The following is a 72,089-nucleotide window of genomic DNA, read 5'->3' as shown; positions in this document are numbered from 1 at the left end:
TTTAAGTGGGTTGTTTATCAAGGTAACTCTTAGTTTCTCTCTGTGAAGTCCAGGAGAAGTATCACTTGGAATGAAAATACCATCTAAAATATTGGAATTTCACATTTGTTAGAAATGTGCTTAGCATATAATCTTCACATTTATTTGAGAAAATAATAATCTTAATTGTGTTTCTTAACTAATAATATAAATACAAATTATTTGGGCCTCTATGAGACTAAAACTACTCTCAGAAGGGCTTCTGTTGGCATTTAGGAGAAAGGCCATTGGACCTATAAGTTAAAGCCAAAATTTTACAAAATATTTATTTTTTAACACTGGTATTGCAGTAGAGGACCTACACTTAATTTATAAGCTAATTATGATATATATGGTTTTATTGCTGATGAAGATTTTATTTAATTCAATAAATATTTCTGCAGGCCCAATATATGCAAATACTTTCATAAATGAGCTGCCCCTAATTTCTATTTCCCATTTAAAAGTAAAAGATACAAGATTACATGAAATAAAATTACTTTAAAAAAGGAAGAGAAATACTTTTTAAAGGTAACACTAAGAACAAACACTATCCAGGAGCACAACCCAGGGCAGGGCTAGTGCCCCTGTGATAAAGAGCACAGGTGACCTTATCAAGTGGAAAGGTGGAGGGATAATGCAGGAAGAGCTTCTCAATCATAGCTGAAAGTTCTGATGTTTTCACCATCAGAGAAACTAAGACTTGGTCTTTGAAGGAGGTGTTGTTTTTCCTGCAGGCCGGCGCACTGGTAGGCAGCATCAACTGTTCTTCTTCCAACCATTGTTGTCATGGGCTGCAGCAGCAGACTCCCTGGCTCTGAAAGGTCACTTTTTTTTTTTGACTGCACCTCGCAGCTTGTGGGATCTTAGTTCCCCGACCAGGGATCAAACCCGGGGTCCATGGCTGTGAAAGCCCCGAGGTCTAACCACTGGACCACCAGGGAATTCCCTGAAAGGTCACTTTTTTTTTTTTTGAATTTTTGAATTTTATTTTATTTATTTTTTTATACAGCATGTTCTTATTAGTTATCCATTTTATACATACTAGTGTATATATGTCAATCCCAATCCCCCAAAACATCCCACCACCACCACTTTCCCCCCTTGGTGTCCATATGTTTGTTCTCCACATCTGTGTCTCTATTTCTGCCCTGCAAACCGGTTCATCTGTACCATTTTTCTAGGTTCCACATATATGCGTTAATATATGACATTTATTTTTCTCTGAAAGGTCACTCTTAACCTCAGACTCTTGGTTTATTATCAGTTCCTCTATGTTAAACAGATGGGTTTAGATGAAAGCTTTGAGCATAACATTTTTTTTTAACCAAGCAGAATTGATCACTGTTGAATCTTTTCCACCCGTAGTGAGTCAAAAATTGCTGCATGTGTATGATGTGCAAAATACCATGCTAAATACAGTGGAAACAGGGAAGAGTGGTCAGCAGAGTGAAAAAGTAGAATATAATCCCTCTCCTTAAGAAGATTATTAATTGGTTTTGTTCTTTTTGCTTGAATTCAGCCAGGCCTAAAATGTTGGAGATAAAGAGAAAAGTAAGGTATTAAATCAAGTTCTCTGGCTTTCAAGGATTCACACCTAACTCAACATCTGTTTATTGAGCTGATTGGAATAGAATCTAAGCATATTAAAGTTGAAGGACCCATAGATAGGCAGGATAACATAGTGGTTAAAATCTTTGGACCAAATGGAGTCAGGGTTCAATCCCAGACCTGAACACTCTTTACTCTAGTTCGCTCATTTATAAGGTAGGCAATATCACATATATCACAAAAGGCTGTTGTGCCAATTAAATGAGAAAACCTATTTCAAAACATTTCAAAGTATGGTTCCTATCATATGACAGAAGATTTTTAAAAGTTAGTGATTACTATTCCTAAATAATAATAATAATAAAGCATCTAGTCTAAATCTCTCACTTATTAGATGAAAATGCTGAAACGCCAAAAGAATGTCTAAGGCAAGTGAGCAGACAAGTTATGTCTAAAGGTAAAGCTAGTGATCAGACAAGTTAGGACTAAAATCTGGAATGATTTAACAGAGGGGACCAGTCTTCACTCTGAGAACTAAGCATTTCCAGAAAGCCTGCTAAGGCTTATTTTATAATGGCCTAAGCATTCAAAAATTTTAATCAGACAATACTACTTTTACTAAAATAACAATATGCCACAATTTTCTTTACTGCCTTTCCAAGACATGCACAAATATCAATTGCTTGCTTCAATGCCAACAACTAACATAATCCTTTCCTATATTTTCACTAGAATATAGTTTTTTTTAAAGCTAAACTTAAAGGGAAATACAACTTTTTCAGTATACTTACAGTTGTCTTTGAGTTTACCTTCTCTTTTGCTCTTTTTTTCTCCTCTGCTATTCTTCACTACAATACAGGGACACAGTCTTTTGCCCTGATTTTGAAGAATGTACTGCACTAACTTACGTTCACTCTTCTCCTTGACTCTTCTCTATTTTCGGTATTGGTAGAACTGTAACTGAACTACTGATCAGGGGGCCAGTCCGTGACTTTCATAGTACCCAAAGGACACAGATGAGCTAGAGAGATTACTTGGGGGCCTGGGTCAGGCAGTGGAAGAGACATCTGAAGGGGCAGCCAAGAAGTCAAGATGCTTAGGCCTCACTGGAGTGATCAGTCTACTGGACTCTATTGTATTACAGCCTGTAAATCTTAACTATGCTGCTTTTCCATCTCTTCCTTGCTGAAATCTGAAACAGTGGGTACTGTGGAAAGAGCTTAAGTTTTGGAGTCAGTTGAACTAAGTTCAAATCTGGGTTCTACCATTTAGTAGCTTTGTGTCTTTGATTAAGCTACTTAGCCTTCCTAAACCTTAATATACTTGTCTGTAAAATGGACCTTATACTTCTTTACCAGAATTATGGTAAAGGAAACTGAACTAATGAACATAAAACACCTAACTTGTAGCAAGCTCTTAGCAAGGCTCCTCCTGTGATCCTGATTTTGACTTGACAGTCTGATGCTGATCTCCTGTATTCTTTGTTTTTTGTAACTCATTTAAAGATAGGCTTTTAATTTATGATGAAGGCATAGACAGGTGGCTTTCTATTTAGAAAAGAAATGATTTTAGATGCTATCACACAATATAAAATAAAATGTCATTTTGAAAAATACTGTAGTATGTACAACAGTTTACAAAGCTACTAGTAACTAGTGTTAAGCAAGCACTTTGCTTTGGGTTAGCTTCAGGAATATTTTCACTGCAAGTTATGTGTGTGCTGATTTTTTTGTTTCTAGTAAAGTTGCTTACAGTGAAATAAGTGTAAAATTAGACAGGTTTTGACAAATGTATAAATTCATGTAACCAACAACCAGCTAAGATATCACCCCAGAAAGTGCTATAGAGCAACTTTCCAGGCAAGTGCCACTCCCCATAGACACCATAGATTAGTTTTGCTCAGTTTTTAGTTTCACATAAATGAGAGCAAGCAATATGTATCCATTTGTGTCTGGCTTCTTTTGATCAATATGTTTCTGATAGTCACTCATCTTGCTATGTGAATCAGTAGTTCGTTTTTTTTGAGTTTTTGAATTATATTATTTTAATTTTTTATACAGTAGGTTCTTATTAGTCATCCATTTTATACACATCAGTGTATACATGTCAATCCCAATCTCCCACTTCATCACACCCCCACCCCCACCCACCGCTGCTTTCCCCCACTCGGTGTCCATAGCTTTGTTCTCTACATCTGTGTCTCAATTTCTGCCTGCAAACCAGTTCATCTGTACCATTTTTCTAGGTTCCACATATATGCGTTAATATGCGATATTTGTTTTTCTCTTTCTGACTTACTTCACTCTGTATGACAGTCTCTAGGTCCATCCATGTCTCTACAAATGACCCACTTTCGTTCCTTTTTATGGCTGAGTAATATTCCGTTATATATATGTACCACATCTTCTTTATCCATTCGTCTGTCGATGGGCATTTAGGTTGCTTCTGTGGCCTGGCTATTGTAAATAGTACTGCAATGAACATTGGGGTGCATGTTTCTTTTTGAATTATTGTTTTCTCTGGTTATATGCCCAGTAGTGGGATTGCTGGGTCACATGGTAATTCTAACTCTAGTTTTTTAAGGAACTTCCATACAGTTCTCCATAGTGGCTGTATCAATTTACGTTCCCATCAACAGTGCAAGAGGGTTCCCTTTTATCCACACCCTCTCCAGCATTTCTTATTTGTAGATTTTGTGATGATGACCATTCTGACCAGTGTGAGGTGATACCTCATTGTAGTTTTGACTTGTATTTCTCTAATAATTAGTGATGTTGAGCAGTTTTTCATGTGCCTCTTGGCCATCTGTATGTCCTCTTTGGAGAAATGTCTATTTAGGTCTTCTGCCCATTTTTTGATTGGGTTGTTTTTTTAATATTGAGCTGCACGAGCTGTTTATATAATTTGAGATTAATCCTTTGTCCATTGATATGTTTGCAAATATTTTTTCCCATTCTGAGTGTTGTCTTTTCATCTTGTTTCTAGTTTCCTTTGCTTTGCAAAAGCTTTTAAGTTTCATTAGGTCCCATTTGTTTATTTTTGTTTTTATTTCCATTATCTAGAAGGTGGGTCAAAAAAGATCTTTCTGTGATTTATGTCAAAGAGTGTTCTTCCTACGTTTTCCTCTAAGAGTTTTATAGTGTCCAGTCTTACATTTAGGTGTCTAATCCATTTTGAGTTTATTTTTGTGTATGGTGTTAGGGAGTGTTCTAATTCCATTCTTTTACATGTAGCTGTCCAGTTTTCCCAGCACCACTTATTGAAGAGATTTTCTTTTCTCCGTTGTATATCCTTGTCTCCTCTGTCATACATAAGTTGACCATAGGTGTGTGCGTTTATCTCTGGGCTTTCTATCCTGTTCCATTGACCTCTATTTCTCTTTTTGTGCCAGTACCATATTGTCTTGATTAATATAGCTTTGTAGTATAGTCTGAAGTCAGGGAGTCTGCTTCCTCCAGCTCTTTTATTTTTTCCCTCAAGACTGCTTTGGCTATTCAGGGTCTTTTGTATCTCCATACAGATTTTAAGATTTTTTGTTCTAGTTCTGTAAAAAATGCCATTGGTAATTTGACAGGGACTGCATTGAATCTGTAGATTGCTTTGGGTAGTATAGTCATTTTCACAATATTGATTCTTCTGATCCAAGAACATGGTATATCTCTCCATCTGTTGGTATCATCTTTAATTTCTTTCCACAGTGTATTATAGTTTTCTGCATACAGGTCTTTTGTCTCCCTAGGTAGGTTTATTCCTAGGTATTTTATTCTTTTTCTTGTAATGGTAAATAGGAGTGTTTCCTTAATTTCTCTTTCAGATTTTTCATCATTAGAGTATAAGAATGCAAGAGATTTCTGTGCATTAATTTTGTATCCTGCAACTTTAGCAAATTCATTGATTAGCTCTAGTAGTTTTCTGGTGGCATCTTTAGGATTCTCTATGATTAGTATCATGTCATCTGCAAACAGTGACAGTTTTACTTCTTCTTTTCCAATTTGTATTCCTTTTATTTCTTTTTTCTTCTCTGATTGCCATGGCTAGGACTTCCAAAACTATGTTGAATAATAGTGGCTCGAGTGGATATCCTTTTCTTGTTTCTGATCGCAGAGGAAATGCTTTCAGTTTTTCACCATTGAGAATGATGTTTGCTGTGGGTTTGTCATATATGGCCTTTATTTTGCTGAGGTAGGTTCCCTCTATAACCACTTTCTGGAGAGTTTTTATCATAAGTGGTGTTGAATTTTGTCAAAAGCTTTTTCTGCATCTACTGGGATGATCATATGGTTTTTCTTCTTCAATTTGTTAATATGGTGTATCACAATGATTGATTTGCATATATTGCAGAATCCTTGCATCCCTGGGATAAATCCCACTTGATCATGGTGTATGATCTTTTTAATGTGTTGTTGGATTCTGTTTGCTAGTATTTTGTTGGGGATTTTTGCATCTATATTCATCAGTGATATTGGTCTGTAATTTTCTTTTTTGTAGTATCTTTGTCTGGTTTTGGTATCAAGGTGATGGTGGCCTCATAGAATGAGTTTGGGAGTTTTCCTTCCTCCACAATTTTTTGGAAGAGTTTGAGAAGGGTGGGTGTTAGCTCTTTTTTTTTTTTTATAACAAATTTAATCAGTTATACATATACACGGGTGTTAGCTCTTCTCTAAATGTTTGATAGAATTCACCTGTGAAGCCATCTGGTCCTGGACTCTTGCTTGTTGGAAGATTTTTAATCACAGTTTCAATTTCATTACTTGTGATTGGTCTGTTCATATTTTCTATTTCTTCCTGGTTCAGTCTTGGAAGGTTATACCTTTCTAAGAATTTGTCCATTTCTTCCAGGTTGTCCATTTTATTGGCATAGAGTTGTTTGTAGTAGTCTCTTAGGATGCTTTGTATTTCTGCAGTATCTGTTGTAACTTCTCCTTTTTCATTTCTAATTTTATTGATTTGAGTCCTCTCCCTCTTTTTCTTGATGAGTCTGGCTAATGGTTTATCAATTTTTTTTATCTTCTCCAAGATCCAGCTTTTAGTTTTATTGATCTTTGCTATTGTTTTCTGTGTTTCTATTTCATTTATTTCTGCTCTGATCTTTATGATTTCTTTCCTTCTACTAACTTTGGGTTTTATTTGTTCTTCTTTCTCTAGTTCCTTTAGGTGTAAGGTTAGATTGTTTATTTTAGATTTTTCTTGTTTCTTGAGGTGGGCTTGTATAGCTATAGACTTCCCTCTTAGAGCTGCTTTTGCTGCATCTCATAAGTTTTGGATTGTCGTGTTTTCATTCTCATTTGTCTCTAGGTATTTTTTGATTTCCTCTTTGATTTCTTCAGTGATCTCTTAGTTATTTAGTAATGTATTGTTTAGCCTCCATGTGTTTGTTTTTTCCCTTTTTTTCCCTCTAGTTGATTTCTAATCTCATAGCATTGTGGTCAGAAAAGATGCTTGATATGATTTCAATTTTCTTAAATTTACTGAGGCTTGATTTGTGACTCAAGATGTGATCTATCCTGGAGAATGTTCCAGGAGCACTTGAGAAGAAAGTGTAATCTGCTGTTTTTGGATGGAATATCCTGTAAATATCAATTAAATCTATCTGGTCTTTTGTGTCATTTAAAGTTTCTGTTTCCTTATTAATTTTATGTTTGGATGATCTGTCCATTGGTGTAAGTAAGGTGTTAAAGTCCCCCACTATTATTGTGTTACTGTCGATTTCCTCTTTTATAGCTCTTAGCAGTTGCCTTATGTATTGAGGTGCTCCTATGTTGGGTGCATATATATTTATAATTTTTATATCTTCTTCTTGGCTTGATCCCTTGATCATTATGTAGTGTCCTTCCTTGTCTCTTGTAACAGACTTTATTTTAAAGTCTATTTTATCTGATATGAGTATTGCTACTCCAGCTTTCTTTTGATTTCCATTCACATGGAATATCTTTTTTCATCTCCTCACTTTCAGTCTGAATGTTTCCCTAGGTCTGAAGTGGGTCTCTTGCAGACAGCATATATATGGGTCTTGTTTCTGTACCCATTCAGCAAGCCTGTGTCTTTTGGTTGGAGCATTTAATCCATTCACATTTAAGGTAATTATCGATATGTATGTTCCTATTACCATTTTCTTAATTGTTTGGGGTTTGTTTCTGTAGGTCCTTTTCTTCTCTTGTGTTTCCCACTTAGAGAAGTTCCTTTAGCATTTGTTGTAGAGCTGGTTTGGTGGTGCTGAATTCTCTTAGCTTTTGCTTGTCTGTAAAGGTTTTAATTTCTCCATCGAATCTGAATGAGATCCTTGCTGGGTAGAGTAATCTTGGTTGTAGGTTCTTCCCTTTCATCACTTTAAGTATATCATGCCACTCCCTTCTGGCTTGTAGAGTTTCTGCTGAGAAATCAGCTGTTAACCTTATGGGAGTTCCCTTGTATGTTATTTGTCATTTTTCCCTTGCTGCTTTCAATAATTTTTCTTTTTGTTTAATTTTTGCCAATTTGATTACTGTGTTTCTCCTTTGTTTTATCCTGTATGGGACTCTCTGCGCTTCCTGGACTTGGGTGGCTATTTCCTTTCCCATGTTAGGGAAGTTTTCGACTATAATCTCTGCAAATATTTTCTCGGGTCCTTTCTCTCTCTCTTCTCCTTCAGGGACCCCTATAATGTGAATGTTGTTGCATTTAATGTTGTCCCAGAGGTCTCTTAGGCTGTCTTCATTTCTTTTCATTCTTTTTTCTTTATTCTGTTCCACAGCAGTGAATTCCACCATTCTGTCTTCCTGGTCACTTATCCGTTCTTCTCCCTCAGTTTTTCTGCTATTGATTCCTTCTAGTGTATTTTTCATTTCCGTTATTGTGTTGTTCATCTCTGTTTTTTTGTTCTTTAATTCTTCTAGGTCTTTGTTAAACATTTCTTGCATCTTCTCGATCTTTGCCTCCCTTCTTTTTCCAAAGTGCTGGATCATCTTCACTGTCATTATTTTGAATTCTTTTTGTGGAAAGTTGCCTATCTCCACTTCATTTAGTTGTTTTTCTGGGATTTTATCTTGTTCCTTCATCTGGTACATAGCCCTCTGCCTTTTCATTTTATCTATCTTTCTGTGAATGTGGTTTTTTTCCCACAGGCTGCAAGACTGTAGTTCTTCTTGCTTCTGCTCAGTAGTTCATTTTTAATTGCTTATAGTATAGTATTCCATTATATGACTACTGCAATTTTTAAAAATCCATTTGCCTTTTTATGGACATTTGGGTTGTTTCCAATTTGTAGCTCTTATGAATAAAATTGCCAGAAAAACTATTGTACAAGTCTTTTTATGGGCATATGTAACAATTTCTCTTGGATAAATACTGGGAGTCAAGTGGGTTATGTCGTAGAGTAGGTGCTTGTTTAACTGCCAAACAGGTGCCCAAAGTCCTTTTACCATTTTACCTGGTACTAGCAATGTATGAGAATTTAGGTGCTCCACATCCTTGCCAACATTTGGTAGTGTTAGTTTTTAATGTTTTAGCCATTCTAATGGGTATAGAGTTATATCTCATTGTTAATATTAATTTGTGTTTCTCTAATAACTAATTATTCTGAGTACTTTTTCCTGTGCTTACTAACCATCAGTAAATCTTCTCTGGTAAAGTATTATTCAAGTCATTTTTAAAAATTGGATTGTCTTATTTTTGAATGGTAGCATGAAATAATAAAATACATGTTATATACATATAATGTATATTTTGATCTCTGCCCCTAGTCCCTGACACAGAGCTCTTAAAACCCTTGTATATAGGGGTGCTAGGAGAATCTTTTTTTCTAATATTTAGTCTCTGACCAGAGTTCCTGACAAAGAGATACTGCGAAGTTGGTAATTTCCTGAGTGATAGGAGTATCTTTTGTTCTAATAAGGACCATTGGTGGGCTTCTGGATGGGGACTGGTCACCAAAGATCAAGTCATACTCTTGGAACTGTCAGTCCCACCCCACTCCCTTTTCTTGAATGTAATCATCAATCATACCTATGTAATAGAGCCTCCATAAAGACCCAAAAAGAGGAGATTTGGAGAGGGTCTGGAAATGGAGTTAACAATCAGTCATGCCTATGTGTTGTGGCTCCAAAGAAACCCCAATGGTATGAGCTTCAGAGAGTTTCTGAGTAGGTGAACACACCTATGTGCCAGGAGGGTGGTCCACACCAATTCCACAGGGATAGAAGCTCCTGTGCTTGGGACACTTCCAGACCATGCCTTATGTATCTCTTCATATGGCTGTTCATGTGTATCCTTTAACATATCTCTTATTATACAGTAAGCTGGTAAACATAAGTGTTTCCCTGAGTCCTGTGAGTTGTTCTAACAAATGATCAAATCCAAGAAGGGGGTCATGTGAACATTTGATTTGCAGCTAAGCCAGACAGACGTTGTGGGTAATGCTATGATACTGTGCTTTACAATAAGAAATACATAATTGATCTTTGTCCATTGTTCCTGGCACATTGCTTGTAAAACCTTGCAATTCCCTGTATAAGATCTGTAGGGGCATCTTTTGTTATAATATTTAGCATTTTGTCATCGATTCCTGAAATAGCTGCAGAGCCATAAAGGTTAAAGGAGTGTTTTGTTATTCACAAGCCCCTTTCTACTTCACCTGAGTTTATGTTAATGAGGTGACTTTTGGAAATCCCCTAAGGATGAGGACTAGTTGTGAGGGGAACTAACCATGATTAGGCATTTGGAAGTTTCAGTCCTACCACCTGAGCTCTGGAGAGGGGAGAGGGGCTGGAGGTTGGATCAATCACCAATGGCCAATGATATAATCAATTGTGCCTGTTTAATGGAGCCTCTCAGAAACTCCGCAAGCCAAGAGCATGAAAGCTCAGTGCCCTTCCCGCATACCTTGCCCTATGCCTCTCTTCCTTTTGGCTGTTCCTGAGTTATATCATTTTGTAATAAAACAGTAATCTAGTAAGTTCTATGAGCTACTCTAGCAAATTAATCAAGCCCAAAGAGAAGGCAGTGATACTCTCCAACCTACAGCCACTTAGTCAGCAGCACAGGTAACAACCTGGACTTGTGATTGGCATCTGAAGTGGGGGCAGTCTTGTGGGACTGAGCCCTTAACCTGTGGGATCTGACACTATCTCCAGGTAGATAATGTCAGAACTGAGTTAAATTTGTGGGACACCTGGTAAGTATCTGCTGAGAAATGGAGAATTGTTTGGTGTTGGAAAAAACACACCAAACAGTAACCTGGAGACCTACTAATTGTGATTGTCGTCTGAAGTTGGGGGCAGTCTCATGAGACTGAGTCCTTAACCTGTGGAGTCTGTGCTAACTCTGGTTAGTTTCAGAATTGAATCGAATTGTACAACACTGAGCTGGTGTTGGAGAATTTGTTGCTGTGGGAAAACTCCACACATCTGGTGACAGAAGTAGTGTGGTCGTATTGTAAGAGCAAAGTAGAAACAGGGAATTTCACCTCTTTGCAGGACTTGATTTATTTATCCAGATGTATGTATTTTGAATGTCTTCTCTCAATCTGTGGCTTCACTTTTCATTTTCTTAATGATGTCTTTGGATGAGCAGAAGATTTTAATTTTGAAGTTTCAATTTATCAATTGCTTTTAGGTTAGGGTTAGTGCTTTTGGGGTCTTTTATAAGAAATTATTTCCCTGATTTGTTCTTTAGTTTAAAAACTTAACAGTTAATAAATGAGAATATATTTCAATTTTAAAGATATTAAAATTCAGTAAGATATTATTTGTCATAGTTTGCACAGTTTCATTAAGTTTCAAATACAAATATAAACTCAAAGTAGTCACAGAAAATGGCAGAGCTGAAGTAATTTAAGTTCTATTTCTTTGACTTCAAATCACTATTTCTTTTAAGTCTATTATTTAAAGGAGTATGTAGTATCACATGGGTTATGAGCTGCACCTGAAAAAAGCTTGAATGATTTGTAATCATAAATCCTAAACCAAGGGTTGACAAGCTTTTTCTGTAAAACACCAGATAGTAAATACTTTAGGCTTTGCAGGCCATGCATAGTCTCTACTGCAATTGCTTAACTCAGCTGTCCCAGGGCAAAAGCAGCCACAGACAATATGTACATGAATGAGCATGGCTGTGTTCCAATAAAACTTTATAGACACTGAAATTTGAATTTCATGTATAATTTTCACATCATGAAATATGGTTTTCCTTTTGATTTTTTCAGCCACTTAAAAATGTAAAAACCATTCTTTGCTCCCAGGCTATACAAAAACAGGCAGCAGGCAGATTTGTCTTGAGATATACAGTTTGCTGATCCCTAACCAGGGGAATTAATATTCCTTGCTGTTCCCTTTTGTGGGACAGGTTTACATCTAGGTTCACCCTTACACTGAAGGTATAGCCCTTTAGGGACAGCTCTGTTTACAGCAGAGGTTTCTTATTGCTTTACTTTGGTAGGCTGCAGAGTTTGTCTCCTGCCCTCAGTAGTCCAAGTTGTGCAGATGAAGCTCACGGTCAAAATGCTTTTGCATGAATCCCTGGGACAAAAGGCAGCTTGAGCATTACTTTAGCTCTCTGGGTTTCTGTATTCATTTTGCTTTTGTCCTGTGAATTTTTAAAATTTGTCAACTCAGTTATACATTTATCCATCATTCATTGCTGTTATGAGTAGGAGGGCTAGTCAGAATATTTTGCCATTCTGCAGAAACAGAGATCCTCTTCCTAGGGGTTATACTCCACTCCAGGCTAACAGCTCTTAAGAAAGAGTGTCAATACTGGTAAAATAGATTTAATTTTGTTTGGTTACTTAAGGTACCTCTAATGTAGGCAGAAATCTTTATCAAGATTTAATTCCTGTTTATAAACAAAATTTTGATATATTATAAATGGTAAAAATATTAAATTCAATCAGTAAGAAATACCAAATGGAGGAAATAAATCTTTTTTAGGGAAGATTTCTTTGTCTATTCTACCTAACTTGTTTGATGCAGAACCTAACAAGATTTCACAGACCATCAGCTTTATAAGAAGGATCATTCAAGTTTTATTCTCTTTATACGCTCTTAATGTACACATTAGCACAATTTCTGAAACATATTCTCTAAACAAGGTGTAATCTAATTCCACCTTGTGTAATCTAATTCAGAAGAAGTTCCTAATTCTGATAAATTTTTCTTGTATGGACAGCCTCTAACAGACTTTGCCAAATAGAAATTTATGCTATCAATTCAGTCTTTAAGTGACATTAAGACTTTTAACCTGTACATGAATGCCAAATTCCTTGCCCCACCCCCTTTTAAAGAACATTTAAGTTTACTCTCTTAGCAAATTTTAATTATACAATACAGTGTTATCAACTATAGTCGCCATGTTATATATTGGATCCTCAGATGTTATTATCTTATAGCTGAAAGTTTGTAACCTTTTACAACCTCTCCCTATTTCCTGCCATCCCCAGACCCTGGAAACCACTTTTCTACTCTGTTTCTATGGGTATAACTTTTTAAAAGATTATACATAAATGATACCATGTAGTATCTGTCTGTCTCCGTCTGACTTATTTCATGTAGCCTAATGCCCTCAAGGTCCATCAATGTTGTCACAAATGGCAGGATTTCCTTCTTTCTCATGCCTCAATAATATTCCATTGTGTGGAATATATTCATATACACGCACACACATACACTGCATCTTCTTTATCCATTCATCTGTTGATGGATACTTAGGTTGTTTCCATATCTTGGCTATTATGAATGATGTTACAATAAACACAGGAGAGCAAATATCTCTTCAATATTCTGTTTTCATTTCCTTCAGACCATGGTCCTTTCCTGGTATGATTAAAAAAGACAGATGAATACAAATTCTAGATTATCAATATAATTTAGGTTTTGCACAAGCTTCATTTCTGGTGGCCAGATGTTTTAATTTTAGATGGTCTAAGACTATTGGCTAGAGAATGTGGCTGGCCTTTGTCCCCAGTTTCTGTGAGGTAGCCTCTAAATCCTTGGAATTTTGCCAGTGATTGGAGTGGCTTTGTTATTCATGGTGGCTTCTAGAGTTTATACTAATGAGATGACTCAGGATGGGAGAGAGACATGTTAGAAAGAGCAATCATGTGATTAGAAAACTGGGACCTTGAGTCATATAATATCAGCACAACCTATGGGAAGGGGGGGGGATGGAGACAGTTCAACCTTATAGCCAATGATTTAGTCAATCATGCTCACATAATGAAACCCCAGTAAAAACTCTGGACACTGAAGCTCAGATGCACTACCCTGTTTAGTGATACACTAAGCATTGTCACACATCAATGTAAGGTGGGTAGCTAACTCCATGGGAAAGGACACAGAAACTTCACACTTTGGGCCCTCCCAGACATCACCTTATGAGTCTCTTCTTTTGGCTGGTTCTGGTTTGAATCTTCTTTGCTATAATAAAACTATAAGTTACATTTAGTGCCTTCCTGAATTCTGTGAATTTTTCTAGCGAATAATCAAACATGAGGGGGTCATGGGAAACTCCCAAATTTGTAATCAGTTGGTCAGAAGCGAGGGTAGCTGTGGGAGTTCACGAGCTTGCAGCTGGTGAATGAAATGAGGGCAGTCTTGTGGAAGATTGTGCCCTTAACCTATGAAATTTGGCCTAACTATGGGTAGAGTCAGAATTGCATTGCAAAGGCTCTACCATATTTACTGCCACTTGTATTCCTGAGCTACTTTCCCTTATCTCTAAGTTCTTTGGTTCAGAGTGGAACTGTGACCATTTTTAAAGAGTAAACTTGTTATGCATTACATAATTTTTTAAAAAAGAACTGCAATTATAGATAGCAGTGATTATTTCTGAAGTAAATCAGACATCAGACATTTTTATCCAACAAGATTTTATTAAGTATATTCCATAGGTACATTCTAGTTAGCAGGATACAAAGATAATACATGATTCCTGCTGCTAGGGAGTGTAGGAAAGACTCAGACAACCCATTACAGTAGAATTAATCAGTGTGATAAAAGAAACATGAATAGGAAACATGGCAATGCCAAATGAGTAGGTGAGAAAGAAAAGCAGAGGCCTGGAAGAAGTTCTGTTAGGATTGAAGTTTGAGAGCTGGGCAGGGAATAGCCAGAAGGAAGGGTAAAAAGGGGAAAGAGGACAGCATGGAAGGTGGAGAGTGGAGTGCCCTCTGGGACCGGATACAAAGTTGAACTGCACATAGCAGAGGTAAGAGTTGCAGCTAGAGAGAAACACTGGGCCCAGAACATAAAATGTCTTATACTACTATGCTAAGAAGTTTGGAGTTTATCTTAAATGTAATGGGGAAGCACTGAAGGATTTCAAGAAGGGGAATAAAATAATAAAAGATGTGTTTCAGGAAAAAAAAATTGAAGCAGTGTTATAAATAGAATAAATATCAGATGAGATTGGAATCAGTCTTAAGAAGTGATGAGGTAATTCTGGCCAAAAACAGTAGGCTTTGGAATTAGGATAGAAAGATGGAATTAGAATCAAGAGACATTTAGCCTCGTTTGATTTTGAGGGGGTAAGCACTTAGGGAGGCATCAGGGTTTGGTCTGGATGGTGCTTCTCTTCATTAAAGGGAATCCAGGAAGAAAAGCATCCATGGTGGGAAGAGTAGGGTTCAGTTCTGTACATACTGAGATACTGTGAAACAAGTAAGTATAGCAGATATATGGCTGAATATATGAGATGGCAGCTCAGGAAGGCTACTGTAAGTGAAAATACAACCAATGCTAAAGGTTATAACTTTAACGATGATTTTGGAACTACAGGAATGAATAAGATCATCAAATTGGAGTCTGTAGAGCAAGGAAAGAATCCCAAGAACGCCAACATTTGAGGAGGAGATGGAATCAGAACATAGAAATTGAAGTGAAATGGTGTCACAAACCAAGGAAGGATCAACAGAGCTACAGAGATCCAGCGGCAGAAGGTAACGCAGGTCATTAAAGAACATGGTTTCATTGTAGAAGGGATGAAAATCAGATTAAATGGATTAAGAAAATAGCAGGAATGAGGAATTTGAGATGACGTCTGGCTATTTTTTCAAAACATGGTGTGTGAAGGGAAGAAGTATTGGATAATAGCTAGATGGGGCAACAATTAGAGGAAGGTTGTTCTGATTATTTTTAAGATGGGTACACTCTAATATGCTGAAGGGAAAAAGCCAGCAGTGAAATTAGGAAAGAGCATGGTGGATGAAGCAAGGGCTCTGTGAATGTGGGAGAAGAGATTAAGAGAAGGGGTAGAGGGATATATGTTCAGCAAACAATATGAGGAATACTGTATTGAGTAGGAAAAAAAAAACACAATGGTAGGGATGGCACTACAAAGAGAAAACTTAAGTTACAACTCGAACTACTTACAAGGACAGGAAATTCACTAACAATTGCTCCTATTGAGCCTGCTAATCTTTGAAAATGATACAAAATAGGCAACAATTTATATACATTCTCTACAGAGGAATGCCATACATAATATCAGGCTCAAAGAATAAGAATTATGTCCGTGCCATGTTTCCTTTTCCTGAGGAAGCCAGGAATTAACTATTTTTTAATTAATTAATTAACTAATTAATTATTTTTTTGGCTGTGTTGGGTCTTTGTTGTTGCGCACAGGCTTTCTCTAGCTGCAGTGAGCTGGGGCTACTCTTCACTGCGGTGCGTGGGCTTCTCATTGTGGTGGCTTCTCTTGCTGTGGATCACAGGCTCTATGTGCGCAGCTTCAGTAGGTGTGGCTCAGAGTCTCTAGAGTGCAGGCTCAGTAGTTGTGGTGCATGGGCTTAGTTGCTCCGCGGCATGTGGGATCTTCCTGGACCAGGGCTCGAACCCGTGTCCCCTGCATTGGCAGGCGGATTCTTAACCACTGTGCCACCAGGGAAGCCCAGGAATTAACTATTGAAATAGATACATAAGTGGATATTCTGTTTCTGCTGAGTATGCAGAATGCGTGGCCATATTGTTGAGGTGTATTTACAACACTTTAAACTAGTATTCATTTTTCTATGAAAAGATTCAGAAAAATAGCCCACAAAAACTGACTGAACTCATCCTATAACTGAAATTTTTCAATAGGACTTTGGCAGTTTTCATGCAAAAAACAACAACAAAACACTCTGAAATGATGGTGGTACTTAGCTGTCTGGAATCCTCAAAAGGTGAGTCACTCATTTCTGCATACCAACCCCTCAGGGCAAGTGATTCAAATTTATGTCCAGGAAACAGGCTTCAGACTGGGAACTTATAAAAATGGGGCTCTCAAGAATCCCATTATGCCTGTATACTGTGTGGAAGATTGATATTTCCTTATGTCTTCCCGGAATCTAGGTAATAATACCGACTTTCCTGTATGGACTGTATGGTCATCAAGTAACCTTCAAGATGGTATCCGAAAAAAGGAATGTCCATATTAGGAATATACATCCCCTACCTCTCCCCAAACACTAACAAAGTTGACAAAATGACACCTATATTTTTGTATGTCTGAAACAGATAAATGTGGTTAGTTTTAGTCCACTGCTAAGAAACTGGTATTCTGGGTAACCTGGAAAATCCAGTTAATATGTTTGCAAGGCTGAAGTTCATCTGCAGCTAGCTGGGCTCCCTGGACAACACCCACCAACACAGTCTCCCCGAAATGGTGACATAAATAAACTCTGCTTATCCAGTGACCAGTCAAGCATCCAGAAAGAGCTTCCTTGTGTTACCTAGATATTATAAAAGGAACAGAATTAGACCAAGCTATTAGAGCAGTATCCAGTTTAATTAATCCCTTCTTCCCTCTGTTCTCCCACTGTACACTGCCTGTGCCTTTATTATAGCATGTGTATCACTGCCTATTATCACGTTATCACTATGGAACAGAGCTATTTATGCTGTTTTTCCCACCTGAATATAATTTCTAGAGGACATAGATAGTAACTTATGCTTTTCTTTTTCCCTAAGAATACAGGACACATAGCCTTACACACAACAGATACTCAATAAATATTTGCTGTATTGAACCAGGCACAATTAGGTATTTAGGGCTTCAAATTAGTTGTGAAAGGAATTAAGCTAAATCTCTGCATGTGATGGACACTCATGAATGTGCAAGAATCTGTCAAAAATGTGATCCTCCAGAAATGAGTAAGTCTAGCTCTTGGGGGCTTTTGGGAAAAAAGGCATAAAGTATTCCAAATAATTTGCTGAAATGAGTAATAATCTCAACTCTCACTATGCCTATTTATTTCTGTGTCCAGCTGGTTACAAGTGGGGAAAAAAAATCCCACAGCTCATTCTGGTTTTGTTGAATTTCACAAAATACTGGATTTCATATTTAAAATAATCAAATGTTATGACAGCCTTAGAAAGATTAAACAAAGGTTTTTTAAGGATACGTTTCTTTGTGGTTTTAACCATTACTAAAGTGAATGCAGAGTACTGTTAACTTAGATCTGAATTTATTTTTATTCTCCTGACATCTGACATAAACTTCTAAACGTAAGAAACAGGTTCCAATTTGCATCAACAACAGATTTTAATCAATCCCTGTCCTCCCCTCCCCCATTTATGTTCATGGTCATCCACGTTGATTTATATAATCAGTGCATCTCAACTTATTTTGCCATTGAGTAGACTCAAGATTGATTATCACCTCACGCACAAATCACTACAAGAGTTTACCAAATCACTTCCCTGCTTCTAGCCTCTACCGTCTCAGTTCCATTAAGCATATCTACTTGATGGCTCTTGTTAAGCGGCAGTCTCACCAAGACACTCTACAAATATTCACTGAGCACCTATTATGAGCAAAGCACTGATATAGGTGTTATAGAGAAGATAAAGACAAGTAAAACACTGTGCTTGCCCTTCAAATCTACAGTCTAACTAGAGAAGTAACATGCAACAGTAATAAAATATTAAAGGAAATCAGAAGAGGAAGAAGAAAAATTGCAGCTCCGGTGAGATACTATAGATGAGCGGCTTCTAAACTACAATTTAAAGGATGAGATTCCTATGGGATAAAGTAGAGAGGGAGTGTTCCAGGCGGATGCAACAGCACTGAGCAATGAGTGGCTGTGAAAGTTGAGGCAAGTTAACCAGAAGCAATATACAAAGCAGATGAGTTCAAATAATTAAAGACTACAAACACTGGGCAGGAATCTCAGCACATGCTATCTAATGAAGACCACTCTTTAAAAGTGCTATTTTATCTAGTACATAATGATATGGCATATAATATTACTTTAAAACAAAAACAAACAAAGAAATCAAGTAATGCAAGATCCAGGGTACCTACCCAGGCAGGGGCATAGCAGGTGAACAGTAGTTTAAGAAATAGAAAACTGGTCACTGGGCCACCATGTGCAGTTGTACAGTTGTATGTAGTCTATGTGAATGGCACTTTCTAAAGTTGTTCAGTGCACGACCTGTTCAAAAGTACTCAGTAACCCTGATGGTTTCAGACAGGTGAGTAATTAACTTTGCAGGGGTCTAGCTTTGCAAAAGGGAACTCATTCATGTAGAGATGGGTCAGAGGGCAAGAAATTAAGTCTCTCAGAAGACTGAAATCAGTTGTACAGTTCAAAGTCTTGAAACAACAAGATAGAGATGCAGGTTCTTATACCTTAGGAACAAGGTATAAGCAATGTATCAAGATAGTATGACTCTGAGTGTAATTTCTATGTAAGAATTCTTATAGCTTCTTTAAGAAAAGGATTGGCCCCAGAGTCTCACACCACAATGCCCCCAAACACCCCCAACTTACTGATGGACTTTAATTGCCATAGAACAAAGTTATTAGGAAGGAAAATATGTCATCACATCATTATTTAAGAAAAAAATGTTTAAGCCTTTATTTATTTTTATGGTTATTAATACCATGTTTGCTTCCTTTCATTACAAATAATATTTCAGCTAAGTTATAATTTTTAAAAACTTTGAGCTTTAGCCTAGAAATCTGTATGTTTTTGGAGTACAAATATATTAATGGCACATTCACTTTTTGGGTGGGGGGAGGGGAGAGAACGGTCCTAAAGTGTAGTTTTACTTGGACACATAGAAACTGTGTAAAATTGGGCTTCCCTGGTGGCACAGTGGTTAAGAATCTGCCCACCAGTGAAGGGGACACGGGTTCGAGCCCTGGTCCACGAAGATCCCACATGCCACGGAGCAACTAAGCCCGTGCACCACAACTACTGAGCCTGCACTCTAGAGCCTGTGAGCCACAACTATTGGGCCTGAGTGCCACAACTACTGAAGCCCACGCGTCTAGAGCCTGTGCTCCCCAACAAGAGAAGCCACCACAATGAGAAGTCCGTGCACTGCAACGAAGAGTAGCCCCTGCTCGACGCAACTAGAGAAAGCCCACGCGCAGCAACAAAGACCCAACGCGGCCAAAAATAAAATAAATTAATTAATTAATTTTTAAAAAAAGAAATTTTTTAAAACCAACTGGCCAGAGAAAATCTTCGTTTAGTAATAATATCAGCTAATGTTAATTGTTTACAACATTGCAGGCCTTTCATATACACTTTACATACATGATCACATTTAATCCTCACAAGAAACCTAAAGGTAGTAATATTTATAATGGTAGCTAAGAACTGAATGATTACTAAGTACAAGACACTGTTCAGAGCAATTTACATTTAGTATTACCTCATTTAATCCACAAGACAGTTCAATGAGATAAGTACCTTTATTATCTTCATTTTACACATAATATATCTGAGGATTCAGGAAATTTCCTAAGGACAAATTGCTAGTATGAAGAGCCAGAATTCAAGTCTAGTAGTCTCACTTCAAAGCCCAAGCTCTTTCTTACTCACAGCTTTCTACTGCTTCTACAACTGGTATTCATGGAGTAAATAATATCTTTGATACTACTGTTAAAATTTCATCAAGTGCATATTATTTAATGAATGTCCAAAGAGGAGCAACAACCAGAAGCAAAGATAAGATTAAAATAGATCTTATTTGAGTCTGGATCCCAATGAGCCATTATTTTCAGAAAATTTAATGCGCTTTGATAGTGAGGTGATGAAAATTGCTGAAAAGAAACAATGATACTCAGCTACAGCAGAAAACTACTGTAAAACAAGCAAAAAAACAAATAAAATAAAGTAAAACGCAAGGAAATAAGGTTAGGGTGACTCATATCCCATGCCTGCCTAGGATCTAGAAAATGCAAACCAAATCTATTCCAAGAAAATTAATTTTGTGGAAATTCTGCAACTTGATAAAGACAGGGGTTTAATTTTGGTTTAAAAAGTTTCTAGATTTATCATAGAAAAAAACACACTAAGTATCATAAGTGACCATATTATTAAATCTGAATAACTCAATGTCTACAAAGTTTATTAGTGTACACATTTAATAACAATTTATACGGTTTTAAAAAATTATATTCTGGTTATGCTAATTTCCAGGCTTAAGGAATTGCTGCATTGCTCACTGTTTTATATCAGAATCTGTTAAAGGAGGGAAGGTAGGAAAAGAGTACGATGACAAAGAAACTTACTGGAGTTTAGAACCATGAAATGAAGCAAAGGCCCACAGGTGCAGAGCTCAGGTTGATTCCTGGTCTAGTATTCTTTCCATTCTAACCTGCTTTTTCTACAGAAGGAAGTTTCTGAATCCTAGAGTGTGTCTTAGAAACCATCTAGCTAAAAACATCAACTTCACTGAGAGCAAAACCAGTCCAAACTCACGTAGTGACTGGCAACAGAGCCAGAGTGAATGGGCATCCTGACCACAGGTATTCTCTCTGGGAATAACTATATTCTTTAGGCACACACAGTCATTGGTGCACACATATTCCCACTGAAAAAAGTATCTTAGTTTACTTTTTGTGTGTGTGTGTGTGGTACGCGGGCCTCTCACTGTTGTGGCCTCTCCCGTTGCAGAGCACAGGCTCCGGATGCACAGGCTCAGCGGCCATGGCCCACGAGCCCACTGGCCCAGACACTCCACGGCATGTGGGATCTTCCCGGACCGGGGCACGAACCCGTGTCCCCTGCATCAGCAGGTGGACTCTCAAACACTGCGCCACCAGGGAAGCCCCAAAAGTATCTTAGTTTATAATTGGTTTACTTACTTACAAGTACAGATTCACCACTTAAATAACATTGTGATGGGAGAAATAAATACTTATGCTTTAAAAAAACAAGTAAATTTATTGTACACAAATTTACACAATGTTATGTGTCAACTATACCTCAATGAGCTAGAAGAAATATTGCTTAAGTATAGCAAGGAGATTTAAAAAATGACAGTGTTTGTTATCTTTAAAAATAAATAAACTTGCTTTGAAATGTTTTCAGTTAACACTGTCTTTAAAAATACTTTCATCCAAGGTGAATTCCACACCGAGTCTTCAAGGGTAGGTAGGAGTTAGCCAGGTGAGGGAGAGAGGAAGTGGGAATCTCAGGGGAGGACAAGAAAGGAAGCTGTTCCAGGCAAGTGTTCAGCATAAGCCAATGACAGCAAAGAAAGAAACAATATAGTGTGCATGGAGGACTTCTTACCAAGTTTGGTATCACTAGAGACTAATGTTCAGCACAAGAGATGAGGCTGGGAAATTTACTATTTAAAAGCTGAAACTGAAATATATAAACTATAAAGGGGATCTATTTTGATTTGTAATAGAATGTTCCTCCTTTCTCTTTCAAGATCACATTTTCTATTTTTTCATGAGCAAACTATATTTACCTACTTCAGTTTTTTAATCAGCTTTTTACTGAAGTATAATTTACATACAGTAAAACTGATCAATTTTCAGTATACAATTCAATGAGTTTTGACAAATATACAACCACCACCACAATCAAGATATAGAGTATTTTCATCACTTCAAAAAGTTCCCTCATGCCTCTTGCAGTCAATCCTTTCTCCCATCTTTGGCCCCTGGCCACACCACTGATCTTTCTGCCACTAACCTTTTGCCTCTTATAGAATTTTATATAAATGGAATCATATAGTAAACAAACAAAAAACCACTTTCATCCAATACAAAAATTGATATTGTTTTAATATTAAAGAATAAACAGGGACTTGCCTGGTAGTACACTGGTTAAGAATCCACCTGCCAATGCAGGGGACACAGGTTCGATCCCTGGTCCGGGAAGATCCCACATGCCATGGAGCAACTAAGCCCGTGTGCCACAACTACTGAGCCTGTGCTCTAGAGCCCATGAGCCACAACTACTGAGCCCATGTGCCACATCTACTGAAGCCTGCACACCTAGAGCCCGTGCTCCACAACAAGAGAAGCCACCTCAATGAGAAGCCCGCGCACCATAATGAAGAGTAGCCCCTGCTCACTGCAACTAGAGAAAGCCTGTGCGCAACAATGAAGACCCAATGCAGCCAAAAATAAATAAATAAATAAATAAATTTAAAAATATTAAAGAATAAAGAAATTAAAGAATGACTCAAGAAAAAATTACATATGAGGTGATAAACATCTTAATTATCAAGGAACTGCATACTAAAACCACAATGAGATAAAAATACACACTCACCAAAATTCAAAGGACTCACCATACCAAGTATTGGCAAGGAAGTGGGGGAACAGGAACTCTCATCTCTTTTTGGTGAGAATGTAAATTGTACAAACACTTTGGAAAACTGTTTGGCACCATCTACTGAAGTAAAAACACATGCATCCTATAACCTAGCAATTCCAATTCCTGGGTATATACCAAGAGAAATGAGTGCTTATGTCCAACAAATGTCAGATACAATGTTCAGAGCAGACTTATCAAACTGTACACTTAAGATTTTGTGGACTTTGCTGTATGTAAGCTACATCCCATCTCCAAGGTACTCTTTTACTTATCCATGTTGAGATTCTGAGATTCATCCATGTTGTTTTATGTAGCAGTAGTTCATTTTTTTCATTGCTGTATAGTATTGTATTGTATGAATGTACCACAATTATTTTTTTAATTGTTGTTGAGTATCTAAAATTTTTAAAAATTGTTTCGAACCCAAGTGAACATCTTCTCTGCTCATCAGTAGATTTTGTTTACTATAATACTAAGAAACAAAGCCCAACTGCATGCTAGCCATCTTCTATTTTAAGTATTAACATATTGCCAAGCAACATTTATTTGGTGCCAATCAAGTTTACAGTGCTAAACTCAATTAAATGATAGAAACAAAGTTTTTCTCAGAAAGAGTACCTCGGAGTATAATAATAATGTTTGCTTAAGATGACCCTTTGTGAATCAATAAAATAGTCCATCTAGAGGACTGGTCTATAATGAACTATGTAATGATTTCAGAGAACTATTGTGAATGAGGAAAAGAATGAGAACCAATGTAGGTGGGAGATAAGGGCTGATTCTCATAATCTGATGGACACTGTAGATTACTATAAAATTAATTTCAAACTCCATATCTGCCAGTGTTGATTGAATCTTTACTAATTGCCTGACACTATGCTAAGTCCTTAATATGTATTCTTTCATTTATCCTCACAATAATCCTATGAGGGATGGTATTATTATCACTATTTTCACAGATGAGAAAACTGAGGTTTAGAAAGGAAATGAACTACTGAAACCATATACAAGCCCCTGTGTCCCTGTCCTTTGAAGTAAAAGGCTTTTGCTTTAGTTTCCCAGGCCTCCCTCGAGTCTCAAAAGGATGACTCAAGAGTTAATGGTTAGGAAATGTGAAGATGTAGAGACAAATAGCCATTGGGCTGGGAAACTGGTAACAGTTTAGACTATAAATCTGCCACATGGCAGAATCACTGAACTCCCGGTTCCCTGAAAGATATAAAGGCCTGACACACATTCCTAAGTTGTTTTTAGAGGAAGCAGACCACCATCAGATGAAAATACACTGACCACACGCACATAGACCCTAGACCCATTGAAACCCAAAGGTTGATGATGCTTGAAACTTTACCTTGATGCCAACAAATCTGAGAACTATGCATGAGCTGATCATGTACCTTGCAGTCCCCTCCCTCACAGTGCCTTTAAACCCCTTTCTTGAAAGCCATTGGGGAGTTTGGGTCTTTTGAGCATGAGCTGCCTGTTCTCCTTGCTTGGCACCCTGCAATAAATGCGGCACTTCCCATCACCACAACTCATTGTCAGTAGATTGGCTTTATTGTGCACAGGTAAGCAGACCCAAGTTTGGTTCAGTAACACTACTGAACAGAAAACACCTAAACTTAAACCAAGGTCTGAATGACATGAAAACCTGAGTTCTTAATAATTATGCAAACTTCTCTCTGCACAGTTCTTCCCTTATGAATAAAAAATGTATTTATAATATATTACCATACGTAGATATGCACTCATTCATTCAACATACATCTATTGAGCATATGTGCCAAAACACTGTTCTAGGTATTTCCTTCACATTAGTAAATCAAATGGAACAACAAATCCCTGCCCTTGTGGTGCTTATATTCTAGGACAACATGGAGAATAAACGTAATAAGTAAGTAAATTATACAGTTATGTTAGAAGATGAACATGTGCTCTGGGGTAAAGAGCAGATGAAGTGATTGGAAGTGTCAGTTTTATACAGATTAGGCCTCACTGAGGAGGTAAATTTTGGGCAAAGACTTCAAGGAAGCGGAGCCAGAGCCACACAGATATCTGGGGCGGGGGGGGGGGTGCGGGTAGGGAGAATAGCAAGAAGTGAGGTCAGAGAAATACAAGAGTAGTAGAGTGAGGGGGTGTGTGTGGGTTGATAGACTACTTTTAAGAACTTTGGCTTTTGAGTGAAGGGGAACCACCCTCCTTCTCCCACCAAATCTTGGCTAATTGAGATATGTTTCCCTAAATAAATCTTAAAAGGGCAGGATGTAGTTTTTTAAGCGTAGAAAGAGTGAAACTATGTACCCCTGATTCTACCTTTTTAGCAATATTCTTTGGAGGAAGGAATTGCCAAGTATAAAAATGGGTTAGAAATGAAGAAAAAAGTTTACACACACAAGGAAACATCTTGGGGAGTTACTTTACACAAAAATATAGGGCTGTAAGTGATTTTCTTACAATCAGTCCACATGGTTACTCTCTCAATCTATTAAGCTAGGGTTAAAAATAACAGTAAAAATTCCATATTTTTCACAGAAAATCACTATGGATATGGAGTTTTTTAAAAAAAAATATTATTGTGCATTTTACATGATCACATCATGTAAAATGTGTAGATGAGCAAGATCACTAAATAAACAATTACCTTTTTCCCCCGAGTAAGCAAATGCACAATAATGTAACTTCAGAACTTTTCTTGATCTTAGTAAATATAACTCTGTCTTCTGAAGCAATGCTAACTTTAATTATAACTTATTTGTGAATTGTTAGAAAATAATGACAATCAATTCAGGGTTTCTAAGCTCTACGAATATTAATCAAAATTTCCTCTAACAAAGAGGCAATCTCTGGGAACAGCTTCAGAGTAAAATAATACTCTCTATTCACAATAAGGTCAGATGGAGTTTACTCAGTAGCCCTGATATCTTCTTTTCAAAAGACACACAATGAACTCAAATAGGAAAATTGATGGATGACTCCTTTCAGATGTAAGGTAATTACAATTTGTTCATAATGTAATGCAGTGTCTCAACTATGTGTTATCACTTTAATATAAAACTACTGTATGATGTGCTTATGACAATGGAATGGAAAACCCATCAGTATTAACTTCTTATGACTATCTGCATCTCTTTTTCACATTTTGTGACTACTGCTTGAAGGTCTTAGATTAGCTATAAGAAGAATTTCTGACAGTGAAGGTACTAAAAATGAGTTATAACAAAGGTTTTAAAGCATCTTAAAGATCTTTCAGGAAAGGCATGAATGTTTACCCTCAGGGATGATTTGGTATTGTCCTACATAAAAGGAGAAATAGAAAGCAGAAAACTCTTCAGGCCCCCCCATGTATCCTTGTTATTCTTTACACTAAAAAGGCTTATTCCCCTAGAATAATGGCTCTCTATAACCATGCCCCTCTCTTCTGCTACATAGAAATTTCATATTTGCTATGACATTAGAAATAAATATTCTATTTGCTTTCATTATCATCAAAATAATGTTAGTGTTGATTAAAAACTAATTTGAAACTGTTTTAAAGAAAAATTCTCAAGGCCCTGCTGAAATTAGATGAAAAAATGATATCATTTAATCAGCTATATGCTTAGGTATGTATGTTTTGTTAATCTGTTACCTAGATGAAGGGTTTATCTTTCACGCAGAATGCAATCATATGTGTGCTTATGTCTGTAACTCCCTTGGAAATGCAACAAAATAATAACATGGGTTGATGGCTGAGTGGGTGGATAAATATATGATTGAAAAAATACAGCAAAATGTTAAAACTGTAGATCCTAGGAGGTCACTGTATGGACACTTACTGTAAAATTGTTTTAACTTTTCTATATATTTGAGATTTTTAATGATAAATTGTTGGGGAAAATGCAATCATACTTGAAACCTGTTTTACATGGCAAGGGAGAAACCAAATCACACAGAATAATTCTGCAAAAAAAGATGAGACCAGTTTTTGCCGCTTATATTGAGTTGAGGAGGAAAAGGACTGCCATAACACCTTTATCAATCTACCTCCAGAAAAGTCCTCCAAATTCACACTGCTATTGAGAAATGAAGGCAGGCAGAAAGGTTGGTTTGTTCAAGAATTCTATAGTGAAAGTAAGTTCCTTTAACTGAATTTTGAAAAGTAAGACTTGAAATTACTTCTGTATCTAAAAATACAATATTTCTTTACCTACTCAGAATAACTTCATTTTCAATATAGATTTCCTGAAAGGAGATAAAGTATACCTTCCTTTGGATTACTAATTATTCTTTTTGGCAATGCCCTTTCCCTGTGAAGCTGTTTGAAATCACTCAAAGAAAATCAAAACAAAAACATGTTAAAAAATGACCAGTACATTGGAAAATTTACATACTAAATATGATATCATTTAATCAGCTATATGCTTAGGTATGTATGTTTTGTGTGTATAAAGTATATGTGATATGTGTCATAAGCCTTTCAACATAAATGACTTTCTAAAGTGTCATAAGCAAGGCATCTTTATGTTTGATAATTCTATCAATGATTTTTTGGTAGTCATCAAAAGCATATCACTCCCTGCATTTTGTAAAGACAGAAAAAGACATCATCTCAAAGAAATTGCTCAGCTAGTAGTGGATAATGACCTATTTAATAAAGATTTATTGAATACCTACCATGTGCCAGACACTGTGCTAAGGCTTAGGGATGAGAATATAAATAAAATACAGTCCCTGACTTCATGAAATTTACGGTTTGGTAAAGAAGATACACAATTACAAAACACTTAAATTGACCAATAAGTATATGTGTGGAGTGTTACTGTAAGAAAAAGGAGATACCTAACCTAGCTGGGGGATCTCTGGGACTGCTTGCTGAGTTTAGTCTTAAAGAATGGGTAGCAGTGATTTAGACAGGAGAAAATGGGAGAGGGTATTCCATGCTGAGGTGGCCGCCTGACTAAAGGCACAGAGCAGCATGTTGTTGGCACAGAACTGTACTGCTAGAGAAAATTTCATGGTATGTAATGGAGACAGATGAAGCTATGGAGATAGGCAGTTGTCATATCATGGATGATCTTGTGGGATATATAAAGGAGCCTGGACTTTCTCTTGGCCTGATAAGGATTTAGAAGTGGAGTGACATTTTCAGATTATATCTTAGCTAGATCTCCCTGGCTCCTGAGAGAAGGATGAATGTGAGGGAGACATGGTGAGCAGCTGCAGGAGTGACATAATGAGGACCTGAATCAAGATTGTGGTGGTAGGTATGGTTTCTACTGAGAAAGGACAGCAGATTGTCAGATTAAAATGTGAGGTGATTTCCAGGTGTCTGGATTGGATAAGAGTCAATAGATAACAATGTCTTCCCATCAAAGTAGATAACACAGAAGGAAAAGCCAAGTTGAAAGGTGATGGATTCAGCTTTGGATGTGTTGGATTTGACATGCCTCTGGGTTATCTAGATGATTTCCAGAAGGAAGTTAAATACAGGATGCTGAGGAGGAGGTCTGAACGGGAGGTTGAAATTTGAGTCAGCAAAACAGAGAGATATTTGAAATCGTGAGACTGAATATTCAGGATTTTGTTTTTGTTTTTGATTTTAGCCATTCTAATAGGTGTGTAGTAGTAGCTCATGGTGGTTTTAATTTTTATTTCCCTAATGTCTAATGATGTTTTTTGCATATTTTCAAATGTTTATTTGCTATTCATATAACTTCTTTGGGGATGTGTCTGCTCATAATTTTTCCCCATTTAAAAAATTAATTTGTTTTCTTATTATTGTGTTTTGAGAGTTCTTTGTATGTTCTCAATATAAGTCTTTTTCTACCAGATATATGCTTTGCAAATATTTTCTCCCAGTGTGTGGCTTCAGTGTTTTCTGAAGACCATAGTTTTTATTTTGTTTAAGTATTTTTTCATTTTATCTTTTCTGCATCCTGCTTTTGGTGTTGTACCTAAGAAATCTTTGCCTAAGGTCACAAATATTTTCTCCTGTTTTCCTTTGGAAGTTTCAAGTTTTTCACTTACATCTATGAGACATTTTGAGTTTATTTTTGTTTATTGAGGAATGGATTGATATAATGTGAGTGGATAGAACCAATCACTAAGAGTGTACACAATAAGAAGGCCAAAAGGTGGATGAAATTCTGGGAGAAAAGATAAGCCTAGGCTAAAGGAAGCGGAGTTGAGCAAATAAGACACAAGGCATTGTCGGAGAAGCACAAGGAAAACTCTGAATAATCAACACGGTCTACTGAGATAAGCAATGGAACTTGTCTTCTGAACTTGGATGAGGTCATTAGTGACCTTAGGAAGAGCATATTCAGTCAAAACAAATCATTTCGACATTGGAACTTCATTTAACCAACCACTTTAAGAATTCCCCCTGTGGAAGCATTGGGACGAGGCCTGAAATCCCTGAGCATTCTTAAAGGTCACTTCTCGGGGCACAGGAGGGTCCTGGGCTTCCCGACACTGACGATGACTGAGACAGATTCCCGTCACGCCCCTTGGGGCACTCCAGAATGAGGTCTTGGGGACAAGCCCAAGGAACCACCGCCCCGCTGGGAAATCTGAACTAACACTCACCAACGAGTTCGCCAAGCTGGCAGCTCACGAGGGAAGCAGCTGGTGAAACTACGGCCAAATGAAAAGGCGAGGATGGGAACATGCGCGCTTGGGCAATCCCGGGGCAGACTAGGGAAACCCCTTCCACCCGCCACCCCCTAGTGTGTCTGGAGGAGGAGAGGGGGAGGGCGTGGGGCTCCTCGGGCCAACTTTGCGGCCGGCTCTCCTCGCGGGCGAAGAGCTCCTGCACTTAGCCGGTCCCAGGCTGGGGGCTTAAACATAGGGGATCGCGGGCAGGCCTCGTCCCTTCCCAAAGGTCATGCTGGGGGCACTGGTCAGACTCCCTCCGACCAGCTGACCTTTCGCCTCCCCGCCCCAGCAACCTCCGTATCATTCTTAGTCACAGCGGGACAAGGTCCCGCGCCAGGTGCCGGAACGAGCCGTCACTTCCAGCTAGTCGTAAAGTGCCGCAAAGCGCAGCGCCGGCGCTTTGCGGCGCCGTAGGTGAGGCTGCAGCGTGGATCCTTGCTCTGCGCAAATCATCCGGTTGGGCAGCTGCTTCTGGGAAACCGCGGCAGATAGGAGATTGGGGAGGACGGTGACCCAGCTACGATTCTCTCAAAGGGTAATTGCTCCTAGGTTTGTGTAACAAGAGAGAAAGCGGGTAGGGTTGTTTATAAACAGTACAATCCTTATTTAAAAGGCTTGAAGTAAGGTTCTTAAACCTCCCTCCTTGTGACATGCCGTCCCTCATGCTCTTTTGGTTTTCGTCTAAGTATTCATCACTAGATTTTAGGCATCTTCCATGTAGCCGACACTTGATTTTCTTATTCATTTCGTTTTGCAGTCGCCCTACCCCTGGACTTTGAAATGCTTTACATGATCGGTTTGGGCCTGGGAGATGCCAAGGACATCACAGTCAAGGGGCTGGAAGTTCTAAAACGCTGCAGTCGAGTGTATCTGGAAGCCTATACCTCAGTCCTGACTGTAGGGAAGGAAGTTCTGGTAGGTGCTTAAGGCTTTCCAGCCTCCTGGGAAGAACGATATTTAACAGCTGATTTTTATTACACCAAGCTGAGCCGAATTTTTCAGGTCTGTTGGTTCAAACCCTTTAAAACACATGCCCTGCTTATTATTAAGAATCTGAGGGGTACAAAAATGGAAATAACACCCTAACCAAGTGACTTGGAAAATGAAAGGGTGCTTTTTCTTACTTTACAAGTCTAATTGTGTAGCTTTCTCCATTAAATAGGAAAGTTATTTTACACTCCTGGGGATAATTATCAGAATCCCGTATTTCATGAGATAGCCAAGAAATCCTTTCTGAGTTGAGTGCTAATGAGGTGCTGACACAGCCTTAATGAGTTGGTTATGTATTCAGGAACCAAGCTGAAAACCTCCCCCCTTTGAAGTATTTCCATAGGGAATGGTAATCACCTTTCTGTCTGTATCATATCCAGAGAGATCTAACCTTTGAATAGACATCTCCCAGTAAGGCTTATACCCATACACTTGGATGTATTGAGTCAGCCTGGAACTTAGTAACTGTAGAATTTGCTAGTGCATCATACGTTTACCTGGCTTTGGTTAAGGGCTCAGTAAATTTTGGAGGAGGGGTCAAATTCAGGTTCATTGTCAAATTTCAAATACAATGTAAATTAAGATGAAAAGATTGATGGCCATGTTATAGGAGGAGGGAGAACATTTTAGGATTGTCTGGTCTATCAAGTCTTCCAGAGAAAAAGGTGACCTAGAGAATTTCAGGTCTTCTGGCCTCTCAGATTCACAGCCCAGAGAATTCTGAAGGTCTCAGAGTTTCTTTAAAATCTTAAAGAAGGACTGCTACTTGATTGGCCATGTGTTGAAATAAAAGTTGTGTCTAATGACCAGCTTTGATTTGTTGGCTCCAGTTTATTAGGATGGAGCTAAAATATCCAAGCTCAAGACGATAGAAATGTTCCTCTCTTAATTAGTGATAAAGGATAATTAGAATGAACTTAAAATCTTTTTAGAGAATATAGACAAATCAGTAGTTTTATAGAATTGGACCTGGTTTTATGTCTTTGCTCTGTCACATGTTAATATGTGACCCTGGACAAGCCCTTTAACTGTAGTTTCTTACTTTGTAAAAAGAGGACAGAAATGCCTACCTTATAGGATTTTAGCATAGCGTCTGGCACAAAAGTGTTCAGAAAACATGAGTTGTTAACAGATACATTTCCAAACGTCTCTAAACCTCAGTTTCTTCATTTGTCAAATGGAGATAATAATCAGTTGGAAGGCTATTAAGATTATATCATTTATTAAGATGATGTATTTGAAAGTGCTTTGCAAATTTAAGTGCTAGCTAAATGTTAATTTTGGTTGCTATGATTTTTTTGAAGTATTATTTTATTTTTCCAAAAACATTTTTGTAGAGTTACTACATACAGGGTCAAGATCTGGGGCTGAGCTCAAACTCACAGGTAAGTTATATGTACTTTGGTAAGGTACTAGAATTCTATTCCTCAACAATAAAAAGTGCTAATATTTTTAGAACACTTATTATGCACTGTTTTAAGCACTTTACATGTAGAACAGGATTATTACTCTTTAATTACTGTTCACAGTTGTAGAGGCACAGAGAAACTTGTCCAGGGTCATACAGATAGTGAATGATAGAGCCAGAATATGGGCCAAAGCAGTCCTCAGTTGAGATCCACCACTTTTGACCATACTGTGTCTCTGTACTCTTAGGAATAGATAATAGCTTCACAAAATATAATGTCACAGAACACCTACAGAGAAGTTAGAATTCAAGTAAAGTGGTCAATCCTGGATCCCTCCCTGTCACAAAATTCCACTGACCTGCTCTCCATGAGCCCCTCTGGGTCCTCAATTCATGTTCTTCCCTGAACAACTTTCCATACATCAGCCACCTTAAATGAATCCTTTCTGGAATAAAGTAAGGTATAAATAAATACAATCATGCCTTATATTGCCCAGTAAAATTTTAGAACCGCTTTATCTTCAGCCACTTTCTTTCTTCCTTTAATTTCTACCTTTTCTTTCTTTTTTAAACAAATTACTTAAAAAGTTGTTAAGATGTGCTCATACAATCTGGTCTCAATAACTCTAGATAGTTATTATACAGTGAAAAACAGATGGGAAAATTCTGTTTTCTGTAATGAATATATGCTTTCTTTTATCACTAATTACACAAAATAATTTTTTTTAAAAAAGGCACACATGGATGTTGCTAAAGAAATCTAGAATTTATCTGTTCTTACATTGAAAGCTATTATTTTCAAATTGCCAGATGGGTAGTATCGTTTATATATTCCCTATTATTCAGAAGTTAATTAAACTAGAGACAGTGAATCCAGGAAAGAGTTTTAGTTTTGGTATATACAGTTTGGATTTCTTTAGGCACTTTCTGTGGCTAAATTATTATCTTATGTGCCTATTTGATATAACGCACCTATATACGTTATACAACGAGATGTAAGCTATGATCTTTGTTCTTTGGGTCATGATTCATCTGCGTTTACCCAGGAAAACTTAAATAATACTGGAAGATGTAAATAACAATTCATGACAGTAGTGGAAGAGAGAAACTATAAAATTATATTGCTGACAAGAACTTGATTATTTTATTTAAGCCAACACTTTTTCACCAATTAAGTAGTAGAAGCTATCAAGTAGCTACTAGGTATTAATTACAATTGGGGTACATGTAAGAGAGAAGGTCACTTCAGGCTGTGCTGATCAGGGAATACTATGGAACAGATGGAATTTGAGCGATGTTTTAAAACGACACATCTCAATTGTTTTGTTTTGTTTCTTTTGTTTAAATCATGGTCCAAATACAAAATGATAATATTTGTGTAGCTCTTCATGATAAATGGAGGAAGCTGCTCATGGCCTGCGAGGGCTAACTTTGGGGCCCTAGCTATCCTGCATAAAGCAGAGGAGCTCATTCATCTCTGCTTATCTATGCCTCATTTGCAGTTCTGTGAAGTCCTGCAATCAACTAATGTTCTGTGTCCTTGGGCAGTCATTTAAATTTTCTTTGCTCTTTTTCTTATCTGTAAAACAGGAATAAAAATAGTGCCGATGTCATAAATTGTGGTAAGGATTAAATGAATTCATATGCATAAGTTCTTAGAAGAGTGCCTGACCACAGAGTAAGCCCATTGTAAATGTATTATTACAGATATTGTTATTATAGATGATATTTGATAAGGGGAAGAGCGAGAGACAGATATTACTATACATAAGATTTGGTAAGGGGAAGAGAAAGAACATTCCTTGCTGAAGAAAAAATAATAGTGAGCAAAAGCAGGGAGGAGAAAAACAGATATTTGCTATAACTTGTTCTTGGGCAACACCAAAATAACATTCATTTTCCTCTGGTGTATCTTTTCCCTCTTTTTTTCCTTCCAGTTTTATTGAGATATAATTGATATACAGCGCTGTAAAAGTTTAAAGTGTATAAGTGACATAATGATTTGACTTCTCACATCATGAAATGATTACAGTAAGTTTAGTGAACATTCATCATCTCATATAGATACAAAGTAAAAGAAAAAGAATTGTTTTCCTTGTGATGAGAACTCTTCGGATTTACTCTCTTAACAACTTTCATACGTAGAGTATGGCAGTGTTAATTATATTTATCATTGTTCCTTCTCTTTTCTTCCTAACCTACTTCACCTGGGTATACCAGCCAACTCTGTTTCCTTGTCCTCCTATCTAACTGCTGTGGATTGAGATTGGAGGGATAGGAGAGAACAGTAAAGAACTTTGCATTGAGAAAAATGAGGCCATCAGTTATGACCTTTATTAGCTTCCTATTTATCCTTGCCCTGAATCTGAATCTGTCCTCCCTCCAGTCTCAGAAAATGACTTGTAAGATGAGGTTCTCGTCCTGTTCAAGTCTAATGCCATCTAGATGGGTTTTCTTTCAAACTTCTTCTCTCCATTCCTCTGGAAACTTACTCCTGTCAATTATTCTTTCTTCTTTATGTTCGATCTATATTAATATTCTTTTGTCCTCTCAAGGGTCAAATACAGTTGACCCTTGAACAACTTGAGTTTGAACTGCACAGATCCACTTATATTTGGGTTTTTTTTCCATAGTAAATACTACAGTACTACTTGATCCGAGGTTGGTTGAATCCACGGTTATGGAGGAATCACGGATATGGAGGGCTGACTATAGGTTATACACAAATTTTTGACTTTGTGAAGGGTCGGCACCCTTAACCCCTGCATTCTTCAAGGATCAAGTGTATTGTCCATTCTGAAAACTCTCCTTTTTTAAACCTGTTTTCCCCATAGTTATTATTCTGTTTCTCTCTCCTTTTTCCAAAGCTTTTTGAAAAAGCAGTATACTTCTCTTGTCCCCCCGCACCCCCTTATGTCTCAAGACTCCTACAAGCTGACTTCCATTTCTCTGAAATACTTCTCTGTTTATTGAACAATTATTTAGTAGCTGAGAACTCCAGAGGATAGTATTGAATTCTTGTCTGTTTTACTTCTTTTGACATAGTGGACTATTCCTTGAAACCGACTTTCAAGACATGGCTCTCTATTGGTTTTATTCCTGCTTTTTCATTTTTCTCAGTCCCCTTTGTAAGCTCCTTATTTTTCCATTCCTACTTTAAATGTTAGTGTTTTTGTTTTCTTTTTAAGATTTTGTTCTTGCATGTGTTTCCATATGCTACTTTGAGCCTCTACTCTTCTACTTTTTGACTAGGTAATATGTTAAATAGTTTGAAACTCAAAGATACTAAAAGGTATATACATCAAAAGATTTCTATCCCAGTTCTTCCTTCTTGAGGCAATCATTACTAATTTCTTGTGTATCCTTCCAGAAATACCCAAAAGTAATTTTAGCTGTTAGTTTTTACTTTCTTCCCTATGTACAAAACCCACCAATGTAAAACTAAGAACGATTTTGAGCTTTACCTTCATTTTCATGAATGGAGAAGATTAGGACTGAGATTATATGAAAACTGTCTAATCAATCATTGGATAATATATAGTATAAATTTAAAATCATTTGTTAAATGGTGCTGCTTGTTTTTTAAATTTTCCTTTCCTGACCCTGACTAGCTTTGATGTTCCTATAGCACATATAATGTGGTAGTTAATTACCCGCTAGACATTATGCTCCATAGGGCAGAGGTCATGTGTGTCTCATTCACACTGTTTCCCAACATCATGCATAGAGCTTGGCATGGAGGTCGTACACAGAAATATTTTTCAAATGAGTGGATGAACGAATACATAAATAAGTGATTAAGATAAAAATAATGTAGTACCAGTCTATTTCTGCTTTAGCAATCTCTTCCTTTTTTTAAACATTCTTTTTAAAGAGGATCAACCTTTGATTATATTGAGGTGTTAATGTGTGTTTCTCTTTAAGGAGGATGTTTTAAAAAAATAAATAATCTGTTGTTTCAATTAGTTAATGAAATATTTCTTGGGTTAGGGTAAGTGATAAATATGAAGTGATCATGATAAAAGTCTTGAGGAGAGAGTGGGTTTTCTGTTGTTAAGTCATTTATAAAATATTGGATAGGATTACTGCCAGCATTAACCTAGTAACATGTGACTCCTTGATTTTTAAGAAATGTTAGGAGTTCAGAAAAGAACATTGTTTCCTTCAGTTTTCAGTAATCATATGTGTGTTCTCTTACATATGTTCCACAGCTGTTTGAATATATATAAATAAATGTTTATAAATGTTCCACAGCTGTTTTTGTTTGTTTGTTGTCTTGTTTTTTGGCTGCATTGGGTCTTTGTTGCTGCACGTGGGCTTTCTCTACTTGCGGCGAGCGGGGGCTACTCTTGGTTGCAGTGTGCGGGCTTCTCATTGTGGTGGCTTCTCGTTGCAGAGCACAGTCTCTAGGCGCGCAGGCTTCAGTAGTTGTGGCATGTGGACTCAGTAGTTGTGGCATGTGGACTCAGTAGTTGTGGCTTGCAGGCTCTAGAGCACAGGCTCAGTAGCTGTGGCGCATGGGCTTAGTTGCTCCACAGCATGTGGGATCTTCCCTGACCAGGGATCGAACCCGTGTCCCCTGCATTGGCAGGTGGATTCTTAACCACCGCACCACCAGGGAAGTCCCCTCTACAACTGTTAAGTTTATTGGGCTTACAAAATTAAAGTAAGATGTATAAAAAGGAAGGATTAAGAAAAAATATGTGGTACAAGTGAAAATAAAACATTTTCATCTATGAAAACATCATTGTCACTGGGAACTTCTGGAACATTATCTCTAAGAAGATATTCAGAGAAAAGGAAAGAATCTTTTTTCACATTTGAGGAACAGATTCTAGTTAAGTATTAGGAAGTAATTATCACAGTTGAAACTATAGCCTTTATCTTCAAATGCTTAATCATTTGTTCATTTACTCATTTGCTTGACAAATATTACTGAGTAGCAGATACTCTTCTATTACAGCAATCCTTATAACTTTTGACATATGATATAATCCTTATGACAAAAATAAACTTCTCAGCATGTAGGAAATAGTATTATTTATCTGTGCATCCACTTTTACTATATTTGAGTTATATTCAATATATTACTCCACAGGAAATCAGTTATAAGATTCATGACCTTGCATAATAGGTTGTAACCACTACCGCATGACCACTAGCACACTGTTACTTCCGTGCTGCCATTCCAGTTAAGGTCAGCCTCCTGGGTTTGTGCTTTAGAGTTGAACTTCTGGGGATTCGTTCACAAAGCAGTTTGTATGGAGACTTCTTATATATTTAGAATTATTTTCTTGCTCCTGCAACTCTGCCTTTTTTAGCAGGGACTAGGAAATACAGTTTTAAATTAGTCTTTCCTGCAATTATGCAGGAATGTTTGCTGGTTCTGTAAACAACTAAATCTTAATTTTCTACTGTTTCTCATTGAAATTATCTTCTTTTTTAGTCAAGGTTTCATAGATTTCCCAAGGAAAATTTAATCAAACCCAACTACCATGTATGTGTATAATTATTGTTTAATATATTTATTCTGCAGTACTGTGTTTCTGAAGTCAGGCTCATGCATACATGTTCTCTATTCATCCTACAATGTTCAGCCTGGTCTATTAGACCCAAATTTAGAGGTTAATTTAAAATGCAAAGAGCCTGAGGTGTTAGGAGGTCTACCTCCTCTTGGGATATTAAGATAGCCCCAAAGACAGAGTTTAATTGCAACATGATACAGAGGGCTAGCTCATTGAAGAGTTGTATTCAATGATCTCTGTTTGGATGGTTGCCAAGATTTGCACAGGCCCCAGACAAAGACTGTTTTGTGTGTGTGAGAGAGGTGTGTGTGTGTGTGTGTGTTGAAATGGTCACCTGTGTCTCATTTTTATATTGGACTTAAATCTATAGGAAGAGTTTTATGGAAGAAAATTGATTCTCGCTGATAGAGAAGAAGTGGAACAGGAAGCAAATAATATTTTAAAGGATGCTGATATCAGTGATGTTGCATTCCTTGTAGTTGGTGATCCATTTGGGTAAGTCAAAGGAGATATTTTGAGTTTTAATTTATTTACTTTTTTAATCATTAAGAATTCTTTTATTACATTTAAAACTTTATCTTCCAGGTCCTGATAGGGGACTATTTACCTAGGCGCTGTCTAAAATTTTGTAGTTTAAACTTTCATTATCTTTGAGATTAATGAAGAAAATTTATTTGGGAAGGATGTCATCATGTATAACTTATATTGATTATCAAGTGTCAACTCTAAAGTTTATATCATTGCTTCAGCTATATTTTTAGAAAGTCACTTAGGGCATCAAATAACCTAAACTAGTATATCATTATTAAATAAGTATATTACATTATCAAGAGTTGTACCTGCCATTTATTTTGCAGGTAAGTGCAAGTATCCTCTGCTTGCTTTGTCCTAGGCTTTTTTTTTCTTTTTTAATCATCTACTATTTAGCAATACTGTTGTCACTTTACTTGCCTTGAATTTATCATTTATTAAGCCTCAGATTTCAATTTCTTATATCCATTGGGAGCTCTGTTCTTCCCCATTACTAAAAAGATGGGCTTATACTTGTCTAGCCAAGCATCATCAATCTCTAATGTCAAGCCAAACAGAACAGTTCTTTTTCTCCAGCTGGTGACCCAGGATATATGTCACAGGTTTAAGGAACATAAGGACAATTAAATCACTGTGAGCCCACCACCAAGGATATTTTTCAAAACAATGGAGTTACATGTGCATGTGTCTGTCAAAGAGAAAGTAATTTATATCAATATGAGGTGCCAGAGATTATGTATCATTATTATACTTAGTTGCAAATGGTATCCAGTCACTGATGAAGTCCAGTAAACCAATGGTACTTGAAGTGAGATTTGCAGGCTATTGCCAGCCCACAAACTTACCAGTCCATGATGAGATAACTACAGAAATTGAAAGTAAGCATTTAGAAACTTTTATAGCAGTTTTACAAAATAATTTTAATTCTGCTGAAACTAATAATAAAAATTTGGAGCATGTATTTTGTATTATTTTATATTTTATTTTTCTAATAGTTAATTTTTTTGCATTTTACAAAACTAATGTTCCATGACAATTTAGAACTTAAAAAATATTGGCCTTTCACACAGTTTGAGAAGCACTGCTGTTGACTTTTGTTTTACCACGTTTTTCATATCCTTTCATTCCTTTCATCTGTGGCAGCCACTATTCTACCTAATCCAAGCTCTCATTATACTAATTTAATATAGTAGCCGTTTACCTGGTCCAGGTGTAGATCCTTAACTCATTACCTATGCTGTGATCAAATTCATGTTTGTAGATCCACAATTTTAAAATCTCACCCGGGCTCAAAATTAGACTATTATTAGCTCCATCATTGGCCAGACATGAAAAATACTGTCTAGCCTGCTCTTCTACTGGTGTCCTGCCAGTCTTGTACTGAAACCCACACTCACTCCAACCAGTTTGCCCTTCCCTGATCGTCATGCTTTCTCACCATCACGCATTTGTTCAAACTGTTTTCCTCATCTGTGGTGCCCTTTGCCCTGTTTCTGACTGTCAGAAACCTACTCATTTTTCAAAGCCCAACTCAAACATCACATTCTCTGTGATATTGTTCCTAATTAACCCAACCAGAAGTTATATCTCTTCCTAACTGCTGACATATTATTCATATTAGTTTTCATATATTACTTCACAAAGTATTTTTTTATTTGAATATTTACTCTTTAGATTTGTAGGCTGTCCTTCACATTTTTATCTCTCTAGCTTCCTTCACAATACTTGGCTTATAGTAGACATCAATCAAATATTAATTGAAAGAATTGTTAATATTTTGCCTGAGGTCATGACAAAGGAGGACCAGGTGTATTTGGACTGACATCCATTCAGCAAATATCTTTTGAGCACCTATCTCATGACAGGCATTCCTATGTGCTGGATATATATTAGATGATAACTCATGGGTTTACAGTTTAGTAAGGGAGACTGACATTAGTTGAAGAAAAAATAATAAATTAAAAATAAATCTGTAAAGAGAAAAAAATAGAGACTAACAGGAACAGACTTATTTATGCAGGGTCATATGGAAAATCCTTCATGTGGAGGTGATATTCAAGCAGGTACCTAAAAAGTAAAAGGAAAAGCAGAAGGGAAGAACATTCTAAGCAGAGGGGAACAGCAAGAATGTATTCAAGGAACTGAAAGGCCAGAGTGGTTGGAGCTCAGTGAGTGAAGGAAAAAGGGACCTGAGAAGGAGTTAAATAGATAGGTGGGATCCAGACATGTAAGGCTTTGGAGGGAGTAGGGATTTTGTTTGAAGTACAGTGGTAAACTTTTAGAGGATTATAAGCAGCAAATAATCACAATCTCATTGACATTCTTAAAAGATCACTCTAAATGCTTGGGTGAGTGGGTTTTAGGGAGGCAAGGGTGGCTCTGGTAGAAGAGAGAAAAAGACAAACTGCGAAAAATTTAGAAGGAAAAATGCTCGGATGTATATAGTAGATGAGGAAAAGGAAAGAAGTAAGTCTTCAAGGATTCTGGCTTTAGTAACTGAGTAGTTGATGATGCCATTTTTTGAAATGATGAAAACCAGCGGGAAAAAGGGCCGGGAGAAACAAGAATTGGTTCTGGAAATGTTTTAAGTTTTGGATGTCATATAGACAATTTGATATCTGCTACTGGAGCTCGAGGGAGGATTTATCCTGGTTATATGACTTTTGAAGTCATCAGTATCTAGATGGTATTTAAAACCTGAGTAGTGGATGGAATCACATTAGGAAGGAACAAGAGCAAGAACAGAAGACCTAGGATGATCAATCCCTAGGAAACTGGCATTTCTTGGTCTCTCAAGAGCAGAGGAGGAGGAAAACCGATAGAGTGTGCTGTCACAGAAGCCAAGAAAAGAGAATATTTTAGAAAAGAAAGAGTGGTCAGCTTTGATGTACTGCTGAAAGGTAAAGTAGAAGATGAGGATAGAAAAGTGTGTGTAAACTTAAAGGCTTTATTTTATGGAGGAGTTGGTGCTTGAGCAAGGTCTGGTTTAATAGTTGAAGATTGTGGGGTAAGATTGTGGGGTAGGATGGGGGGGGCTGGGGTGGAAGGAGGGGTGGAAGGGAAACTTCAATGTAAATGAAAAAACTGAGGCCCAGAGAAAGTGCTGTGACGCTACTCAGAATCCTTCAGTGACTTCGTGGCCTTAAATCTTTTAACAGTCTATCTACTTCTTCCTTTGACTACTCTTCTTTTTGACTGTGGTAGAGCCAAATTGTATAACTTTGCCATTTTGTAAATGTTTTGCAGTATTCATTTTCCATGTCTTTGCTTGTGCTTTTTCCTTAAACAGACTGTTGTTCCTAGTTTCTATTTAGTGAAATAGTAGATTCTTTAAGACCCAGCTTAGATGCCACCTCTTCCATGAATCCTACCTTATTTTATTCAGGAGTAAGTGCTTTTTTTTTTTTTTTTTTAACTTCTAGCCAGTTAATTTTCCCTATGTCAGTGACTAACCATATATAACCTTGTATTTGGATTTATGTAATATTTACTGTAACTGTAGTTATTTTTCATTTATCCACTGGATTACTGTTGGGATATAGTAGCTGGAAACAGGTGGTAAGGAATGTGTAAATTTTAATTGGGCCTTGAAGAATTAGAATTTGAATTAATTAAATGGATAAACCAGGAAGGCAATACAGAATGCAACAAGGCACTGAAATTCTTCCATGTATATATAAGACCAAAAAAATGTACTTTGTTTAATTTTAAGCCCCTTTCTACTTATTTGAATAAAAATTTCAAAAAGAAGGGAAAATTGTTTACTCAATCTTAAATTCTTTTTTCTAATTTTTTAAAATTTTCTAATATTTTAAAATTCTAATATTTTAAAAATCTTTAAAAATTTATTATTTTAACCATTTTTGAGTGTACAGTTCAGTGGCATTAAGAACATTCACATTGTTGTGCGTCCATCAGAACCATCTATCTCCACCAATCTTAAATTCATGGAGAAGGTAATTGAAAGTAAGTTAAGTCAGTTGGTGTAGTTCTCATCTTTGCCCTTTTTTTTTTTGTGGTATGCGGGCCTCTCACTGTTGTGGCCTCTCCCGTTGCGGAGCACAGGCTCTGGACGCGCAGGCTCAGCAGCCATGGCTCACGGGCCCAGCCGCTCCGTGGCATGTGGGATCTTCCCGGACCGGGGCACGAACCCGTGTCCCCTGCATCGGCAGGCGGACTCGCAACCACTGCGCCACCAGGGAAGCCCCTCATCTTTGCCCTTTTATCTAGGTTATTAAAAGGAGTGTGGAAGTTAATCACATAAATAATGTAAATGACTCTAAAAATGTTCTCCATCAGTAGATCTGACTCAGTCATGTGAGAGATGACAGTCTTAAGCTTTCTGTCCCCATAAAGAGCAGTTGAACAGGGTCATCATTAAACAGATTCTTTCTGGACTTCCCTGGTGGCGCAGTGGTTAAGAATCCACCTGCCAATGCAGGGATCACGGGTTCGGTCCCTGGTCCGGGAAGATCCCACATGCTGCGAAGCAACTAAGCCCATGCACCACAACTGCTGAGCCCGCATGCTGCAACTACTGAAACCCGTGTGCCTAGAGCCCGTGCTCCACAACAAGAGAAGCCACCACAATGAGAGCCCACGCACTGCAGCAAAGAGTAGCCCCCACTCACTGTAACTAGAGAAAGCGCACGCAACAACGAAGACCCAACACAGCCAGAAATAAATTAATTAAAAAACAAAAACCAAGTTCTTTCTAAAGATGGTTCTGTTTTTATTCCATTTGCTATTTTAATATGCTCTGTAATATGTTCATGGTACACACACACACATACACACACACAAATATACCTTTATTCACCTGTCTCCTATGTGCCTGAACGTGGATCATTTAATTGCTTCCATTCTGCAAATTAATGTTATTATAAAATAAAATTTAAAATAGACATACTAAGTCTTATACATTCAAATTGTCACCTTTATGAACTTCATTTTATTGATTCCATTGATCACAACATTCTTGAATCTCTTTTGAAATTGCCTTCAGAGCAATTCCAAGTATATTATTAAGAAACATTTACTATTTCTGGGCATGTGGCTCTATCTAGAATCATATGTGTGTGTACATAAGTATATATGATTTTAGATAGAGCCACATGCCCAGAAATAGTAATAAATTTGTCTTTACACATGGCAGTGCACATACGTGCACATGCACGCACACACTTTCCCAGTCACTACAATGAAACATTTTCATGAGCCATGGACCTGGAGGAATGCCCAGTATAAGGGTGTTAAGCCCATGGTTCGTACAGTTCTTTTTTTTTTTAATGAAACAATATAATCTAGGTAATTGTGATGATAAAATACCAATTTTATCACAGTTTTTCATAGCAGTAATCTGAAAGGCTAATTTAATCACATTTATATCAGTTTCACAAAATCAAATCACTTTGCCAGGTCATTAAATCTTCATAGTACACCAACCACATCTGGTCGTTTTAAATGAACTTGTGATAAAAAGAGAATAATTTTAAACCAGTTTTTCTTTCTGCTCATCTATTTAAATAACTCACCAAGTAACTAATTCAGTTTTCCCTTAGCTTACTGTTAAATAGTGAAATTCTGTTGAAAGTGATATTAAAAGCTTATAACTGGCATTTATATTATTTTTTAAAAGCTTACTTTAAATCAAATTAATGATTATTTTTATAGTAGTTTGTATTTTATGTGTGTGATTTAAAACAGACTTCCCTGGTGGGCATTCTTTAATCTGTTTCTGACTGCCTCATGGGGTGAAAGCCCTTGATCTTCCTACTTGGTATGCATTGACCAGTTGACAGGTTCTGCTTGTTTGTATGTAGTTTCTCAAACATGCTAATGTTGCTTTCCCCAGTAGGGCCTTGAGTTTTCATCAAGGGGGAAAAATGCCTTTAATAATGCAGTTCTAAATTGATATGGGGTTAGGTTTCACAGTATCCATATTTATATTTACATGTATTCTCTCTTACCCCAATCTATCTAATTATAATCGTTAGATCTATCTCAAAAAAGGGAAGGCAGCAGGCAGAATAGGCACACCCTTACACATACTAATTATGCACAGTAACAACCAGGCTGAAAACAGTTATAAATAAAATGACTGCTAGACAGATAAAATCCAACTAGGAATATATCAGTCAGAACTCTGATCTACAGGCTGTGAAAATGTTCTGTAAATTGTGCCTTATACAGAAACAAAGCCTTCAAAATAGAGCAGAAATCAAGGAGGAAGTCTAGTGCCATAATTTGGAACTCTGTAGCAGAAATTTTAAGAGTTTAAAGGGACCCTAAGACCAAAACATTTGAGAATTGCTACTCAGGAGTTCGGTTGCTGAGTAATATTCCACAGATGTCTTTTGCAGGTGTTAACAGGACGAAAAGAGCAAGTTAAAAGTTCCTTTTTTTCTGTAGCTGCCAAGGTTGCTTTAAGAGTGTTAAAGGTGCCGTTCAACATTGTACAGGGCCTGTGTAAACTTACACTTTTCTTGCCCAGAAGCCCAGATGAAAGTGTTATGCAGATGCCTCGAAATATTTGAGGGAAAGCAGTGTCCTTGACCCTTTGATTGATTTGAGCTCATGAAATGCTGTGGCTTTACTGTCTTAAAAAGTCAGCCGTGGTTAGTTTAATCCAACCTGATGTTTTCTCACTACAGAGCTACAACACATAGCGATCTTATTCTGAGAGCAACGAAACTGGGAATCCCTTACCGAGTTATTCACAATGCTTCCATAATGAATGCTGTAGGCTGCTGCGGTTTACAGGTAATACTGCAAAAGAATGGGGTTTTTTTAATGGTATTTAGCAAAAATGTTTTAGTTTTCTGCAAATTTCCATAGATTTTATTGTATTTCATGAATTATAAGACATTATTATTTTATATAAGACTGTATTAAGTTTTTTAATACTAGATTTTTTTATAATAATTTTCCCATAGCTTAGACTTCTTTTCCCCTCACTGGAATAGATCATTGAAATTTAGCTAGAGAAAGATTTTAATTTTATATCCAAATTGTAATATACAAAAAAGGGAATATAACCAAATTAAATTGGTTAAGTATTCCTAAAACCTTTTAAAATTATTCCAGATGACTTACTCTGCATTGCTGAGGCCCATGTTTTTCCACCCAATATTGTTTTCTGTGCTATTAAGAGCACGGTGATGCAGCATTTCTTAAAATAATCCATGAAAGAGCTAAAAGCCAGTGATATTAGGCTTTTAAGCCAGCTTTGCAATTATTGATATATAAAGTTAGTTGTTTTTAGCCCAGAAATCTTGGTTCTGAGGAGTTAAAGGAGCACTCCATAACTGTTTAATATTTTCTTCCAGGCTGCTGACATTCATTTTACAAGTTTGATATCTGTGTTCTGATGTTCACACATATATAATCCATGACAGTTGTGACTGCTTGTGGCCAACAGTAGTTTTAAGACTTTATTGATTGTTAAGACACATTCCTATTTCAGATGTATTATAAGAGGAAAAAATTTGCATCTTAGAGTGTATGAAATAGGTATTTCCCAATATATCTTACTGGAATGCATAATTTAAAATAGCTGTTTACAAAGTAAGGGACAGCATGAACTGAGAACTATTGGCATGTATTGGTTGGTTTCCTCTCTGTGAATATGAAACAGGCATTTTATTTTAATGAAATCTTAAATATTTTGATCATATATATGGAGAGTCCATTAGAAAAGTAGTCAAGAATCTCCCAGATATTCTCAAAATCAAATAAAAGAAAAAATAGTAAAGATTTTTTGGGAATCATTTATGTATTTCCAATCTCTTGGGAAATATAAAGATAGCTTGATCCTTTCTACACACGTATTTTAAAGGAAATATAATCCCATAAAATTTAATTAATACTTCTATGCTTTAGTGAAGCCCATGGATAAAAGCTACTGTCAGTTATGAAGTAATGGTATGATTATTCTGATAAATGCAGTTTTTAATTTTCTACACACTAATTAGGTGTCCCAAATTAAAGGTGTGACACCACACAGAATAAGAGCTGCTGATTATTAGGCACAAAGAGACAACTCACAGCCAGTGGATCACCTAGACTCTGAATTCAATTGCTAGTTGTATATATAGGAAATCTCAAAAAACACAACTTTTCTTTTGTTCTGAGGGTCAGTAAAATGCTATTGAATTCATCCATTAAAAAAAAATAGCTGTTTATAGCAAGAAGCTACATTCGCCTTGGTACCCAATGCTGTGTCTGTGGCTTTAGAGGGACCTGTATTTTCTATATTACCTATGAAGAGTAGCTCACTTTAATTGACTAATCCTGGCCAGGCATCCCAGAAATATTGACTTTGGTTCTGAAGAACCAGAGAAAAAGTATAAATGATTCACCTTTCAGTATTCATTACTTCCTCTTAGTTATGACTACGTCTAAATTGGCAAAGAACTTTGCTGTCTGTTTTGTCTTCTAAGAAAATGCATACTTAAAAAAAACCTTGCCAATTCAAGTCTTTTTTACACGTAAAAGTTTTTCCAAACATTTCTATGTCGGAATAAATTGAATTCTTGACTCTCAGATTCTTGAGTGATTCTCAGTCCAATATTCTTTCCTCTAGACATGCTATCTTTTAATCATTTAAGAATGATTGCCAGGAGAAAGGAAAAAAAGAGAGGAATAAATTATGTGATAGACAAAAATGTATAAATCTTAAGCTATTGGACTATATATAAGGGACTATATCTATTTTTTCATATTGGTTTTATTTTTATTTCTGGTGAAGAAGGTTAGTTAGCCCCTTTCCATCATATTTTGCTCTAAATTATCTTCTAATAATCTATTATTTAGAGTTTTTTGCTTTTTAAGCATAAAATTTTTTTTAACATCTTTATTGGAGTATAATTGCTTTACAATGTTGTGTTAGTTTCTACTGTATAACAGAGTGAATCAGCTAGATGCATATGTTTATCCCCATATCCCCTCCCTCTTGCGTCTCCCTCCCACCCGTCTAGGTGGTCACAGAACACCGAGCTGATCTCCCTGTGCTATGCAGCTGCTTCCCACTAGCTTTCTATTTTACATTTGGCAGTGTATATATGTCAGTGCTACTCTTTCACTCCGTCCCAGCTTACCCTTCCCCCTCCCCGTGTCCTCAAGTCCATTCTCTGTGTCTGTGTCTTTGTCTTTATTCCTGTCCTGCCCCTACGTTCATCAGAACCTTTTCTTTTTTTTTTAGATTCCATATATATGTATTAGCATACGGTATTTGTTTTTCTCTTTCTGACTTTCTTCATGCTGTATGACAGACTCTAGGTCCATCCACCTCACTACAAATAACTCCATTTCGTTTCTTTTTATAGCTGAGTAATATTCCATTTTATAAATGTGCCACATCTTCTTTATCCGTTCGTCTGTCGATGGACACTTAGGTTGCTTCCATGTCCTGGCTATTGTAAACAGAGCTGTAATGAACATTGTGGTACATGACTCTTTTTGAATTATGGTTTTCTCAGGGTGTAAGGCATAAGTATTTTAAAAGATCTTTGTCTTTATTATGTAAATCTGTTATCCAGACTGGGTAAAGCTAGACTAGTGTGACCCTTTCCCTCTGATCCCCTACACTGATAAAGAAGTACAGTATTATTGTTCTTGTATTTTAAATGGGTGAAGGTATTTGAGAGGAATTTACTGTGAGAATTGACAGTCTCCATACATATAAGCCCCCAAGATCATATCCACATTTACATATATTATTATTATTTTAAATTTAGCTTTCTCTCAGTTTTATATGGGATTTCTCTAAGCAGCCACAAAGTACTGTTTCCCCATCTTGGTTCTGTTCCCTAATCTGGATATGAAATGACTTACTACTAGTGTGAAAAACAGGAAGTACCTTTCTATTTTCTGTCTTTTGTACTTATGAAATCTCTATGGAAGTGTAATTCTTGTACCACCCAAGGTATTCATATCCCAGGAGAAGGAGGTAATTACTGATTCCTTTGTATAGTTTTCTAAGATAAAAGACTTAAAAAAATAATCATATGCACAGCACACTTAAATTTTAAAATAAATGTATATGGATATCCTGCATAATGCAAAAATTTTGGCAAAGTCCCCTTCCTTATAATAGCTAGTCTTTTTCTCTTTACTCTTTGGACTAGCATTTATGGAAAAACAATAACCTATACCAGTGGTTCTCAGACGTTAGTATTCATCAGAATCACCTGAAGGGATTATTAAAGAGTTTCCTGAGCCTTCCCTTCAGATTTTCTGATACAGTGTATATCTGGAGTAGGGGTCTGAGAGTCTGCATTTCTAACAAGTTCTCAGGTGATGCTGAAGCTGCTGGTGCAGGCACCACACTTTGAGATTCATCAACCTAGACAGATAAAAAATTTCTTAGAAAGTTAAAAACTGCACTATCATTCTTTTAGTATGGCAGAATTGGAAAAGTAGATTTTAGTTCCCAGAAATACGCTTGCTAAATGTAGAGTGTTAACAGGTTACCTTGCCATGCTCTCTTGCTCAATTTTCTAAAAGGGAAGTGGGCACCACTTTCGAAAGGCATTCTGTCATCTATGTGAAAGAGCTTTCCTATGAATTGAAAAACAGCCATAACAAGAAGTTAAACTTCTTGTTAAACAGAAGTTCTACTTGGGTAAGGTTACAGACCTGAACAGTATATACTTTTCCAACATCTTTACCTTAGGTTAAAGAGGAGTAGTATGAAATTCCTAACCTGAGAATGGGTACAATTTTCTTAGCTATCATTTATCAGCTCCTTTTGAACTATCTTTTTTGTTTTTGTTGTTTTCTAAAGCAGCATAGTTCAGAATCGACCACTGAGTATTTTTTATTAACTTTGTAGTTTATTAACCAACAGAAGATTCTTGATTATCTGTATCTATGAAGGTAAGTAGTTGCATAGACTAACACTTCTACAAACACACACACACACACACACACACACACACAAACACATACACAGCCAGTTGATATGCATTCTATTCTAGGCATGCTATAAATACACTTCCTTACCACAAACCCCATATACCTAATGAAATTTTTGTTGTTGTTGTTATATTGAAAGTATATTAGAGGTTGCCAAGTTAGACATCATTAAGAGGAATAGTGGTCTGTTTATTCAACAAATAGTTTGTCTTCTTATTGTTTGCCTACTGAGTTTCTTTGAATATGGTGGTAAACCTGACCAAGAAGGTCTCTGCTCTCAAAGAGCTTACATTCTAGTAGGAAAGAGAGGCAATAACAAATTTTAAAAATAAAGTCAGGTAGTGGCAAGTATAAGAAGTTCAAGTAGACTGCTAGTTTAGAGAGTGACTAGGTCACTACTCTAGTTGGATAGTCAGGGGAGGTCTCTCTGGGTGGTAACATTTAAGATTAGATATGAATCAAGAAGGAACAACCATATCCCAGTCAGAAGGAACAGTTTGGACAAAGACCCTAAAGTGGAGATGAGCTTGGCTTGTTAAAGGAACCAAAGGAAGGCTTGCTGGAGAGTAGTAGGCAAGGAGAGGAGTGATCTGAGGCTGGATAGGTGGGTAGGGTTGGCTCACTAGGCTAATACACTGTCAGGAATTTGGATTTTATTCTAAGTGATATAGACTAGCTGCCTTTAGAGGGATTTAAACAGAGCAAATACTTGATCTGGTAAGTGTTTTAAAAAGATATCTCTGGCTGGTATGTGGAGACTGAATTTCTGCCAGGGAAGACTAGAAGTGAGGAAATCAATTAGTAGGTTTATTGCAGTCTTTTAGAGAAGAGGTGATGGGGGCTTGGACTTCATGGAGAGGGTAGGGTGCAATAGACGATTAAAAGAAGTAGATACATAGGAGCAGTGTCTATTAAGGGAATTGAGATTTAGTGAGATATAGAGAGCCATTTGTGCTTTACTGATAATCCTAGGAAAGGAAACGGACTCTATATGCTAATGGATCCTACCATCTCACTACCACAGTTATCATGGTCCTTAACCCCATAGACTTGTCCATGGGGCTGGACCCTTCTAATACCATTGCCCAGGTGTTTTCTCATTTTGGTTGGTTGTATTAACTTGTCGTTTCTAGAGAAGTTGCCTCCTGTCCTAAGAACCCTGTGCCAGTCTTCCTATGCTTTCAGGACCATTATCAATCTTAGAACTGATTATGTAGAAGAATACGATTGGGTTTGTCTTATTCCCAGACTCTCGAAGGCATGATATTTCCCTGAAGTATCTCCTTTTTTCTTATGAACAATTGGTAGTCCCAGCATAGATAATAAGCATATGTATGTTAAGTGAAAGAAGTGAGACATAGAAGACCACATAATTTATGATTCTATTTACCTAAAGTGTCCAGAAAAAGCAAATCTATAGAGACAGAAAGCAATTAATGGTTGGCTGAGGCTGAGGATGAGGACAAGGATTAAGTATAAATGGACATAAGGGATCTGGAGTGATAAAAATTCTCTAAAACTGGATATAGTGATGGTTGTACAACTTAGATTTACTAAAAATCATTTCATGTATACTTGGAATGAGTGAATGTTATGGTATGATAATTATACCTCAGTAAAGTGGTTTAGAAAAGGAATTATAAGGGGTTTTCTAGATGGACAAGAAGTTAAAAGACATTCCCAAAAGAGAGAAAGGTAGAGTTAGAGAGTCATGGAGGCACTTTGGGGCATCTGCAAGGTACTACAGAAACACAAGTGAATCCATACATACATACCACAGAAACCTTGGCTATCTAGAAATTAGTTAACACAAGACTTACAATAAGTATGTTGGGTAAAAACTGACTACATATTGGGAAGAATTAGTAAAGGAAAGGTATAATGGATATAATGGAAAAGGTTTAGAGTTTAACTGTAAGTTAAAAGGTTTTGGTTTTACTTTTTGCTCAGTTGGTAACTAAGGAGTCATCTAACTGCTCTGGATCTTAAGTTTCTTAACTACAAGGGGATGAGGTGGGAACAGGGAGGAACGTTGGACAAAACTAGTGGTTTTCAAAGTGCACCATGATTTATGAAGATGCTTTAGGGTTCTGCAGATAATGAAGTAATTGACACCAAAACACAAAGAATAAATCCCTGAGGAGCCAGGTCATTATCTTTAACTCAATTTTTAACATCAGTGATGTTCTATGTAAGAATTCATTTGGAAAAAAGATTTGTCACTAAAAAGTATGAAGAATACTAAACTAGCTAAGTTCTAATATCCTATAGTTTTGGAAGCTAAAAAGCTGGCCTGTTGGGACCTCCCTGTTGGCGCAGTGGTTAAGAATCCACCTGCCAATGCAGGGGACACAGGTTCGAGCCCTGGTCTGGGAAGATCCCACATGTTGTGGAGCAACTAAGCCCATGTGCCACAACTACTGAGCCTGTGCTCTAGAGCCTGCGAGCCACAACTACTGACCCCACGTGCCACAACTACTGAGCCTGCGTGTCTAAAGCCTGTGCTCTGCAACAAGAGAAGCGACCACAATGAGAAGCCCGCGCACCACAACGAAGGGCAGCCCCCGCTCTCAGCAACTGGAGAGAAAGCCCGCGTGCAACAACAAAGACCCAATGCAGCCAAAAATAAATAAATAATTAAAAAAAAAAAAGATTTATTAAAAAAAAAGCGGGCCTGTTTTCCACCTTTAGGCAAAGGATACATAAACCAAGATATGTTAGATACTCAAATTTTCATTGAGTTAATTTTAAGATTTTTTGCAATTAAAATATTAGTTATAAACATGTATACTTTAAAATCATGTTACTTGAAATTCCTAAGTAACAGATATTTCTCATACTTATTTGTATTTTGAGGATTTTTCTAGTCAAAGAAAAATCCATTTATTTGTCGAGAGCCAGGCAAGGTGGTTGTATTTAGACATTCCTGATAACGAAAAATCAGAGATTTTTCTCAGTACACAAAAGACAAGAGGAACAAGTGCTTCTTCTCTTGAAATCTTCAAGTTAGGCATTTAGCAGCTTAATCATGCAGAATCAGAATTGCTTTTATTATCGTTGCTGCTTTTGAAGAGCCACTTACAAAATAACGTTTTTTCTTAATAACAAATAACATATATACGCATAGAAAATCAGGAAAATACAGTAAGTATAAAGAAGAAAATAAAAGCATCCATAGTCTCACCACGTGAAGGTAACCATAGTTACCATTTTGGTATGTTTTCTTTCAGTCTTTTTACTTAGCACTTACTGTGTGTACATTCTCCTGAATCTGACAGGCTAAAAAAGAATTACAGTTCCTAAAATAATTTTTTTGCCTGGTACTTTCATTTATTGTTAGCCATTTGTGTGATAGAATATGTTAATTCTTTTGTAAAAGTTTGGTGACTGAAATGATTTTGAGACATTTTTAAAGGAAAGATAAATAAGACAGTTTGAAACTAGGTAGCAATGATTTCTGCATTTAAAACTGCATTATCAGTTGTGGCTGACTTCAGGGAAAAAGGTTGTATAATTTTCTCATCATTATGAAATGCTTCCACTTTCGCTGACTGTTGCATGAGTGACCTTGATTATTACCATATGTTCCTCTGTTTATATAATACATATCTACTTTGGGAAAAAAATGTATATTACTTTCAAAAAATAAGAACTCATTTCCTTCCTTTTTTTTAAATAACACAACACTCATTGTGATAGTCAGCATTTTTGACCTTGTAGTAGTTCTTACTGTTAGTTTTCAGAAGCGTTAAATTGCTTTCATTGTTGTCCAGGCACTATTGTAGAAATGATAAAACCTAACGAGTACAAAGAACACTTAACTAGGTAATAAAGGTATTAGAGCTCTACATTACTATGTAACCTTAGAAGAATTCATCTAATAAGTTCTCTGTTCTTTTAGTCACTTTGGAATTATTTTTGACCACCTGTTAAATCATGAGCATGTTAAAATTTTTTTCCTTCCTTTCCATTTCCTTTTTTTAGTCATTATTTTAATAGCCACCTTCCCATCATTCTCTTCCACTTTATAGTTTTCTGCTTAAATTGTAGATCTGATTGTGCCGTTGTACTCAAACAATCCTGGTAAATCTCTATCCTATAAGAGTATTCAGTTGCTTGCATATGTTTATGTGCTTACCATATTATAAACTCCTTAATTTACTTATCTTCACATCTTCCATGGTGCTTTATTGCAGTGCCATGCACATATAATCAATGTGTAACAAATATTTGCTGAGTTGAATTGCTTATTTATTTATTCCCCCCTCCCCACCCCCTACCCCAAGTTGGATCTTGTCTTTGGAATTGTATGCTTCAAGTTGTAATTCTTTCACTTAATTTGTATGTGGGTTCTCTCATTTATATGTGAAAATATAAATCTAGCTGCTCTTCTGTCTACATAGTCATTCAGCTTTATCTGTGTACCTAGTTGTAGCCATGTGTATAATCTTTCTTACTGTTAGCAAAAGTCAGTGTTTTATCAATGTTAAGCAAAATGCATATGAAGATTAAAAACAAGTATTCTATATAAAAAACTAGTAACTCTTGATTATATGGTTTTGTAGTACATTTTTTGACAATTCTGCTGGCTCAGCTTTCTTTTACCTCACAGATTTAAGTGATCTGATTAGGATATACATATATAAAAGATACATGTGGGGCTTGATAGAGTTCTTAGCAAGTTAAATTTTCTAATTTTTCCATATCCAGAAAAGATACTTTTTAACCTAAAAATCACAAAATATTTTCATTTCAATATAAAATACCAAAGCATTAAAATATAATTATAAAATGGAGTTTTCAAAGCATCTGTGCTTCTGAAAGAAAGGAAATACTGGCAGCGAGATGAATTAAGACTATTAAGGTCATTCGGGCAGGTGGTACTGAGAACTCAAACTAAGGTAGAGGGAAAAGAAGTTAATAGTTTCTAGATAAACTGTAGAGCTAGAATTGACAGGAATTGGTACCTGGTAAGGTGTCAGGAATTAGAGATACTTGTTAGAGGCAAAGTCAGGCAATACTTATTTCTAGATACTTGATTAGTGCCACTGTAAATACTGCCCAGGATTTCCCACCTCTGTTACTTTGTTCACATCATCTCATTCTTCTGCATGTTCAACTTCCCCAGGGTAAATCTTACCCATCCTTTAAGGTCCAGCTTATATCCTGTCTATTCAGAAGTTACCTTCAGGTGCGCTCTCTGTGGGGGAAATGCTGAACTCTTATACAATTTATATCTAATTTTTTATTATTATTTATTACCTCATATTTGTCTTTCTTGTGCATCTTTTCACTCTTAACTAGTGCCTTATATATAATTAAGTAAATCATTTTGAATTGAATTTTTGTCTTCAATTGATAAAAAACATGATCCAATATCAAGTTAGATAAACTGCTCTCCTTATAACTTACTCTAGGTTAAAACACACACAGAAAGCCTGTATTTACCTACTGTTTTTGAAAACAGTTCTTTTTGTAATCTTTAAATGTAGATCTGCATCAATAATGGTTTGGGGGAAAATGATCACAAGCAAAAAGGCTTACATTTTTAGGATGGTGGGTGCTTAGGCTTCTGTAAGCTCAGTTCTCGTCACTGTATGACTCTGTTCCAGTTTCTTTTTGTAATTTACTGGTAAGTCCTTGAATTGTGAAACACAAAGGAATTGGCCTTTCTGTTCTTTGAGGTACTGACATCTAAATGGCGAAACTGTTTGCATAATGTTCCAGAATTCATTGAAGAAGTTTGTACCACAGCCATGGAAATGGTTACAGTCTATAAATCAGGGTCCTAGAAAGCAGTGCTTATGTGAGGTTTTCTTTAATCCCCCAAATTAGACAATTGAAAGACGCTTTTACATAAAGTGTTTTAACTAATGTTTATATGTGACTAGCATCTCAATTCTCTTTTAAATCATCTATCCCCTTCTTTCTGAATGAAGAATTTACCTCCATGACTATATTTTCATGACTCTAAAAATATTGAAAAGCTTTTTAAAGTATTTATATATGGTTGCATATGGAATTTTCTTTAACTCTAATGGTTTTCCTTTAAAGTTTTTTTAATAGAGTAATGTTAATATTTTAAAATCTGATCAGAGATGCCAAAAATCCTTTTAAGAATGTAAACGATTGAACTTGTCAGAATTAAATCATAAACATAGTTTCAAATGTTTGGTAATATTTTTGAGCTCACTCTAGTAAGGAGAGCAGTTGGATTATAGCACAACACAGCATTTTAGAACATCTTCATATCATCATTATAAACATTATCGTTGTTATATTATCAAATTCCTAACATTTATTGAGTCTTTATTATGGCACTAGGCACTACATACAGTATGTCATTTAATCCTTAACAAAACACATTATTAGGTTTATAATTATTATATCCATTTTGCAAGGGAGTTCCTCCTGAAAGTCACCGAACTAGTCACCATGATCATCCCAACTAGTAGGAACCAGAGCCATGACTCCAGAGCTTTTGCCTGCTATGTCAGGTATAAGTGAGACTGCATACTTCGTGAGGACCGGAGCTCTGCTTTGCTTCTCACTTTATGCCTAGTATAATGCCTGGCACATAGTGGATGATTTATAATAAATATTTGTTGGACAGATTTGCCTCTTATAGAACAACAACAATAACAGAAGCCCTCAACAGAGCTAGGCTTAGTCCTTGTAGCTTGGGTGAATGTATTCCAGGGATCTTATATTGGAACTCTAAATACATTTATTACAGAGAAACCATGTTAGGTGTGGCTGGAAGGTTTATGACTGAATTCTGAGAGTTACATGGGTCTTTGTACACTAATCTATGAATTCGACTGCCACTGGATAGCATGGCTTCTATGGGGAAATACCTTTTCGGACAATTTTCAAATGGACTTTGGGAATAAAGCCTATTGGTAGGTAGGTTGGAGGTTGTGGCCATATAAGGAATATGATGAACCTTCCCTTGGGATCTCAAAGTCACCATTATGAATATCGGTGATAGTTTCTAAGCCCTCAACATATAAAAATTGAGAAAAGTTGAGGTTCTTTAGTGATGGAGGGATGGAGGACTTTGAATGTCGTAGCTTCTCTCTTTCCTCCCTATATGTGTCTTGCAGCAGGTTCTGAAAACTGAGAAGCCTGGGGATGATAATCCCTTCTCCAGACCAGTTTCTTCATTTTTCAAATAAAGAACTTTAGGCTTAGAAAAGTTAGGTGAGTTCCTGAAGTCACACAGCTGTTTCAATTACACAGCTAATTTACGGCAGAGGACTAGATGTAATTTCCAGCATTTAGTGCTTTCCAGCTCTACTAAAAATTCTTTCAGGCATTCTTTAAATTGAATAATTAAATCTTTACATAACAACTTCAGTGTTATGTTTTACCATATATTAAGTCTTTGAAAATAAAATCCTTTGTGCAGTGCCTGGATAAGAACTCATATAAGCATATTATTCACAGTTCGAATAACTTTTTACATGTTATTTGATTCGTACACCCCTGTGGATTGGAAGGACATATGTTATTACTGTTCCTATTTTAAGGATTAAGACTTAGAAAGAATAATGTCACACAGCTAACAAGTTGAGGAACTAAAATTCAAAACTAGATTTTCTCAGCATAAGATTTGGAGTTGGACTCACTTAAGTGAGATGTGCAGCCAGCCTGGAAGCAAGTTGGAACAAAGCAAGCTTCTTGGTTGTGTGATGGTCAAGTGGAGTGGGTGGGCCTCTTGGGGGGAAAGGAGGAGGTCTGGGAAAAGGCCTATCACTGAACTCTATAGTGAGGGAATAAACAGTGGGTAAAGTAGGGGAGTAGGTTTTGGGAATGGCTGCAGTGAGTATACAGTGCATGAATTTTACTGAGACGTCATGGTAGAAAGGAGCTCTTCCTCAGACCTAGGTTTGAGTTTCTTTTTCACTGCTAACTAGCTGTGTGACCTTAGGCAAGTCAGTTGATCTTGACAGTGGACTCATCTGTAAAGTGAGGATAATATTTTTGTGAACTGTGCTCTGACTGCTCAAAAGTCTTTTTTTTTTTTTTTTTTGGCTTCCTTCTGGGTTCTTTGTATTTCAGTATTTTTAGCAGCTACCTAGCTAAATCATGAAGTAGTTACATATGTTCCCATACTGAATGCAGAAATACTAGAAATCTCCAACTGAAAGGGCATCAGAATGACACCAGCTGCTGTGGATCAAAGAGAATTTTTATTACCTTTTTTTTTGTGTGACAGACTTGATACCCAGTCCATCTCAAGTTTGGTTCTTGCTTTTTATTTTTATTGTTGTCTATGAAATAGTAGTGAATTGTTCCATCATTAATTAATTTTAGTTTTTATTTTTTCTAGTTGTATAGGTTTGGAGAGACAGTGTCTGTTGTTTTTTGGACAGACACTTGGAGACCAGAAAGCTTTTTTGACAAAGTGAAGAAGAACAGACAAAACGGCATGCACACATTATGCTTACTAGGTAAGGGCTGTGGAGTTTCTTTAGGATGACAATATGGAGTTGTCATATTGTTCTCATTTTGATTTTGTGTGAAGGTGAAACTGTTCTGTGGGATACAGGCTAGCTACTCTATGCATGGCATGCTCTCCCCCGTACTCTGTGGAGAAATGAATTTTCTGTTCCAAATATGATATGGCTACTCCTACATATGTGCCATAGTTCGTGCTGCTGCCTACTTATGCCCTAATAGATCCTCGCCATCTTTTACCCATTTGTCCATTAAGACCCTGTTCTGGTCAGTTTACAGCAATTCAGTAGACGTATTGAGCATTTATTCTTACCACGTTCCATCCTGTCTTCCTTACGGTGTCCTTTGAATACTGCAGTATTAATGCTATCAGAATCACAGAATTATAGATCTGAAAGAGACTCTTGAGATCATCTTACTGAAGCCCTATTTTACAGATGAAGTTGAGGCCCAGAGATATTGAATCATTTTCCCACTGTCACTCAGATTATTAGTTGCAGAATTCATAGAATCCAAATAGCTTGTTATTCACAGCTCTTTTCACTGTATTATGCTGCCAAATTCTGTTTCTTACCTAGTGTGGAAATGGCTGGGATCACTGTCTTTGTACACTAAGCTGGTGGTACTGATAGAGCTTCAGAAGGGATGGGCTGCGTTTGTCAGCAGAGGTACTGGAATTGTACTGATTCATATTTGCTATCAGTTCCTATTCTACAGTGTGTGTTGTAAAAATGCTATAACCAGAGCTTTAATCTGTGGCTAGTCAACAGAAAAGAAATAACTGGCATCTTTGATAACTTTGAAATGACACTTATACTTGGGATCAGAAGACAAAATCTGAGTGCTACTATATACTAGCTAGAGAATATTGTAAACAGTCCTTACCTTTGCCTTCATTTTTATCAAATAGGAATAATCTTTTCTTGCCTCATGGAAGTGTTTAGAGCAGTACTTCTCAATTTGTGGTGAAGGACCAAGTTTTTTATACATGTGTGTGTGTAGATATGTGTGTATGTACACACACACATATAAAATAAATATACGTAAAAATAAATACATATATTTATTTACTTTTAAGTTTCTAATCTTTTGTGTCAAAGTCAAATTACTGTAAGTGTTTGTAAACACTTAGTCTTACTCCTGTAGTTTTTTTTTAATCATTTATTGGGAACAAAATTCTCACATAGTGGCATCAGTCCTCGGATCATACATTGAATTGCACTGTTTTAGTGATACTGTGTGTGAAGTCACAGCAGAAGAATGTCTGCCACATAGCACAGAATCAGGGCAAAGAATGAACCCATGGTTTTGGCCTCTGTAGTAAGTACAGATATTCAGAACATTAGAAAAGATTCCTATTTGCCAAAGGCATTTAGGTTATTTGTATAATATAGACAGTTCTCTATTATTCAATAATATATAATTTGTACATTATCAGAACCTCAATCAATATGTCTCTTTTAAAAGAGAAGACTGTAGAAAAGTTTTACTAATGTTTAACATTTCTTATAGGGTAGAAATCAGAAATTATCTAGCAGGGGTTAGCAAACTAGCACCCGTGGATCAAATCTAGCCTACTGCCTGTTTTATAAATAACGTTTAATTAGAACATAGCCATGCTACTTCATTTATGTATTATCTGTGGCTGCTTTCATGCTCCACTGGCAGTGATAAGTAATTTTGACAGAGACCTTGTGGCCCTCAGAACCTAAAATATTTACTACCTACTTCTTTACAGAACAAGTTTACTGACTCCTGATCTAAAGTGAAATTCTACCTAATCTGATGTGGTACACCCTGTATCCTCCAGTGATTCTCTTTCCTATTACCTTGTATTATTTCTTTTAAGTCTTACCATCCATCTGAATTATTTTATTAACTTGTTGGTTTTCTTCCCTACTTCATAAGAGCAGGGACTTTATCTTGCTCATTCCCCTCTTCCTAATGTCTAGAAGTCTGGCACAGTGTAGCTGTTCAACAAATATGTAATGGAAGTTAATTGGTTGAAGTTTACTTTTAGCTTATTTTCTCAGACTTGGATCTTATTACCCATTGGCACAGAAAGTGTTTTAACTCTTTCTAGCTCATTCAGTTCCAGCTAGAATACATCCTTTTTACTCCATTAACATTGACATCTAATTAATTCTAGATCTAGATCAGGCCATGCATGCTCCTCTAACATTTTTTTGGCTTATGCCTATATCCCACAATTAACTGGTATAATAATGTTTTCTTATTTTAGTTTATTACCAGGGCAGTTTAGTAATTCATTATTAATTAGCTTTATAGTTTTGTGTTTAGATTTTCCATGTGGAAAGATACTAGTTTTCCTTTTTTTGTAGTTCCTACTGGCAGGCCAACTGTAACACACTTGTTAATTCATGTGGAATATGCCATTAGATATTTCCATCATGTTATCTTAAACTTAGATGCAATTAAGGCCAGCAGTATGTAGAAAGTCAAACTAGAAGGATGTGAGAAGGACAGCTGTTAAACGGACTTTTATAAAAGGCAGAAGTAGAAGTATATGCAACTGAGGGATAAAAAATAAGGATTCATTGGAGCTCAGGCACTAAAAAGCATGTGTGTGTGTGTGTTTTACAACAGAACTGAGAGGTTTTAAAACAGAATGGGGAGAAAAGTAGTCTTAAGAGGCAAGCTACCTGATAACATCTTGATGTATCATAAAAAATGGGGGAAAGGAGGAAAAATAGGATTTATCTTTTGGAAGCTTTGTAAGGACAGAAAATCAGTTTACAGTATTTATTGAGTATTTACTGTATGCCCAGTGTGGAGTTAGGTTCTTCTGGAATACTAAGGAAGTATTAAGACATGGGTCCTGCCCTCAGGGTTTTGAAATCTAGTTGGAACTAATGTGCTGTGTACATGAAAGTTTATAGAACAGTTAAGTTCTATTGTATGGAGAGGCAGGAAGGACAAACCAGAACTTTGGCTCTTGAACTTTCTCTAAGAGCTGCCTCTTTTCTTGGCTTTCCTGGGAAAAAACAAACAAGGTTAAACAATATATTTTCCTTGCTCCATTAACAAAAACAGGAACAAGGTGTGAAGTATAAGATATCATGATTCCAAATTCTCAAACCATAGATCTCATCATTTAATCACCTGGAATTCTCATTATTCAAATTAGTACGTATTTATTGAATGCCTGCTATGGGCCATGCCCTGTAGGGATTAGTGAGACTATGTCATGGTAAGAAACCATAGAGAATTTAAAATTTACTTGGAAGGATAAGACTGATACATATAATGTAATTAGAGATTAATAAAATATAGCATTAATTGTATGGATATTTCAGAGTACAAAGAGCATTTAAGAGGAAGTCAGTAAAGGCTTTCTGAAAGAGCTGGGACTTTTACTCTACTTAAAGGGTAGATAATTTAAGATGGGCTGGTGGTAGTAGAGCCATGTGAACAAATTTATTCAGTAGAATTTATGGAGTATCTACTAGGTACTTGCATTATGCTAGGTGCTGGTACTAAGATGAATAGGAGAAACTTACATTCTAGCAAGTAGAAGTAGAAAGGAATAATTATGGCCTGTGTGAAGACAAGGGAAAAGTATCAAGATAGGTCTGTCTTGAGATTAATTCACTAATGCAGTCTTATGTTCAATTAAAAAGCATTTGCCTGTAAAAATTCTCCCCAACCCTCTTAATTTTTAAAATCAAATTCTGTAGAGCATATCAGTAAAAAAGTAAAAATATTGAAGATATTAAATTAAAAACTTAAGTATGACAACATTTCAGAAGCTCAAGGTGAATACATTAATAAATGTGTTTAATTAAAAAAATATATTACAACTGTTGTGTAAAGGAGCTCAAAGTTGACTTATATATAATTAATTGTATTGCAGGCCATATTTCAATAATAGATACGCATTTTTTCCTATATGTGCCAGACAAGTGGCAATATTAAATAATTAATGATATTTCGAACCTGAAAAATATATTCACTGCTGGTTCCAAGAATATTTAGAAATACATGTAAGGGATTATCTCTGGAGTATTTTCCAAGCAAATACTTAGTATCCTTTATGAGAAAAACTTTTATAATCACTTGGGAAAGCTGTAGAAGTCTATCAGAAAGACCCCTCAGTTACACTATATTTATTTTTGCAAAAACAAACTTTGACTGAACCATTTGTTTTCAGCATGTAGAACAGGAAGCAGCTGTCGCTCTTGCTGTTGTGTGCTGAGTTCCTGTGAGGATGTAGAGTGATTCTGCTTTTTTACCTTCTACTGAATTGTTTAGCTGAGCATCAGTGATTAAAAAGTGTAAAGGATCAAATCTTTGTGATGCTTGCATTGTCAAGCTTTATTAGAGCAAAGACTACGTGGGTTTTGGCCGCTGTGGTAGCCCTGTACCTGGCTACCAGTCAGTGCTCAGGAAATCCCAATTAAAGTATGAATACTTGGTATTAAAGTATGCATAAGTTATTAGGCATGTCTTACCATTCACAAGAAAGCAAAAGTCTCTTTTCAAAATGTGGTAAGAATTTTCTTTTATTTATGTTACATGCATTGAAGCTTATATTCTAGTGCCTGAAAAATAGGTAAGAAGAGGAACATAACAAGACTTTTCAGTTGGTTCTATGAAGTTACCACCTAATAGAAATGAACACAAAAATTTTGATTAGCTGTTTGGTAGTGTATATGCCAATATTTATCTAACTCTTTCCTGTGTCTTCTTTTCCAAGAGGAAATTTGATCCTTTCAGGATGGTCTCAGGGCCAACTTCATGTTTGTTTTCTAACTAATGACCTTTACACAACCACAAGCTTCCCTTCTTCTTCATATTTCCTTTAAAAAGTGTCCAGATACAAGTGTGAGGAACGATTGTCATAGACTCAATCAAATTAGCATTTTGGAGACTTGAGAAATAATGTCTACCACAAACTTAGGTGACTCAGTTGAAGTTTACACGTAGGATTTTGGATAAAGTAGTTAATTAAAAGAGAACTATTTTTTACTTCCTACAGACATCAAAGTAAAGGAGCAGTCTTTGGAAAATCTAATCAAGTAAGTTCTTATTCTGAGAATGCTTACATCTACTTTAATTCCGTGAACAATAAGTTCTACTTAAGTAACATGGGTTCTAAAGATTGTTGAAAATCAGTTTTCAGTAACAGTGCAAAATTAAATACTTTCAATCTTATGAAATGATAAGCAGTGTGATAGATAGAGTAGAAATAGCAATAGATTTCTTGAGTCAGTACTGAGAACAGTGGTTGGCACCTGATAGGCACTCAGTAAGTATTTGTGGAATGAGTTAATTGGAAGTCAGAAGACACGGGTTTGAGTCTTGAGTTGGCCTCTGGTTATGTGCTCTTGGGCAAGTTACTTCCATTTCTGAGCTGTATTTTCTTCATTTGTGTAATGGAAGTACTAACCCCTTTTGCTTATAGGTGCAGTGTCCAATACAGTAGCTGCTACCCACATGTAACTAATGAGCACTTTAAATATGTATGGCTAATGTAACTGAGGAACTGAATTTATAATTTAATTTTAATTAAATTAAAACATACTCAACTTAGTTAATAGAAAACATTTAAGTATATTTAGAACAATTCAGTATGTAAATCTACTTTTACAACCATGAATTTTATGAAATCTAAATACAGATCAAGTATTTCCAATGAAAATTTAACATTTGAATTAAGATGTGCTAAAATATAAAATACATTCCAGATTTCAAAGACTTAGTACAAAAACAATCTTTGATAATTTTTATAGGAATAAATGTTGAAATATAACATTCTGGATCTATTGGGTTAAATAAACATACTAAAGTTATTTTTTTCTTTTTTTTTTTACTTTTATTAATGTAGAGACTATAGAAAATTTAAAATTATGTTTACTGTTTGCACTATATTCCTCTTGGAGAGTGCTGACTTACAGAATTGTTTTGAGAGTCAGTAAAATAATCTATATGAACTGTTTTGTAAACTGCAAAAGCATTGTTTTTATTTTGATCATTGGGCAAATGTGATAGGCTTTTGAGGTATATGGAAGTAAACATCTTATCCTCCAAGATTTTGAGATATTTATCGCTTTAGTTTACTTTTTTTAGAGGAAGATGTGAAAAGAAGGATATGTGGTTTAAACATGGTAATAAAAATGAACACTATAGAACCTGATTAAACTAAGGTATAGAACAAATTGCTTATTTTGAATTATTTTTGCCTGAAGTATCACTTCGAATAAAAGTAACTTTGATTTAAACATTTATCTTTTAAGTTGTTGGACTTTTATTTCTGCCAGCATTTCAGTGAGATGAGAGGGCATTTGAAGTAGAACAATGAAAAAATGGTTAAGAAACTTAAGATAAATGATCACTGTATCCGTGCTTTAATGTATACTTAAAGTGGGTAACAAGTGACCACTTCAAACATAATGTAGACTATGGTAATTGAGTATACCTGGGGGAGTAACTGTGTTAAAAATATATTGTGTAATTTCATGGCTAAGAACAGTGGCATCTAGTTTTACACTTACAGGGGAAGAAAGATCTATGAACCTCCTCGTTATATGAGTGTAAACCAAGCAGCCCAGCAACTTCTGGAGATTGTTCAGAATCAGCGAATACGAGGAGAAGAACCAGGTATGAAGAACCTTAAAAGGGCTCTCGTATTCCCCTACTGTTACACTGAGATGTGTATGTAACGTCTGACATACACACACATATATATACCAGCATCACTGAAGTGAGAGTCAGTGTGTTTGCACTGTATTTTTCCATGTCACTTTTTTTCAACATTACCTTAAATCTCATAAGCTGAATGTTCTACTGAAAGAAAAATAATGGAGTTCCTTCTAGTAAAATTAATATCATTCTAGAAAGTAAGGATTTTTTACAAATTAACTATAAATCAGCTTTTATGTAAATGTTAACATATAAATATTTTGGTAAAATACAGAACTTCCATTTTAGCCCAAATCTATGGTAAACTCTGTCCTGTAAAAGTATACTTATTCTACTTTTTCTCATTCTCAGCAATTAGACCAGGTATAGTTTTCTTCAGGATAAAGACAAGAGAATTTATCCTTATATTCCTAATATCTAGACATAGTATTAATAGATGTGGTATATAATAAAATGTTCACCGTCAGTAGGTTTTTATTGAGACATTCTTAAATGAATCTGTCATTATATTCTGTTGTTAGGTGCTGACTGGCTTTGAGCACCTATTTCTTGATAGAAAAGATACATGAATAGATTCTTGAATAACATTGGCCTCAGTAGGCCTTGTTAAAGTCATGAAACAAATAATCTGCAAGGGTGCTCTGTATCCATACCTTTACACAGAGTTCCTTACATGCCTGCTTGTCCTTGTAGAAATGATGTGCCCCATTTTGACCATTTTTCAATCAGGACAGCTTTCCCAACTAAACAAAACCACAAGAGGGTCAGCCCTTCAGCTGTCAGGCCAGAGTGAATAATACTAAAGTTCACTAATATTGGTTATTTTGAACTTAAAAGCATAAGGAATGTCATAATGCCTATTATTTGTTAAGGGCTATGTAGTTTACTAAGTACTTTCATATCTATTATCTTAGCCCTTAAACCACCATTTATGACAGATGGTATTCCACTAAAAAAAAAAAATGAAAAAACTGAAGTTTGTCACATAGCTAGGTGGCCAAGCACAGACTCAAATCTGTGTATTTAGCTCATAATCCCCTGGTTTTTCCAGTATATCTTGGCTAATGTGAATATATCTCAAACATTTTATTTAAAATATAAGCATGTAATAAACATTGTCCACTCGGAATCTACTTAAAGACAAATGCTATGCAATAGAGTATGGATACAGGAATTATTCAAGTCCTAAAAATTTAAACTAAGGTAAGTCTTTGGAATTCTGAAAGGATAAAGTTAGGAAGTACTACTTTACTTTATATGTCAGGTAGTGCAAATAATTTAGAAAAGCCTTAGATAAATCAGTAGATAGTGTGTCCATAATGAGTGACTAAGGAGATGTAATATATTTGGGTCTTCTTTGAATGTACTTTGGTACTAGTGTTAGTTTGAATGGATTCAGGATAATGCATTTGCTGAATTGAATGGTGGTATCTTTTTTTTTTTTTAATAGCAGTCACCGAGGAGACACTCTGCGTTGGCTTAGCCAGGGTTGGAGCTGAAGACCAGAAAATTGCAGCAGGCACTTTGCAGCAAATGTGTACTGTGGACTTGGGAGGACCATTACATTCCTTGATTATCACAGGAGGCAGCTTGCATCCACTGGAGATGGAGATGCTAAGTCTGTTTTCCATACCAGAAAATAGCTCAGAATCCCAAAGCATTGATGGACTCTGAACATAGGCATTTCTATTGTTAGATGTTAATTTCAGTTATATATGCAATACACATATTTGTATAACAAATCAAACAGGTCTTTTGGTTTACCTAAGAAGTATAAAACGAGTGACCAAGAAGAAAGATGCTGACTCAACAATGCTTGGTTTCCTTTGGCAATGAGTTTTTTCCCTATGATATCATCAGTTTTTGCTGCTATTTTGGCAGTTTTTCAGGATGTACATACATGGAGCAGACCATGCTGGAAAACTTACAGATAGACATCCATCGACAGAGTCATTTAAAAGCAATTTTTGTTTATGAAATCAGTTTATACAAGGTGGAGCTTTCTTCTTTCTTAAAAAGTCAGATGTCCTGACTGCAAGATAAGTTGTCCTGACAACATTTGGTATTAATGCATATAAACAGAGGTGGGAAGAATAAGTCCCCACCCAACAGTCCTACTTACTTAAAGCTCAGCTGAGCACATGCCACAATGTGACATCCTTTTGAATTGCCTTGTCTTGTTTAGCTGACGTCCTAATTATGTGCCTCATATTCTGCTGTATTTTGGAGGTTATATAATTGTTGAATTATAAATGTTCAGCCAGCCATGTACAGTTGCTATTTGGTTTTAAATAGCATCCTTCACATCCAAGCTGAAAAATGGAAAACTTGCTGACTACAAAATAAAATTTTAAAATATTTAAGTTTGAAAACAACAATGGATTGGTCAAGATTTATCGTATCAGTTAACAGTTAATATGCCTCTGTATGTATGCAAGTAGCCACATTCTTCTTCCTAGTTGTAAATCACACTCCATTTATTATGTTTCGTGACTATGAAGTCTCATACTTTGTCAGTTTATAACAGAAATAGCTTTGCTACATGTTAGTTTAGTTGGTCTAACTCTGAGTACAGTTGACCCTTGAACAACACAGGCTTGAACTGTGTAGGTCTGCATATACGCAGATTTTTTTCACTAAATACATACTACAGTACTACACAATCCATGGTTGGTTGAATCCTCAGATGGTTGAATCCATGGATGTGGAACCAGAGATGTTTTCAACTGCATGGAGGGTCAGTGTCCCTAACCCCGACCTTGTTCAAGGTCAATCAACTGTGTTTTCATGGCCTAATCAACTTATCTGAACTCTTTGTTCAGTAGATCCATAGGAAGTTGAGCAACTACTTGCCTACTTTCTGGAAGCATCAATTAAGAAGAGATTATTTTGAGTTGTTTCATTTCATTTGAGATAAAAGATATTTTAATATATGTGAAACATTCTGTTTTCACTATGTTGGATGAAAAAGAGGAGAGAGACAAGGGCATTTAAGTACCAGTTCTGTATTGTTTTTTTCTAAGGTGTTAAATTAAACAATGAAGAATTATAAAGTGAAGGCCTTCTGGTGTTGGTAGTGGTGGAATAGTTGTAATGTACAAGCCCTCCCAATTATAAACTCTGGAAAAATATAATAAATAACTGTCTAAAGGCACTGGGGAGTGACCAAAAGCAGCCTGAGAACTATGCTTATATGACTTTTCCCTCAGGGCATTCACCAGTCTGTCTGGTGAGGGGGTGGCTGGAACTGAAGAGAAATTGCAGTCTTAATGACTTGAGGTATTGGAGGAATTGGGGGCTGCTTGAGGAGCTGTAAATTGAAGGAGGAAATTCTAGAAATGAAGGTGGCACTGATGGAGGAGACTTCCAATCTGCATATGATTTCCTCTTAAGTCTTTGACTAACTCCTGCATTGTGCATGTGCAGGGAAGATTCTAGTGAACCAGGTGGAAAGCCATAGCTGGAAGGCTGAAAAAGCTGAGCAGAGATTGTCGCTCTCAGTTGCAAGAGAAAACAGTTTGAATCCCAACAAGCTAGAAGCCTTGGTAAGTACCTTAGGCTTTCCCTCAAATCCCCAGAATGGTTGTGTATTATCAGAAAAGGCTGTGCCCAGCACTAAGGATTTGTGCTAAAACTAAAGACAAAATCTTTAACATAATGTAAAATCAAGCTTCCATAAAATCAAGGTGATTAGCCAATAATTTAACTGCCTGCTAGAACAAAGCTTATTTCTTCCGGAGCATAACAAAATGAATCAATCTATCAACAATGCCTAGAATACTATAAAATATTATGAGGCATGCAATGAAACAGGAAAATATGACTTATGGTCAAAAAGAGAAAAGCACACAGTAGAACGAGATCCCAACATAATCCAGATATTGGAATTCGCAGACAAGGATTTCAAAGCAGCTATTAGAACTATGAGGATGAAAAGGAAAAGTGGTTGTAATGAATTAATATAAATGGTACTCTCAGCAGAGAATTGGAAACAAACAAAAAACCCCGAACGGTTGGACTTAGCAACAGAGTGCAGATGATAGATGAATAGAAATTATTGATATCTATCTGAGGAATAAAGAAAAAAGGTTAGAGGGAAGAAAAAAAAAAAGCACAGAACCTCAGTGCCATGTGGGACAATATCAAGCAGTCCAACAAAGATGTTACTGGATCCCCAGAAGAAGAACAGAAAGGAAATAGGGTAGAAAAAATACGAGTAGGTAAAGGCCAAAATTTACCCAAGTTTGGTGAAACTATGAATATACAGATCCAATAAATTTAGTGAACTCAAAGCAGAATAAATGTTAAAACTGATGAAAACCAAAGATAAGAGAGAATCTTAAAAGCCACCAAAAGTGGTATTGGGGAACCCACCAGGGAATAACAAAAATTGACTACTTCTCATCAGAAATAGTGGAGGTCATAAGACAATGGAAAGACAAAATCTACACAAATTCAAAAGCAAAACAAAACTCTTATCAATCCAGTGTTCTAGATCCAGTAAAAATATCCTTCAAAAATAAAGGCAAAATAAAGCAATCTTCATGAAAACAGAATTTGTCACTAGCAGACCTGCACTGCGAGGAAAGCCGAGGGAGAATTTTGGGGCTGAAGGTAAATGACATCAGCTAGAAGGAAGGAAATAATAAGTATGTAAGTATAAATGACTATCAGGTTTTCTTTGCTTCATGTTTTTAAAAGACAACTGACAATTTAACATAGCATTGTGGCATATATGTAGCTGTAAAATATATGCAAATAACACAAGTTGCAGGGGGTAAAGGGAATTATACAGTTGCATAATTATAGTTATGCAGGTTGTTACATTTTATTTGAAGTAGTAGAATACTAACTGTAAGTAGACTGATAAGGGTATGTATTGTAATCCCTTGTCAACTACTATCAAAAAAACACACATGGCAGAGGTAAAAAAAAATTAAGGAATTAAAATTGAATACTGAAAGATACATGGTTAACAAAAAGAGGGCAGGAAAGGAGGAAATAAAGGTCAAAAAACATAGGGCAAAGAGAAAACACATAGTAGAATGGTAGAGTTAAATTCAAACAAACCAATAATTGCTTAAATGTAAATTAGGTAGTCTGATGAAAAGAACTAGATTTTTTTTTAAAGGCTCAACTAAATGTCTCTAAGCATTAAACTTTAAATATAAAGACAGGATGAAAGTAGAATGGGGAAAAAATAGACCATACAAACAGTAAGCATAAGAAAACAAGGGGCTCTATTAACATAAAACAAAATGGACTTCAAAAGAAGGAGTATACTGGAGATAAAGAAAGACTTTTCATAAAGAGGAAAGGGGCAGTTCATGAAGAAGACATATCCTAAATGTGTATGCATTGAATACCAGCTTGAAAATACATGAGGCAAAAATTGACAAAACTGAAGGACGATATAGACAAATCTACAAAGTTGGGGATTTTAACAATCTTGTCTCAGCAACTGATAGAAGTAAACAAAACCAGTAAAAATATTGATTGGACAACACCAACAATTTGGGTCAAACTGATCACTACAGCTAACAGTCGTAGACTAGACGTTATTTTCAAGCACATATGAAACATTCACCAAAGTAGACCATATGCTTGGCCATTGACCACAATGGAATTAAATTTTAAATTGCTGACAAAAAGATGTCTGTAAAAGTCCCAAATATTTGGAGATAAAACAATATTTATTTTTAACTGAATAAAGACAGAAACATAAAATGTGAAAATTTGTGGGATGCAGACCTTAGAAATTTATGCAGATGCAGTGCTTAGAAATTTATTGCGTTAGAATAGAAAAGTTTTAAAATCAACGATCTGTTTTCATTTTAGAAAGCTAGAAAAAGAAAAGTGTATTAAGCACTAACTAGAAGGAAGCAAATACTGAACATAAGAGCAGAAATTGGTGAAATAGGAAACGGACAAACAGTAAAGAAAATTAAAGCCAATAGAATGTCAGAATTTTTAAAGGCTAACAGTAGCGAAAGCTACCAGGATATGGAGTAACTGAAAATCTCAATATTGGTAGGAATATAAATCGGCACAACTACTTTGGAAAATAACTGGCAGTTTCTTATAAATTAAACATACAACTGCCCCCTGAACTAGCAAAACCAGTCCTACGTATTGACTCAAAAGAAATGAAAACATACTGGCAAAAAATAGTCTGTGAATGTTTATAACTTTGTATATTTATTCATTTATAGCCCCAAACTGGAACCAAGCCATGTGTCCATTACAAGAGAATGCATTTACAAATTGTGTGTTTTACGATGGAATATTACTTGGCCATAAAACAGAATGAGCTATTGACTCACACACAGACATGAGTGAATTTCAAAAACATGTTAGGTGAAAGAAACCAGATACAAAATAGTACTGTACACTTCCATTTATATGAAGTACAGCAACAGGCAAAACTAATTAAAAGAAAACAGTGGTTACTTATGGAGAGAGTGAAGAGTGACTGGAAGGGGACAGAAAGGAACCAGGGTCATGAAAAGTTTCTGTATCTTGATGGGGTTTTTGGTTGTATGGGTATAAACATTTATCAAAATTCACTCAGTTATATAGATTTAGGATCTGTGAATTTTTCTGTGTTAGGATTACAAGTTAACACAGGGTATGCATTTAAATTGAATTTCAGATAAACAATGAATAATTTTTTTAAATACAAATATGTCCCATTCAATATTTGGGACACATTTATACTAAAAAAAAAGATATTTATTTGAAATTGAAATTGAATTGAGTGCCTGTGTTTTTATTTGCTAAATCTGCTAACTCTAATCTGTATGTAATTTAACCTCAATTTAAATGTAATTGTAAAATGAAAAATGTGCACTATTTATCAGCAGAAAAAGGATGAATGATATTGGTTTTGGTCTGCTATTGTGGAATCCCAGTGTTTTGGCCATTTAAGTTGAAACACCTAAACACTACATTCATTTGTTTGTTTAATAGTTGTTAGCCCTTTAATACTATTAATACTATTAGTTTTAATGCTATTTTAAACTATCATACAGTGAAATCACTCTCATAATCCAGACACAGAATAGTTCTATCACCCAGAAAAACTCCCTCACCCTATCCCTTCATATTCACCCCTCTACCCCCCTATAATCCCTTGTAACCATTGAGCTGATCTTTCTCTATAGTTTTGTCTTTTTGAGCATGGCATATAAATGAAACTGGCTTCTTTCAAAACAAAATGCTTTTAAAATTCATCCAAGTTATTGCATGTATCAAAAGTTCATTCTTTTTTATTGCTAAGTAGTAGTCTCATGTATAGATACACTGTAGTTTGTTTATCCATTCACTATTTGAACGAGATTTGGGTTTTTCCAGTTTTTAGTCATTACATATAGAGTTGTTAAAATATTCACATACAGGCTTTTGTGTGAACGTTAAGTTTTTATTTCTCTAGAGAAGATAGGCAGGAGTGCAATTGCTGGGTCATATGGTAAATGTACATTTAAGTTTATAAGAAACTGCCAAAATGATTTCCAGAGTGGCTGTGTCATTTTGCATTGCTGCAAGCAGTGTAAGAGTGCCCATTGCTCTGTATTTTTGTCAGCACTTCATATTGGCAATATTTTTATTTTAGCTATTCTGATAGGTGTGTTGTGGTATGTCATCTTAGTTTTAATTTGCATTTTCCTAATGGCTAATGATGTTGAACATCTTTTCATGTGCTTATTTACCATTTTATATCCTATTTAATGAAGCATCTGTTCATGCCTTCTGCCCACTTTTAATTTGAATTGTTTTCTTATGGTTAGGGTTTGAGTGTTCTTTCTTGCTTTAGGCTGCGTTGGGTCTTCATCACAGCACATGGGCTCTTCGTTGCAGTGTACGG

General features: G+C 36.2%; 1 protein-coding gene across 2 annotated transcripts; it reads left to right on the top strand.

Moving 5' to 3' along the window:
- The first annotated feature begins 29,399 nt into the window (after positions 1-29,399).
- Positions 29,400-68,924, top strand: DPH5 (diphthamide biosynthesis 5). 2 transcript variants are annotated; one of them, XM_082614333.1, is made up of 8 exons: positions 29,400-29,725; positions 30,486-30,643; positions 38,022-38,146; positions 44,836-44,944; positions 57,435-57,555; positions 62,562-62,601; positions 64,080-64,183; positions 65,676-68,924. In XM_082614333.1, exons 2-8 carry the CDS (start codon positions 30,509-30,511, stop codon positions 65,897-65,899), a joined length of 858 nt encoding a protein of 285 aa, XP_082470459.1. In that variant the 5' UTR covers positions 29,400-29,725; positions 30,486-30,508; the 3' UTR covers positions 65,900-68,924. The 2 variants fall into 2 exon arrangements, with proteins under 2 accessions (XP_082470459.1, XP_082470458.1); XM_082614332.1 differs by lacking the exon at positions 29,400-29,725 and adding an exon at positions 30,097-30,263 and having other exon boundaries at positions 65,676-68,920.
- The last annotated feature ends 3,165 nt before the right edge of the window (positions 68,925-72,089 follow it).

This window comes from Mesoplodon mirus (genome assembly GCF_964341445.2).
Source record: "Mesoplodon mirus genome assembly, chromosome: 3".
Lineage (NCBI taxonomy): Eukaryota > Metazoa > Chordata > Mammalia > Artiodactyla > Ziphiidae > Mesoplodon > Mesoplodon mirus.
Note: the sequence above shows the minus strand (reverse complement) of the source record. Positions and strands in the feature narration are given on the sequence as shown.

Coding starts and splice junctions, on each gene's coding strand:
- DPH5 (XM_082614333.1), top strand. CDS start 30,509: ATGCTTTACATGATCGGTTTGGGCCTGGGAGATGCCAAGGACATCACA. Junction 38,147..44,835: donor GTAGTTGGTGATCCATTTGG/GTAAGTCAAAGG, acceptor TTCTCACTACAG/AGCTACAACACATAGCGATC. Junction 64,184..65,675: donor AATACGAGGAGAAGAACCAG/GTATGAAGAACC, acceptor TTTTTTTAATAG/CAGTCACCGAGGAGACACTC.